The 64,913-nt window shown below is 45.4% G+C and overlaps 3 protein-coding genes across 17 annotated transcripts; 1 reads left to right on the top strand and 2 right to left on the bottom strand.

Annotated features, from left to right (window-relative positions):
• Positions 1–10,473: 10,473 nt before the first annotated feature.
• Positions 10,474–24,825, bottom strand: LOC132807703 (zinc finger protein 551-like). Of its 4 annotated transcripts, XM_060821736.1 has the most exons (3): positions 23,901–24,299; positions 17,270–17,423; positions 10,474–11,797 (listed from the first exon to the last, which is right to left on the bottom strand). In XM_060821736.1, the coding sequence occupies exon 3, from the start codon at positions 11,689–11,691 to the stop codon at positions 10,570–10,572; it is 1,122 nt and encodes a 373-aa protein (XP_060677719.1). In that variant the 5' UTR covers positions 11,692–11,797; positions 17,270–17,423; positions 23,901–24,299; the 3' UTR covers positions 10,474–10,569. The 4 variants fall into 4 exon arrangements, with proteins under 4 accessions (XP_060677719.1, XP_060677721.1, XP_060677720.1 ...); XM_060821738.1 differs by lacking the exons at positions 17,270–17,423; positions 23,901–24,299 and adding an exon at positions 24,792–24,825; XM_060821737.1 differs by lacking the exon at positions 17,270–17,423.
• On the top strand, positions 24,049–54,121 carry LOC132807702 (zinc finger protein 585A-like). Of its 9 annotated transcripts, none has more exons than XR_009641989.1 (3): positions 24,049–24,284; positions 24,430–24,528; positions 52,777–54,121. XR_009641989.1 is itself a non-coding variant. In XM_060821732.1 (3 exons), exon 3 carries the CDS (start codon positions 27,736–27,738, stop codon positions 28,951–28,953), a length of 1,218 nt encoding a protein of 405 aa, XP_060677715.1. In that variant the 5' UTR covers positions 24,049–24,284; positions 24,430–24,528; positions 27,658–27,735; the 3' UTR covers positions 28,954–30,016. The 9 variants fall into 9 exon arrangements, 2 of the variants coding, with proteins under 2 accessions (XP_060677715.1, XP_060677716.1); XR_009641991.1 differs by lacking the exon at positions 52,777–54,121 and adding an exon at positions 40,779–41,909; XM_060821732.1 differs by lacking the exon at positions 52,777–54,121 and adding an exon at positions 27,658–30,016.
• Positions 32,167–47,153, bottom strand: LOC132807700 (zinc finger protein 229-like). Of its 4 annotated transcripts, XR_009641984.1 has the most exons (4): positions 47,073–47,153; positions 46,620–46,720; positions 36,989–38,488; positions 32,167–32,686 (listed from the first exon to the last, which is right to left on the bottom strand). XR_009641984.1 is itself a non-coding variant. In XM_060821730.1 (3 exons), the coding sequence occupies exon 3, from the start codon at positions 38,316–38,318 to the stop codon at positions 37,080–37,082; it is 1,239 nt and encodes a 412-aa protein (XP_060677713.1). In that variant the 5' UTR covers positions 38,319–38,488; positions 46,620–46,720; positions 47,073–47,153; the 3' UTR covers positions 36,863–37,079. The 4 variants fall into 4 exon arrangements, 2 of the variants coding, with proteins under 2 accessions (XP_060677713.1, XP_060677714.1); XR_009641985.1 differs by lacking the exon at positions 36,989–38,488; XM_060821730.1 differs by lacking the exon at positions 32,167–32,686 and having other exon boundaries at positions 36,863–38,488.
• Positions 54,122–64,913: the final 10,792 nt, after the last annotated feature.

Raw genomic sequence — 64,913 nt, 5'->3', positions numbered from 1 at the left:
TCAATCTCTCATTTCACACATTTCATCAATCTGCCATTTTTTGCCCACATATTTTATCTCACTATATCCATTCTTTCAGATGCTCTCACTGAGGGACTGAATTCAAAAAAGTCGTCTGACTTCTCTGTACATCAGCACACAGGGGAGTGGCCATACACCTGCTCTGCATGTGGGGAAGTGGTTCAATCATTCATCCAACATCTCAATCGAACATGAGTGAGTTCATACTGAGATGAAAACTTCAAAGTTCTGATTGATGAGAGTTTTAAAAGCAGGAATAACCTGCTGAGACACCAATGCACTCATATTGGAGATAAGCCTGCTCTGTGTGTAGTAAGCGATTCACTGGAGAAAATCAAGATTAGAGTGGAGCTGGAAAAGCACAGCAGGTCAGGCAGCATCCGAGGAGCAGGAAAATCAACATTTTGGGCAAAAGCCCTTCATCAGGAGATGGCAGAGCCTTTGGCTTTGATCTTTATGTCATCATTGTCTACAGGAATAGTGCCAGAAGACTTGAGGATAGCAAATGATGTTCCTGTGTTCAAGAAGGGGAGTAGAGACAACCCTGGAAATTATAGACCTGTGAGCCTTACTTCAATTGTGGATAAAGTATTGGAAAGGGTTATGAGAGATAAGATTTATAACCATCTAGAAGGGAATAAGTTGATTAGGGATAGTCAGCACGGTTTTGTGAAGGGCACATTGTGCCTCACAAACCTTATTGAGTATTTTGAGAAGGTGACTAAACAGATGGATGAGGGTAAAAGTTGATGTGGTGCATATTGATTTCAGTCAGGCATTTGATAAGGTTCCCCATGGTAAGCTATTGCACAAAATACGGAGGCATTGGACTCAGAGTGATTTAGCATTTTGGATCAGACATTGACTAGGTGAACGAAGACAGAGAATGGTGGTTGATGGGAAATATTCATCCTGGATTCAGTTACTCATGGGGTACCACAAGGATCTGTGTTGGGTCCACTGCTATTTATCATTTTTATAAATTACCTGGATGAGGGCATACAAGGATGGGTTAGGAAATTTGCAGATGACACTAAGGTCAGTGGAGTTGTGGATAGTGATGAAGGATGTTGTAGATTACAGAGAAACAGAGATAAGCTGCAGAGATGGGCTGAGAGGTTGCAAATGGAGGTTAATGTGGAAAAGTGTGAGTTGATTCACTTTGGAAGGAGTGATAGGAGTGCAGAGTACTGGGCTAATGGTAAGATTTTTGATAGTGTAGACAAGCAGAGAGGTCTTGGAATCCACGTACATAGATCCTTGAAAGTTGCCACTCAGATTGATAGGGTTGTTAAGAAAGCATACGGTATGTTAGCTTTTGTTGGTAGAGAGATTGAGTTTTGTAAACATGAGATCATGCTGCAGCTGTCCAAAACTCTGGAGTGGCCACATTTTGTGTTTTGCATACAGTTCTGGTCACCACATTATAGGAAGGATATGGAAGCGTTGGAAAGGGTTCAGAGGAGATTTACTAGGATGTCACCTGGTATGGAGAAAAGGTCTTGCATGGAAAGGCTGATGGACTTGAGGCTGTTTTCGTTAGAGTGAAGAGGGTTGAGAGGTGACTTAATTGAGACATATAAGATCATTAGAGGGTTATATAGGTTGGACAGTGACAGCCTTTTTCCTCAGATGGCAATGGCTAGTACGAGGAGACATAGCTTTAAATTGAGGGATGGTAAATATTAGGATAGATGTCAGAGGTAGTTTTTTTACTCAGAGTAGTAGGAACGTGAAACGCACTGCCTGCAATAGTATTAGACTCGCCAACTTTAAGGGCATTTAAATGGTCATTGGATAGGCATATGGACGAGAATGGAATAGTGTGTAGGCTGGATCAGCTTCAGATTGGTTCCACAAGTCAGTGCAACATCGAGGACTGAAGGGCCTGTACTGTGCTGTAATGCAGTATGTTCCATGTTCTAAACTGGAGTACTGCAAGAAATGACTTCCAGCCACTTACTTCCATGGTTCAGAGATCCCAGACATGGAACAGAAGATATTTTTCTACTGTTTTAGTCATTAAAAAGAATGTTAAGGCTGGAGATGTGCTGTCAGTTTGGCGATTAGTGTAAAGATATGTCCTTTCCTGACTGGAAATGAACCAGCAGGTTCTGCTACATTAGTAAGACAAAACAGGTACAAAGATTTCTATTGCTAATGTGTCATTTCTTAGCCTTCTACTTTTCTAAATAAAAGAACTTCAGGCTTTCCTAGTTATTATAGCATATCTATTCATGTGATATTTATGGTTGAACTTTAATTTCCTTGTCCTTCTGAATTATGACAGCAGCAGAAATGTTTCATGTCTGAGGGATTTCAGTTCTGGCTAATTGTATTTACAACATCCTTCACTGTATGTCTGTTGGCTTGACACCTGAACCACAGCAATTAGATGTTTGTCTGTTTCATTGTTAAATGAAAATGTCAACCAGCAAGGTTTTATTGACTTTGCAGTCTTCACTGAAAAGGGAACAAACTTTCCTCTTGCATCTTTTAGATCATTTTGCTATTTTATCCCTGCAAAATTTTAACATGTACCCATGCAACTAAGTGAATAAAACATGTATTTGTTTTTTTTTAAAAATGAGGAACTGAATAGCACTGACATATTGTGGAAAACACAAACATAACTGCTGAGAATGACAGACTTCAGCAATGCAAACACTGGAAAGTAAGGATGTTGTCAACTTGGCCGTGAGTACACAGCTCCCAGAAGACATAATGAAACACCACCCAGCACTCTGTGTACATAACTATACAGAAAAGTCTTAATATTTACGAACTACACTGAGTAATCCACCTTTGCGCAGGAGTACGTGCATGTGAGATGTAACAAACTGGAAATTTATCCTTTACACTTCTGCACCAGATTTAGATTCCTCTGACTCTGTCGGTGGATCTGTGGAATGAATTGGTTATGACTTCCTCAGCACCAAATTGGATTTGTTGGGGTGAATGAATTCATGTGGCTGCATCATTCCACAAAATTGAATATTTAAGATATAGGTAGAGAGCAAGAGACGAATCAGTGGCTGTAGGATTGAACACTGCAAGAGCCATCCTTTCAGTACTGTTTATAATGGGAAAAAGTCAGAAGTTTTAAAATCTCAGGTAATTATCTTGTGATAGTGAAGTATTAGACCTCTTTTAGAAATGGAATATTTAAGAAATAGGACAGTTTAAGAAATGGTGGAGAAAACCATAATAATTCATTTATTTTCCAATCGAATTAGATGATTGGCATTGCCCTGAGAAATTAACCACCAAACGGCTGACACCCATTGTGTTAAGTTGAAACAGATGCAGTGTGTGTACATAGAACATTACAATACAGTACAGGCCCTTCGGCCCTCGATGTTGCGCCGACCTGTCATACCAATCTGAAGCCCATCTAACCTTCACTATTCCATGTACGTCCATATGCTTGTCCAATGACGACTTAAACGTACTTAAAGTTGGTGAATCTACTACCTTTGCAGACAAAGCATTCCATACCCTTACTACTCTCTGAGTAAAGAAACTACCTCTGACATCTGTCCTATATCTATCACCCCTCAATTTAAAGCTATGCCCCCTTGTACTGGCCGTCACCATACTTGGAAAAAGGTTCTCCATGTCCACACTATCTAACCCTCTGATTATCTTATATGTCTCTAGTAAGTCACCTCTCAACCTTCTTCTAACGAAAACAGCCTCAAGTCCCTCAGCCTTTCCCTTCCCAAAAGGGACATTTTCCTCCATTTAAACAGGAGAAAGATGAAGCTGTTGTCTTCATTGACCACTGCAATCTCCAGAATTTATCCGTCAGTGATGGCCTCAGGTGCATACGCATGCAAAATAAAAACCTGTCACATCTCCAGCATCTGCAGTACACTGCCCTTTCAATTTTATTTATATGTTCAATAACCAGGGCTTTCCATTGGGAAATAATGCACTCCACTCTCTGCTCACGGGCGGACTGGTATTTTCTTTACTGGGGTTTGCCATTTCCGCAAGCTGTTTTGTGGAGTTTCCGCATTCCCCTGCTGGATCAATTGCTCCCTCTGCCATGCCTCATTCTCCCAAAGTGTGCTTCTGTCCCTCATCAGGACTCTCTCCACACACTGTTCACACTGTGAACTTCAAGGTTAGATATCAGTCCTGAAAACAGGTCAGTGCAGATTTACCACAAAGTCAGTTCTGGAATGTATTTGGATATTTCACCTTCTGTAAAATTGAGATACAAAGCTGCTGCCCAGGTTTACACTGAAGCAAGTCCTATTCCTCTATAGCTGATATGCATTGGCTCCTCATCAAGCAGTGCTGTTATTTTAAAATCCTTACTGATGAACACAAATCATTCCATCTCTCACCCCTCCCTACCACAGTAATCGTCTTGATGGTCACAGATGTCTGGATTACACTCCTCAAATTCTGATTCCATCTACATTTCAATCAGATCGCCCCACTTCTAGTTCCTGAGACCTTAAGCTCAGCAATTGCCCCCATACACTTCTCTCCATCTGTCCCTCACTTACCTCCTTCAACCGCCTGATGAAGCAGCAGTGCTCCGAAAGCTAGTGCTTCCAATTAAACCTGCTGGACTTTACCCTGCTGTTGTGTGATTTTAAACTTTCTACATCCCAGTCCAACACTGGCATCTCCAAATCATGACTCCTTCAAGGCATTTTTATTTTTAAAAATAAAATGTCTGAATGTTTGGTCATTTGACCTATTTTATGGCTGGCATTTGTACTTTCTTATTTAATGCTCCTGAGAAGCATCTTGAGACTTTACATTATATTGAAGCAGTGATCTAAGTTGTGATTGCACAATATAACTGGAAAGGGACAAACACACCTTGTGTGTTTGAAATCTGCAACATTTCAATGTGAGGCTGCACAACTAATGTGAATAAAAGTCGAAGTAGTCAGAGATTGAGCATCCATTCAGAGCCCTGCGCCAAATTGACAAACACAAGGGAACAGAAAATCCTGAAGGCACGCACTGAGGACTAACACGTATCCATCTCAGCAATCAGTACACTCAGCCACTGGGGATCCACAGGTTAGAGAATTCCAAAGACTCATAACCATTTAAGTGACAATTATGCCCTCACTTAGGCATTTGGGGAGGCAACGGCTGAGTGGTATTGTCACTGGACTGCTTATCCAGAGAACCAAGTAGTATTCTGGAGGTTCAAGTCTGCCATGGCACATGATGCAGTTTGAATTCAATATGAAAACAAAGTCTGGAATTAGGAGTTCACTGATGACCATGAAACCATTGTCAATTGTCAGGGAAAAACACATCTAGTTTACTCATGTCCTTTTTGGAAAGGAAACTGTCTTTCTTACCTGGTTTGGTCAAAACATGAGGGTAAAAAATGAGGTCTGCAGATGCTGGAGATCACAGTTGAAAATGTGTTGCTGGTTAAAGCACAGCAGGTTAGGCAGCATCCAAGGAATAGGAAATTCGACGTTTCGGGCATAAGCCCTTCCTGATGAAGGGCTTATGCCCGAAACGTCGAATTTCCTATTCCTTGGATGCTGCCTAACCTGCTGTGCTTTAACCAGCAACACATTTTCAATTGGTCAAAACATGACTCCAGACACACAGCAATATGGTTGACTTTTAACTGCTCCCTGCGATATTAGGGATGGGCAATAAATTTTGCCTTAACCAGCAATGTCCTCATCCCGTGAACGAATAAATAAAACATTTAATACTAACTGGCTGACATGTGATGAAGAGTATTGAGGCCATTTCTTGACACACCCATGTCACAACAATATGGTCAAATAATTTCTGAATTTCAGACTGTTCAATGAGATTATCCCTCATTATTCAAAACTGGAGAGAAAAGAGGCTCATCTTACTTCAGCTCCATGTCAACCACCTCATCTCATGGACAAATCCAGTGAATGTGTTAGCACAGAGAGAGGTAGCAAAGGGAAGAACCTCACAATAAAGATAGAGGCTGTTTGACCTGGTGAGCTGCTTTGAAATGGCTGGTGTGGTCCATTGGTCTGGAATGAGGTAATGCCAGCGAAAACAGCAGGGATTAAAATCTATCCCATGTCTGCCCATATTTTCTCTCTCACACTGTCTCCACCATCAGTGCTTAGCAGTAGTGTCAGCCTTGGAGTTTTGACAGCATGGCAGTGGCCCTTCAGCCCATCTTGCACACCAATGTCATAAAAACATCTGGTTAATGGCATTTTCCAGCGGTGGGGAGAGTGTCGCAAAACAAGCATTGTAGAAGTGAACAGTTTTTGTGGAAGGCAGAGAAGGGTGGGAATGATAAAGCCACCTAAACTGCACATTTTTGGACTGTGGGGCAAAACCGGAGCACTCAGAGGTACCCACACAGACATGGGAAGAATGTGCAAACTCCACACAGACAGCTGCCCGAGACTGGAATTGAATCTGGGTCCCTGGCGCTGTGAGGCATCAGAGCTAAACCACTGAGCCACCGTGTGATCTATACATGGTAGAAACTTTAATTGATTGTTCAACCTGGAGAGATACAAGGTCACCTGTAACTTGCAGTAATTATGCCTATTGTGGGGATTGTGGTAAAGGATTTAATTATCCATCACTGTCAGAAATCTATCAACACAGCCACACAGGAGAGAAACCATGCAAATGTGAGGACTGCGATGAAGAAATCAATTGCATATCTGAACTGGAAATCCATCAATACAGTTACACTCAGGAGAAACAATCCACCTCAGGGTGAATCCAGCTCAGGGGTTGACAAAGTCACCTGCCCTTGTTATACATCGGGTAAAAAATGAGGTCTGCAGATGCTGGAGATCACAGTTGAAAATGTGTTGCTGGTTAAAGCAAAGCAGGTTAGGCAGCATCCAAGGAATAGGAAATTCGACGTTTCGGGCATAAGCCCTTCATCAGGAATGAGGAGAGGGTGCCAGGCAGGCTAAGATAAAAGGTAGGGAGGAGGGACTTGGGGGAGGGGCGATGGAGCAGAGGAGATGACCTGGGGGGTGCAGTGAGAGAGAGACTCACTGAAATCCTTGTAGAGGGAGGAAGAGAGCTTCTTCAAGGAAGGCATCCTTGCAAGAGGATTCGCCTATCGCAGGTCCATCGCCCCTCCCTCAAGTCCCTCCTCCCTACCTTTTATCTTAGCCTGCCTGGCACCCTCTCCTCATTCCTGATGAAGGGCTTATGCCCGAAACGTCGAATTTCCTATTCCTTGGATGCTGCCTAACCTGCTGTGCTTTAACCAGCAACACATTTTCACTTGTTATACATCGGTCAGTTCTGGGGAGAGGCCACACTGGGAAGAGATTCAGCAGTTCATCCACCGCGCTGAGACATCACACAAGGGATAGACCATTCACCTGCACTTTGTGTGGAAAAGTTAAAAATCTTATAACACGAGGTTTTAGTCCAACAGGTTTATTTGGAAATAGAAGCTTTAGGGAACATCTCCAGGACACCCGCACCAATCAACCGCACCACCCCGTGGCCAAACATTTCAACTCCCTCTCCCCCTCTGCTGAGGACATGCAGGTCCGGGGCCTCCTCCCCGCCACTCCCTCACCACCCGACATCTGGAGGAAGAACGCCTCATCTTCCGCCTCGGAACACTTCAACCGCAGAGCATCAATATGGACTTCACCAGTTTCCTCATTTCTCCTCCCCCACCACCTTACCCCAGTTCCAAATTACCTCAGCACCTTCCTCATGACCTGTCCTACCTGCCAATCTTCCTTCCCACCTATCCACTCTGACCTACTATCTTCATCCTCACCTCCATCCACCTATTGTACTCTTAGCTAACCAGCCTCCACCACCCCCCATCATCCCCATTTATTTCTCCACCCCAGGGGCTCCCTGCCTCATTCCTGATGGACTTTTGCCCAAAACGTTGATTTTTCCTGCTGATCGGATGCTGCCTGATCTGCTGTGCTTTTCCAGCACAATTCTGATCTAGACTCTGATCTCCAGCATCTGCAGTCCTCATTTTCGCCTAGTTGATTTAAAACTAGATTGTTATTAAGTCTTTCATCGTTTAGAATGAGTTGCAAGTTTCAATCCATTAATATGTAAACATTAATATGATCTTTCAAGTCACATTCCTGAGACTACTTTAGCGTTTATTTTTTTAAAATGCATTAAAGTTGTGAAGTTAGAGTCTGTCTATATTGCAATCTTGAGTCAGACTGGTTCTATTTCAAAAGTAGGAATTTATAAATGTCACGTGGATTGACTGCCTACAGATTGTGTGCTTTTTGAACAAAATAGAACGTATCTGCAAACAGAATTCTGCAAATGCAAATTCACTCCTTAGACTTATATGTGTGTGCGCACACACATGAGGGAAACAGTGAGAGTGTGTGACTATGTGTGTGTGTGTGTTTGATAGAGTTTGTGCATGAGTGTGATGGAGTATATGCCTGAGAGAGGATGTGTGTGTGGGTGAGTGTGGACTGTGTATGGGAGACGGTCTGTCTGATTGTGAGAGAAGGTAAGACTGTGTACTTGTGTGAGTGAGTGTACAGTGTAGTGGGGCCACCTATAGTGCAACATTAACCCAAGGTCCTGGTTGAGGCCATCCTCATGGCTACCGAACTTGGCTATCAGCCTCTGCTTGGCCACTCTGCATTGTTGTGTATTCCAAAGTCCACCTTGGAGGACTTTTTGTGGAAAAGCTTTCAGTCTTCCATCCTCACTGCAGGCAAAGTATTTACATTGGACAGAAACCATTCACCTGTGTGGGAACGGATTTACTCAGTTATTTAACCAGCTAACATATCAGGAAGATCATAAATGTCTGCAGGGCTTCAATTCTGCGGGAATACCAGCCTGACAATATGTGCATGATTTGTACTGAAGTTAAAAATGCCTGTGCTTGGCTACTGATTACTATTATGGAAATGTTTCAGGTAATTTTTTTAAAAGAACCTTTTTAAAAATTGAACCTGCAACAAAGAATAGTTAGAGATCCACTCCGCATAAACGAGATCTGTCATTGAAGCCAAAATCAATACCAAACCGAAACAGCATAAACCCAACAGCTAAAACACTGCATAATCTGGAAGTGGCCAAGAAAATTGTGCAGAAGAGAGAGAGAGTTACTGTGCAAAGAACCACTTGATAAAGGTTCTATCAAGTAACCCAAACGGTGACAATGAAGATCTATGTGCTATACATGATGGGATCAAGAGTGTCCTCGCTCCAACCATCACCAAAGCTACTTGCCTGAAATCAGCAAATGCCAGACCTCCCACTTGCAGCACAGCAAAGATGTCTTACTGGATTAAACAGGACTAGGAGCTGTACTCCTGTGAAATGGAGGTTTCCCAGTCTCCATTTGATGCCCTCCCACAGACACCTTTCATGGGTTGAACTGGACAAGTGCAGGCAGACTTAAGGATAATAATGGCATTGATCTCTTTGCAAGAAGAGAGGCACCAGCAAGGGTGGAATTCCAGTTGAACCAATCAAGTACACAAAGTTCCATCTACTGTCACAATCCTCATGACCTCCTCTTCTCTATTGGAAGGACAGAACCATTCCACAGGAAACACATGACGCAAACATCATCTCAATTTACATAAAAGGTTTACAGAGAGGTTTGTGAAATTTCTAATCATGCAGTGTTGGATCAGGGCTGGAAAAAGTGAGGACTGCAGATGCTGGAGATCGGAGCCGAAAATGTGTTGCTGGAAAAGCGAGCAGGTCAGGCAGCATCCAAGGAACAGGAGATTCAACGTTTCGGGCATAAGTCCTCCTGAAGAAGGGCTTATGCCCAAAACGTCGAATCTCCTGTTCCTTGGATGCTGCCTGACCTGCTGCGCTTTTCCAGCAACGTATTTTCAGCTTGCATCTGGGATGAACAGTTTTATAATTTAGCAATAATGGAGAAGTGGAGAGAGATGGTACTGAGTTGCAGCTGGGTGTTGTCTGTGATAATGTGTTACCTGGTGACAGCAACATAGGTCAGAAATAGCAGAGTTCAAGGACTTTAGAGAGTAGAGGGAAACCTGAGACACAGCATCAGCTTACTGAGGACAGTCAAGGTTTCTTTAAATAAGGTTTGGAGATTTAAAGGCTTGATGGACAGAATGAGTGGAGAGAACGAACTGTTAAAAATATCGGCAAACAAGGGGAGGTTGGATGGTCTGCTCTGCGTGTTACTGGGAATTGGGTCAGTGGAGCAGGAGGTGGCTGTAGTCCACAAAGCGAGCTCTGACAGGGGATGAAGGGATAAAGAGTAATGGGAGGAAGATGGGAATTCTGACCTGAGGGGGAAACTTTAGGCAGTGGGGACCTGTGAACTATTGGAAGGGAGGGAAGCAGCAGTAGCAGTTGATCGGATTGTCTCAATCCAAAGAAGCTCCATGAGCTCCTCCAACTTGTTGGAGGTGAAGATGGAGGAGAGTGAGAGCCCCTCAAAATGAAACTTTGACAGACTAATACAGAGCCGATTTATTCGGCTTTTATTCAGCGTATTAACACATAGTATTGGATGTTATCAACATCAATGAGCATAATGAACAAGGTCGTTTCCAGGAAGTAGCTAACAGCAACATGCTGTCACTTGTGAACTCGCCGGTGTCTCAGCAGGTTGGAAGAGTGAGTGAAGCCCTTCCCACACTCCATGCAGGAGAATGGCCTCTCCCCAGTGTGACTGCGTTGGTGTACAATGAGGTCCGATGATCGCTTGAACCCAGCCCCACAGTGAGAGCACCTGAACGGTCTCTCCTCAGTGTGAACACGCTGGTGGCGCATCAACTCCCCAGAACTTTTAAAGCACTTTCCACAGTCAGGACATGCAAAAGCTCTCTCCTCAGTGTGAACATGTTGGTGGTGGATCAATACCCTGGAACTTTTAAAGCACTTCCCACAGTCTGAACACTCAAAGGGTCTCTTGTCAGTGTGAACTAGCTGGTGGGTGAGAAGGTGGGATGACTGAGTGAACCCCTTCCCACAATCGTTACAGGTGAACGGTCTCTCCCCAGTGTGGATTCGCTGGTGTTTAGTGAGTTGAGACGATTGCCTGAACCCAGTCCCACAGTGAGAACACCTGAACGGTCTCGTGTCAGTGTGAACATGTTGATGGGATGAGAGATTGCTGGAACGTTTAAAACACATCCCACAGTCTGAGCATTTAAATGGTCTCTCATCAGTGTGAACATGTAGATGGGACATCAATTCTCCTGAACTTTTATAGCATTTCTCACATTCTGGGCATTTGAACGGTCTCTCCTCGGTGTGAACACGTTGATGGGACATCAATTTCCCAGAACTTTGAAAGCACTTGCCACAGTCTGAACACTTAAAAGGTCTCTCATCAGTATGAACACGTAGATGGGACATCAGACTGCTGCGACTTTTATAGCACTTCTCACAGTCTGGACATTTAAAAGGTCTGTCCTCAGTGTGAACTCGCTGGTGTCTCAGCAGACTAGCTGAGTGAGTGAATCCCTTCCCACACTCAAAGCAGATTAATGATCTCTCCTTAGTGTGAACCCACTGATGTCTCAGAAGGTGGGCTGACCGAGTGAATCCCACCCCACACTCTGAGCAGATGAACACTTTCAAGCCAGTGTAACTGCATTTGTGGTTAGTGAGGCCAGCTGATTGACTGAAGCCTTGTTCACACACACAACAAGTGTAAAGTTTCTCCCCACCGTGAATGGGGCTTGTCCATTCCATGTTTAAAATCCGATGGACTTCTGACTTTGAAAACGTGGAGCCTCCGAGATCCTGATGTGATGCTTGGTTTCAGAGTCCCGGTTGCAAATCCTCCCTTTCCAATGTCCTGTGAAGTTTATTGAAAACAGAACAGTGTAAAAGAGAGACAACTGACAAAACCACAAAGGAAGGTTATGAAATAGAGCTGAGTGCTGTCTGGTAATTTCTGGGGCAGACACTAGGAAAAAGTGAGCATGAAAGCTGCCAACCTGATAAATAAGTTGAAAATGTGTTGCTGGCACATTTTCAACTGTGATCTCCAGCATCTGCAGACCTCATTTTTTACCCGAAGATTTTAACCTGATAAATAAACCAAAAATGCCAGCTGGTCTGGACGACACAAGACTTCGGCTTTGATGTGAGGAAGGAGAGAAAGATCAAGAGAGTGAGGGAAGAGCAAAAGAGATAGAGCGAGATAGAAAAAGAATGCATGGTGGGGGAGATCACAGAAAAAGTAATGGGGGAAGGGAACAGAATGAGTATCAGAAATGAAAGAAAGTGCAGTCAGGGAGAGAGAGGCCAGAGTGTGAGAAGGGCAGCCACAACGTGAAGGGTGTGAGAGCCCGAGAAGGGAATGAGAGTATGAGCGCGAGGAGAGATGGAGGAAGAGGATAAAAGGGGATCCGAGAGGATGAGACGGTGATCAGAACATTACAGAGTTGAGGACGAGTCAGGAGGCTTGACCTTTCACAGTCTCCTGGTCACTGGGAATCTGTAGCCCCCACTGTCTGTACTGGTTCTTTACAAAGTCTGTCTAATTATTTTCACAGACTACTGCCAAAATAAGGTCTATGTACTGTAATAAGGCAAGAGGTGAACGGAAAGGTTTTCCATTTGGTTACTTCTCAGACAAACTCACCCAGTGATTAATCAATAATGCTATGTACTCAACCTATATTAAGTATTCATTGGCTAGTTAAGTACACAGTACCTCAGGGTTTAATTCAATAAATCTCCACTTTCCATACCCTACTATGGCAGTATTAAGGTGGGGCCAAGTTAACACAAAAATAATGCGATAGCAAAAGTTATACAACATTTGCACATCTCCAAACACAAATGCCAGTCAGATCATTGACACTTCTCGATATTCCAGAGAAATAGCAGTGACAAAAACCATCATGAAGGGAGCTGATGATCTGGTAAAAGACCTTGCTTGCTACCTACATCATAACACTAAGCAAAAACTGAAAAAAAACTGAAGATGCTGGAAATCAGGAACAAAAACATAAAAAAAGTTACTGGAGAAGCTCAGCAGGAGTGGCAGCATTTGGGGGAAGAGAAATCAGAGCTAACATTTTGGGTCTAGTGACATTCTCTCGGAATCACAGTTTCAGTTTTTGTTGCCTTACCAATTTCTCCACCCCCAAAACACTGTACAATCACGGCTTAAGACAATTTGGATGAGTCAGATTGTTGTGCCCATTGGAATCCCATACCCCATCGTGATTCATGAGACTCATGACCAGTTTCTTCCAACCTCCAACAAAGCTCAGCATCCACCCTGCCATAGGCGTGGAAAAGCTTTGCCCAAATCAATATACTAGACGGAACTATCAACTGCTTCATTGGATGTGAAGCAACATCAAAAAACATTGTTAAAAAGATCAAAAATCAAGTCCACAGGATAAAATTAAAGTAAAAGAAACAACAGCTCACGGTAACAGCTCACTGCCACTTTTTTGAGGTCATTTGGGGATGGGCAATAAATGCTGGGCGGTACAGTGGTTAGCACTGCTGCCTCACAGCACCAGAGAGCTGGGTTCAATTCCTGCATCAGGCGACTGACTGTGTGGAGTTTGCACGTTCTCCCCGTGTCAGCGTGGGTTTCCTCCGGGTGCTCCGGTTTCCTCCCACAGTCCAAAGATGTGCGGGTCAGGTGAAATGGCCATGCTAAATTGCCCGTAATGTTAGGTAAGGGGTAAATGTAGGGGTATGGGTGGGTTGCGCTTCAGTGGGTCAGTACGGACTTGTTGGGCCGAAGGGCCTGTTTCCACACTGTAAGTAATCTAATCTAATGTAAAATCCACTGAAGCAATTTTTTTTTTAAAAAGGCTGCAGTTTTGTTTCCCCTGTCTTTCACACTTGTATTATTTCTGTAGTGTTTTGTTCCTACTTGTGTTGCTTCCCACCCCCCACCGCATGAAAATTAACATTACAGAAAAGGCCCTTCAGCCCAACAAGTCCACACTGACCCAGACCCATATCCTGTACATACACTGTATTTTCCCCTGACACGATGGGCAATTTAGCCTGGCCAATTCACCTGACCTGCATAACTTTGTGAGAGGAAGCCCACGCAGACACAGGGAGAATGTGGAAGCTCCACACAGGCTGTCGCCCGAGTTTGGAACTGAACCTGAGCTCTTGGGGTTTGCAAGACATCAATGCTCACCACTGAGCCCCATAGGAGCGTTGCGCAGGCGCAGTAACCGCCTGGAGTTTAGAGCATGCGCAGTGACGGTGACAACAACTACCAGAAACGCTGCTGTTTCTGGTCTGCGCGACGGCGGAGGGAGCGCCGGGTGGGATTGGTGGGCGGGGGGGGAGGAGATATTATGTGCAAACACTCACTAAGTACCTCAAACTTCGATTAGCGACCTGAAAGTCCCGAATTCACGCCCCTTGGGGCCTTCATCCGGGATCACATCTTGGGGAGCAGACGCCATCTTGGCGCCGGAGGGAGCTCGGCGCATGCGTAACCAAGTTTTGTGACGCACGGTGGGCGGAGCTTCAGAGAGTTTGGTCACACCGGGTCCTAGCGCGCGACCATAAACCCCAGAACCATGAGCATCTCCAGCCGCTCCCAGGTGATGGTGCTGAATAGCTGGAGAGGCAGGAGTATTGCAGAGTGACTTGAAAGGGCGGATCCTCAACGTTCAGTGACACTGTAGCTTCACACTGCTAACTGTGAGAAACAAAGCTCACTCACTTCAATAATTTCAGGCCGAGACAAAATCTGAATCAGTAGTGTCCTTTATTTTACTCTTGCAAGAGGGTGTGATGTCCATTGTCTGTCTACAAGGCAAGGGACTCACACACCGAATTCAACTAATACTCGATATTTATATAATTTGGTTTCTATATTTTTTTAAATTTCATTGCTCCTCCCCTGTTTACATCCTTCACTTCCCATAGACCGGTACCCATTACTCCTGTTTATCTCTTGCCTTATCCGGCCTTGTCTGTGACAAAATGCTTATTTCTGGCCTCACAAGGCCGTTTGACCTCATCCCACTGTGGGTCATTGTTAGGCATATCCTTTCCTTACCATTATCTACTCCCTCTATCTGTGCCTCCCCTCTCAGCATCTTATCGTTAAGACCCTTTTAATTGGGGTTTGTTCCTGTGGTTCTGTAAAAGTGGGAAACAGATGTTTATATCTACTGTTTGTACAGGCGGATCTAGCTTAACTACCTCCCCTCACTGCATCTTATCTAGTCGCCTGTAATATCTACCATTGTTTTGCAGTTCCGTTTCTTTCTTGCATACACTTTTAGCTAATACAAAGAAACAATTATGCATTTCCTTCACATAGATTAGATTACTTACAGTGTGGAAACAGGCCCTTCGGCCCAACAAGTCCACACCGACCCGCCGAAGCGCAACCCACCCATACCCCTACATATACCCCTTGCCTAACACTATGGGCAATTTAGCATGGCCAATTCACCTGACCCGCACATCTTTGGACTGTGGGAGGAAACCGGAGCACCCGGAGGAAACCCACGCAGACACGGGGAGAACGTGCAAACTCCACACAGTCAGTCGCCTGAGGCGGGAATTGAAACCAGGTCCCTGGCGCTGTGAGGCAGCAGTGCTAACCACTGTGCCACCATTTCCATTCTTGTTGACTCAGCTTTTGGCTGAAACAATTACACACTGGTGTGAGTTCATTTACTTTGTATAAGTAATTATAATTGCAGAAGTAACACTACCTATATCCCACATAACCTTTCATTGTGCGAGTTTCTCGGGAAGGGGTGTCATCAGGAGGAGGAGGAGGGCTGGGTATTTCAAATCCACTTGGATTTGCTTGTGCTTGTGCTGTGATTTGAGAGGCTTAGATGAATACGAAAGCAAACAGAAGTTGCTGGAAAAGCTCAGCAGGTCTGGCAGCATTTGTGCAGCGAGGTCAGAGTTAACGATTTGGTTCCGGTGACCCTTCCTCAACTGCGCAAGGTCTGAGGAAGGGTCGCCAGAGCCGAAACAGTAACTCTGATTTCTCTGCACAGATGCTGCCAGACCTACTGAGCTTCGTTTTTTTTTGTTTCTGATTTACAGCTTCCACAGGTTCTTTCAGTTTTTATTTCGATGAACAGGACCTCTTTGTGAGTTGTGGGGGTGGGTGTTTAAATGGCTGAAAACAAGGAATAGGTGCTAGAATATGCTTTTTTGTCCATCGAGCCTGCTTCGTGAGACATTAAGATTGATATGACTGTGGATTCTCCCATGATGTTCCCTATGCCTAGGCAGTCCTGGCAGGGGAGAACACAATATCACGGGTATTTTGGTGCCAACCACAGCTGCTGAGTATCTTAGCGTACATAGTGTTCCGTTAATACAGGGGGCTGCATTCTGAATTATTGGAAAGGTTCCCTTAGCTTACCTTGGTTGCTGAATTTGGCTTCTTTTAGTTTGCCTGAATCGCTTGTTTTGGGGAACAAGAGATGAATGAACATTCCATCGAAACTAGAAATTTCTGTGGTGAATTTCAGTCCGAGCTGCTCATGACTCGAACACTTTTACAAATGATTCTCAAATCAAACATTAAGATCTGACTGTTTTACTCAATTCATCTGGAGCTGAATATCATCATCCTTTCAACATAGAAAGAGAAATAATTTGTTCTGTTTGGGAAAAGATTTCAAACACCAACTGGAACGGCACCAAGCCGCAGATATACACCCAAATGAGGGTTCTCGTGATTTGGCTGTGGAAGAAGCTTTAATCAATTATGTAGCCTGAAAAACATTTCTTTGTGAATGTAACTACAACTGATCAACTAAGCTAAGAGGCAGAGCACACTCACATGCTGGAAAATACATGTTCTGTAGGAAAGGATTCAATTATCCATCTGTGTTGGGAATTCATCAAGGCATTCACACCTTTCACCCGTACTGTGTATGGAGCTGGATTTTTTTCATTTATTCAATGTGCCAAGAAACCAGCTTGTCCACTCTGAAGTGTGAATGATTAAATGTTCAGGCTGTGAGAAGACCTTTAAAACAGGAATGACTTGCAGAGACGCCAATACATTCAGCCTGGACAGAGAAAATTTAACTGCTGGATTTGTGGAAAGGAGTTCACTTGTTCATCTAATCTCCTGAAACACCAATGAATTCACACTGGTGAGGGGTCATTTCCCTGCTGCGTGCATTCGAAGGGATTCATCGTGTCATTCACCCTCCTGCTGCACCAACAAATTCATGTAGCAGAGAAGCTGCTGGCATATGGGAAGGGATTCATCATGCAGATACACCGGTGAGAGAACTTTCACCAGTCCACATGTGGAAAGAGGGACACTCGGTCATCTCACCTTTTCAAACACCAGATAGATCATGACTGACTGCAGAGGATGGATTCTGGTGCTACTGTTGCTCATGATCACATATCCAGGACTGAATTTGTGAGTTAATCCTAAGGAGTGTAAGGAATATGTCCCAGACTCTGTCTTGCATGGTTCCAAGGTCCTAGATACAGAACAGAAGGCTTCATTATGATAGTGCTGAGTCCCACAGAAGGATGTATCCTTGTTACATGGGCTTTGCCAACACCCCTCTGTCTCAGTCAGGTTACCTTTGACCCTTCTAAACATCAGTGTTCACATGCCCAGTCTGTTCACCCTCTTTTCGTAAAACTTCCATCCCATTCCTGTCCTTCATTTGGTAAAACCTTCTCCTTAAAGTCTGAAAATAACTAATAATTTTGGTGCAAGGATTTCAAATGTTTCTGCAGTGACCATTATTAGGTAACAACAATGACAGTTGAAAATGCGTTGCTGGTTAAAGCACAGCAGGTCAGGCAGCATCCAAGGAATAGGAAATTCGACGTTTCGGGCATAAGCCCTTCATCAGGAATGAGGAGAGGGTGGCAGGCAGGTTAAGATAAAAGGTAGGGAGGAGGGACTTGGGGGAGGGGCGATGGAGATGTGATAGGTGGAAGGAAGTCAAGGTGAGGGTGATAGGCCGGAGTGGGGTGGGGGCGGAGAGGTTAGGAAGAAGATTGCAGGTTAGGAGGGCGGTGCTGAGTTGAGGGAACCGACTGAGACAAGGTGGGGGGAGGGGAAATGAGGAAACTGGAGAAATCCGAGTTCATCCCTTGTGGTTGGAGGGTTCCTAGGTGGAAGATGAGGCGTTCTTCCTCCAACCGCCGTGTTGTTATGTTTTGCCAGTGGAGGAGTCCAAGGACCTGCATGTCCTCGGTGGAGTGGGAGGGAGAGTTAAAGTGTTGAGCCACGGGGTGGTTGGGTTGGTTGGTCCGGGCGTCCCTGAGGTGTTCTCTGAAGCGTTCCGCAAGTAAGCGGCCCGTCTCCCCAATGTAGAGGAGGCCACATCGGGTGCAGCGGATGCAATAGATGATGTGTGTGGAGGTACAGGTGAACTTGTGGCAGATATGGAAGGATCCCTTGGGGCCTTGGAGGGATGTGAGGGAGGAGGTGTGGGCGCAAGTTTTACATTTCCTGCGGTTGCGGGGGAAGGTGCCAGGAGTGGAGGTTGGGTTGGTGGGGGGTGTGGACCTGACGAGGGAGTCACGAAGGGAGTGGTCTTTGCGGAACGCTGATAGGGGAGGTGAAGGAAATATATCCCTGGTGGTGGGGTCCGTTTGGAGGTGGCGGAAATGACGGCGGATGATACGCTGTATACGTTGGTGTGGTGGTAGGTGAGAACCAGTGGGGTTCTGTCTTGGTGGCGGTTGGAGGGGCGGGGCTCAAGGGCGGAGGAGCGGGAAGTGGAGGAGATGCGGTGGAGGGCATCGTCAACCACGTTTGGGGGGAATCTGCGGTCCTTGAAGAAGGAGGCCATCTGGGCTGTGCGGTGTTGGAACTAGTCCTCCTGGGAGCAGATTCGGCGGAGACGAAGGAATTGGGAATATGGGATGGAGTTTTTACAGGGGGCAGGGTGGGAGGAGGTGTAGTCCAGATAGCTGTGGGAGTCAGTCGGTTTATAGTAGATGTCTGTGTTGAGTCGGTCGCCTGAGATAGAAATGGAAAGGTCTAGGAAGGGGAGGGAGGAGTCTGAGACAGTCCAGGTGAATTTCAGGTCGGGATGGAAGGTGTTAGTAAAGTTGATGAACTGTTCAACCTCCTCGTGGGAGCACGAGGCAGCGCCGATACAGTCATCGATGTAGCGGAGGAAAAGGTGGGGGGTGGTGCCAGTGTAGTTGCGGAAGATGGACTGTTCCACATATCCTACGAAGAGACAGGCATAGCTGGGGCCCATGCGGGTGCCCATGGCAACTCCTTTAGTTTGGAGGAAGTGGGAGGATTGAAAAGAGAAGTTATTCAGGGTGAGGACCAGTTCACTCAGTCGAAGGAGGGTGTCAGTGGAAGGGTACTGGTTGGTGCGGCGGGAAAGGAAGAAGCGGAGGGCTTTGAGTCCTTCGTGATGGGGGATGGAGGTGTACAGGGACTGGATGTCCATCATGAAAATAAGGCGTTGGGGACCGGGGAAGCGAAAATCCTGGAGGAGGTGGAGGGCGTGGGTTGTGTCCCGAACGTAGGTGGGGAGTTCTTGGACTAAAGGGGACAGAACTGTGTCAAGGTATGCGGAGATGAGTTCGGTGGGGCAGGAGCAGGCTGAGACAATGGGTCGGCCGGGGCAGGCAGGTTTGTGGATTTTGGGCAGGAGGTAGAAACAGGCGGTGCGCCCTGTCCCTGTCCCAGTCCCTGTCCGCCTTATTTTCACGATGGACATCCAGTCCCTGTACACCTCCATCCCCCATCACGAAGGACTCAAAGCCCTCCGCTTCTTCCTTTCCCGCCGCACCAACCAGTACCCTTCCACTAACACCCTCCTTCGACTGAGTGAACTGGTCCTCACCCTGAATAACTTCTCTTTTCAATCCTCCCACTTCCTCCAAACTAAAGGAGTTGCCATGGGCACCCGCATGGGCCCCAGCTATGCCTGTCTCTTCGTAGGATATGTGGAACAGTCCATCTTCCGCAACTACACTGGCACCACCCCCCACCTTTTCCTCCGCTACATCGATGACTGTATCAGCGCTGCCTCGTGCTCCCAAGAGGAGGTTGAACAGTTCATCAACTTTACTAACACCTTCCATCCCGACCTGAAATTCACCTGGACTGTCTCAGACTCCTCCCTCCCCTTCCTAGACCTTTCCATTTCTATCTCAGGCGACCGACTCAACACAGACATCTACTATAAACCGACTGACTCCCACAGCTATCTGGACTACACCTCCTCCCACCCTGTCCCCTGTAAGAACTCCATCCCATATTCCCAATTCCTTCGTCTCCGCCGCATCTGCTCCCAGGAGGGCCAGTTCCAACACCACACAGCCCAGATGGCCTCCTTCTTCAAGGACTGCAGATTCCCCCCAGACGTGATCGACGATGCCCTCCACCGCATCTCCTCCATTTCCCGCTCCTCCGCCTTTGAGCCCCGCCCCTCCAACCGCCACCAAGACAGAACCCCACTGGTTCTCACCTACCACCCCACTAACCTCCGTATACAGCGTATCATCCGCCGTCATTTCCACCACCTCCAAACGGACCCCACCACCAGGGATATATTTCCCTCCCCTCCCCTATCAGCGTTCCGCAAAGACCACTCCCTTCGTGACTCCCTCGTCAGGTCCACACCCCCCACCAACCCAACCTCCACTCCCGGCACCTTCCCCTGCAACCGCAGGAAATGTAAAATTTGCGCCCACACCTCCTCCCTCACATCCCTCCAAGGCCCCAAGGGATCCTTCCATATCTGCCACAAGTTCACCTGTACCTCCACACACATCATCTATTGCATCCGCTGCACCCGATGTGGCCTCCTCTACATTGGGGAGACGGGCCGCTTACTTGCGGAACGCTTCAGAGAACACCTCAGGGACGCCCGGACCAACCAACCCAACCACCCCGTGGCTCAACACTTTAACTCTCCCTCCCACTCCACCGAGGACATGCAGGTCCTTGGACTCCTCCACTGGCAAAACATAACAACACGACGGTTGGAGGAAGAACGCCTCATCTTCCGCCTAGGAACCCTCCAACCAAAAGGGATGAACTCGGATTTCTCCAGTTTCCTCATTTCCCTTCCCCCCACCTTGTCTCAGTCGGTTCCCTCCTAACCTGCAATCTTCTTCCTGACCTCTCCGCCCCCACCCCACTCCGGCCTATCACCCTCACCTTGACCTCCTTCCACCTAACACATCTCCATCACCCCTCCCCCAAGTCCCTCCTCCCTACCTTTTATCTTAACCTGCCTGCCACCCTCTCCTCATTCCTGATGAAGGGCTTATGCCCGAAACGTCGAATTTCCTATTCCTTGGATGCTGCCTGACCTGCTGTGCTTTAACCAGCAACACATTTTCAACTGTGATCTCCAGCATCTGCAGACCTCATTTTTTACCCTTAACAACAATGACATTCATTTCTTGTAGAACAGTAAAACCTCCCAAGATTTTTCATAGTTGACCAAAGTCTTGATCAAAAAAGTTGATTTTATGTATTTTAAAGAAGGAGAGACAACTTGGGGCTTGGCAATTCAAATGCACAGAAGCTCTTCAGCCACGTTCCCACCTCCATCGCCCCTCCCCCTAGTCCCTCCTCCCTACCTTTTATCTCAGCCTGCTTGGCTCTCTCTCTCTTATTCCTGATGAAGGGCTTATGCTCGAAACGTCGAATTCTCTATTCCTGAGATGCTGCCTAACTTGCCTTAAACAGGATAAGAGATAGTGAGGGCGCTGGGGCTGAAGGAGATTACAGAGATAGGGAGGGTGGTGAGGCTGGAGGAGATTGCAGAGACAAGGATGATTGTGAGGCCGGAGGAGATTATACTGATAGGGAGAGTTGTCGGAGCTGTAGGAAGTTACAGAGATAGGGAGGATTGTGACATTGGATTACATTACAGAGAAAGGGAGTATTGTTGGGGTTGGAAGATGTTATAGAGATAGGGAGTTTTTTTTAAAAGGAGGAGATTATAAAGCTAAAGGATGGCTGTAGTTGCTGAAGGAATTTATGGTGATAGTGAAAGTCACAGAGCCATAGAGTTATACAACACCAAAACAGAGCCTTCATTCCAAGTCCTGAAGAAGGGTCACTCAACCTGAAACGTGTACTCTGATTTCTCTCCACAGATAATACCAGACCTGCTGAGCTTTTCCAGCAATTTCTGTTTTTGCTTCAGTCCAATTCATCTGCACTGACCACGTGTCCCAATTTGATCTAATCCCATTTGCCAGCATTTGACCCATATCTCTCTGAACCTTTCCTGTTCAGAGACTCATTCAAATGCCTTTAAAGTGTTGAATTGCACCAGCCTACACCATGTTCTCTGTCAGCTTGTTCCCTACATGCACCATCTTCTGTGTGAAAAGTTGCCCTGAAGTCCCTTTTAAATCTTTCCCTCTCATCTTGCACCTATGCTGTCAAGTTTTGGATCCCCTCCCCTGGGAGGGAAAAGGCCTTAGCTATTCAACCTATCCATGTCCCTCATGATTTTATAAACCTCGAAAAGGTCACCGCTCAACCTCCAGTGCTCCAGAGAACACAACCCCAGCCTATTCAGTGTTTCCCTTGAGCTCAAATCCTCCAATCCTGGCAACATCCTTGTAAATCTTTTATGAAACCTTTCAAGTTTAACAACATCTTTCCAACAACAGGGACCAGAATTCAACGCAGTATTCTAAAAGTGGCCTAACCAACGTTATGTGCCACCACAGTATGACCTCCTAGCTCCTCCACTCAGTGCACTGGCCAATGGGGGCATCGTGCCAAACCCCTTCTTCACCATCCTATCTGTGACTCCACTTTCAATGAACTATGCACCTGCACCCCAGGTCCCTTTGTTCAAAAACACTCCCTCAGGCTTTACCTTTCAGTATATAAGTCATGCCCTTGATTGCCTCAACAAAGTGCAACATCTCACATTTATCTAAGTTCAGTTCTACTTGCCACTCCTCAGCCCATTGGTCTATAGGATTAAGGTCCTGTTGTACTCTGAGATAAATGTCATCACTGCGCACTAAACCATCAATATTGGTGTCATTTACAAATTTACTGTCCATATCTAGTTCTGAGGCTGGAGGAGATTATTAGGAAAAAGTGAGGACCGCAGATGCTGGAGATCAGAGTCGAGAGCTGGAAAAGCACAGCAGCATCTGAAGAGCAGGAGAATTGACGTTTCAGGCATAAGCCCTTCCTGATGAAGGGCTTACACCGAAAACATCGATTCTCCCGCTCCACAGATGCTGCATGACCTGTTGTGCTTTTCTAGCACCACACTCCACACTAGAGATGACTGACTGACTTAGGGAAGATGGGAGGCTGAAGAGGACGACAGAGATATGGACGACTGTGAGGCTGGAGGAGATTGTAGAGATAGGGAGCATTGTGAGACTCCAGGAGATTATCATTCAAACAGCACTATGGTGTTTTTACAGCACATGCATGGTACTAGTCATGAAGGCAGTTTACCACCTTTGTCCAAGTTAAATAAAGATGGACAATAAATGGGCTGGACAGCAAAAAGCTATGCCATGTTTTAATTAAAATTAAGATGGGTTTCTGTTTTGTGGAGAGGTAGCAGAAACTCAGATAATTCTCTTTGGAACCGAGATGGTTAAGAAGTGAATTAGAAAAGGCGTAGATTTGTTGAGAGTATATTTCATTTGCAAAGAGAAATTATCAATGTTGTCACCATGTTTGGTAAGCACAGACCACTGCTTTCAAACAATTCAAGGTGAAAATGAGAGGATTATAGGAATCTGGGAGAATGTGAACGTCAGCTGGACGCAGATTTAGCAGTTACACGCAAAAGAGATTTGAAATTTCACTTCCTAAGGAAAGATTTGCAGGCCTACGGCAAAGAGTAGGGGAGTTGGGATAGATTTTCGGCGACTCTCAAATGAGACAGTACAGCCCCAAAGGGCTGAATGGCCACTCCCCCTGCTCTGAGATACCGCGCCATTCACAATGAACGGTGTGTACTCACCTAGGGGCAGCAGGAAGGAACGCGACATTCAACGTCACAACGGGGCCCAACCTGATTGACGGTGGTTTCTGGCCAATAGAAAAAAAGGGGCGGGTTGGAGGACCAAGCCGTTGCATCGAGTCCTCCAGCCAATCAGCGTCAACGAGGGGCAGGAAAGCGGCGCGGCCCGTGACCAAACGGTGCGCCCCTGGCGTTTGAGTGTGTTGGATGGTCGAGTTCGCCAATGAGATACTGCGGAGACCGGGCGAAAAGTGGAGTGAGTCTGGATTGGGATGGCGTGAGCCTCTGGATCCGGTTTAGAAGCATTTGCAGTTAAACGGAAGAAACAGCTGCGGGCCCCTGACGGTAACAGACCCCGTGTTGACCGCCGCCATCTTTACTGGGGTAAGGTGCCACAGCGCGCATGCGCCTGCCTCTCCCTGGGTGGGGGCGGGGCGATTTGAACAGGAGCATTTACACTGCAAACTTGGGGAAACCCAGGGAAATGTTTGATTTTTCGAGATCTCTTTGCTGGGTCTTTCTTTTGCAGGAACTCATTTTGCAGGATATTAATTTGCTGAGCGGGATCTTAAAACAAGTTCTGACAAGTCACCAGGATGTGAATATCATTGTCATTTAACTGTGAAAGGTAAAAACGTATGTAGTGTTTTGTCTGTGGGGGGGAAAAGAAAATTATCCTTCACCTTTGCAGTTCAAAACCAGCAAGATATTCAAATTGGTTGTCAGATCACCCTTGGAGTATAAGCTCAATTCTGGGCGCTGTAGGTGGGGAAGGAGATATTGCCCTGAGATTTATCCACATAACTCCCCATCTCTTTGAAAGAACTGTCATATTTCATCCCAATCACCTGTTTCAGGATTTTAACCCACAATTCCCTCATTCTCAAATACCTGTTTTAAAATTTCTCATGGACTCAAACTCCAGTATCTTCTCAGTTGAAACGTTCCAGAACTTAGGCAAAAGTGAGGACTGCGGATGCTGGAGATCAGAGTCAAGATTAGAGTGGTGCTGGAAAAGCATAGCAGGTCGGGCAGCATCCGAGGAGCAGGAAAATCGATGTTTCAGGCAGCAGCCCTTCATCAGGAATCAGAACGTTCCAGAACTTGACAACTCTGTTGATCCTAAAAGTGGTGCTTTGGAGTTGGGTGGAAACAGAATGAGATGAAAAGGAAGAGGGTGAAGTTGCAGTTTGGGGAGTTCAGAAGGTGGCATGTTCTTATTGGAAACAAGTGATTGGTGAGTGATACCTGCAGAGTATTTTCTTTCTGATTTGAAGCATAATATATCAACGTTTGAAAAGGTAGAGACTTTCAATTATAATAGAAGTGTTTGAAACAAGGGGAAGATCCTTTGCTCAATTTAATTCTCTCAGAGAGGAACTGGCGTAAATTACAGAAAAGTCAGAGAAGAGACCTCCGAGCCCTACTGTGCTCCTCTTGCACAATGTGGGAAGTGAGGGTCATTTCCAGTATCCCTGATGGCTATGTATGCAGTAAGTGGGTCCATCTGCAGCTACTGGCCAACCACTTTTCAGAGCTGGATCTGTGGGTGGGCTTACCATGGAGCATTCGCGATACTGAGAATCGCATGGACAGCATACCTTTAATGAGTCAATCAAATTGCAGGCAGATTATACAGGCAGAAAGCAAATAGGTGATCATTAGACAAAGCAACAACTCAGGAAAAAAGTGCAGGAGTCTCTATTACTCATCGCCCTCTCAACTGATATACGACCTTACATACAGAAGGGGCTGATCGGCCGTGGCCTCAGGGCGATAATGTCAGGGCTATAATGACAGGGGCTTCAATAGTAAGTGATACAGGCAGGCCATTCTGATGCCTCAGACATAAATCTAGGATGGTACTTTGCCTCCCTGCTTCCAAAATCAGGGATGTGGAGCAGCTCCAGGACATTCTGGAGCTGGAGGTTGAACAGCCAGTGGTCATGGAAGCAACGATGTAGGTGAATAAAGGGATGAGGGCCTCAAAGCTGAATATAGGAAGATAGGAGATACATAGTAATTCAGGACTTCGAAATGTAATGATATCAGAATTATTCCCAGTGCCGCGTGCTGACTGGAGCAGGAATAAGAGGATAGATCAGATGAATGTGTGGCTGGAGAAATGGTATACCAGAGAAGAATTTAGTTTCATTTGGTGAGGTTTTAAACTAGTGTGGCAGGGGAATGGGATCCAACGTGCAGGCTCAAATGGGTCAGATTCGGATCAGGGATTGGGAGGTAGAATATCAGTGATGCAGTCAGCGGCTCCGACAAAAGAAAGGAGGCTTTGAAAAGTATCAGTATCTCTGCATACATCAGTCCTAATATCCCAGGAATCAGTCTGGTTAACCCCCTTTGTACTCGCTCAATAGCCAGGGCATCCTTCCTTGGGAAAGGAGAACAAAGGTGGATGCGAGACCCCGGTGTGGTCTCACCAAAGCTCTTACAGAAAAAGATCCCAGCTCTTCTACTCGAGTTCTCTCATTATGAAAGCCACTGTATCATGTGCATTTTTACTGCCCCGGCCATTCCTACATGTTTACTAAAGGAGAGAGTCACTGAGAAACACTGAACAAATTGGGGTCAAACATAATAGACAGTCGTCGAGCTGTACAGCAGGGGAATGGACATTTCGGTCCAACTCGTCCATGCCAACCAGGTATCTCAAACTGATCTTGTCCCACTTGCCCCATTTCTCTATAAAAGCTTACTGTTCATGTACCCAGCCAGGTGCCTTTTGTGCGTAATTGTGTCTGTCTGCACCACCTCCTCTGACAGCCTCTTTCATATACACACCACCTTCTGTGTGAAATGATTTGCCCTGAGGTCCTTTTGTTTGAATCTTTCCCCCCTCACCTTAAACCCATGTGCTCTTTTCACCCATGTGATTCTTCTCCCCCTTCCCCCCCCCCCCCCCCACCGGGAAAAAGACCATAGCTATTCACCCTGTCCATGTCCCTCATGATTTTATAATCTTCAATAAGATCATCCCTTAGCTTCTGGGGCTCCAGGGAACAAAGCCCCAACCTATTCAGTTCTGAGGAAGGGTCAGTGGCTCTGAAATGTTAACCCTGATTTCTCTTCATAGGTGCTGGCTGAGCTGCTCCACCAACTTCTGATTTTGTTGCCCGAGCCTGTTCAGTCTCTCCTGATAGTTCAAACTCTCCATTGACATCAATAAACATGTGACCTTTTTTTTATCCTGAAGCCTTTCAAGTTTAACAACTTCTTTCCTGTAGCAGGGAGACCACGATTGCTAAAACTTTTCTAACCAATCATCTACACAGCTGCAACATAACCTCCCAACTCCTACATTTAATGCACTGACCAATATAGGCAAGCATGCCAAATGCCTTCTTCAGCACAATGGACTTGTTCTTAGACCTTCAGAGGAATTGAAAAGTATGCAAAGAAAATAGGATTCAGTTGTAGATCATTATAATGCCTCTGTGTCATACCTGTCTCTCCCACCTCTATCTCTTTGTGTAGTTTTGTGCAAACACTGGCTGGCTCCCTTCCCTGAAGGAGAGTTATCAGCTAGTTTGGTTATAATGATAATCCAACAGTTTCCCTCAGTGTCATCTCCAGAACAGACCAGATTAATTGCTCCCAGTGTCACAGCCTGTGTGTTTTTCTGATTTCTCCCAATGCAATTGTTTTGTGTTTGAAACTTTTGATTTGCAATCAGAGATTTCAACTGAAACCACATCCAGGTCTGACGGTCACCCTGTTTGTCATAATCTAATTATTTCAGGATTTTGAACAGTAAAAGAAAAAGTACCATTCACATTGAGGAGAAACACGCGGAGGAGTGAATGAAGGTTCGTCGGTAATGTCCAAACGCCAGCGCAGTCACACTGGGGAGAGACTGTGGAAATGTGGGGATTGTGGGAAGGGATTTCTTTACCCATCCCAGCTGGAAATGCACCAACGCAGTCACACTGGGGAGAAGCCATTCACCTGCTCCGATTGTGGGGTGGGATTCACTCAGTCATCCAGCCTGCGGATCCACCAGCGAGTTCACACTGGGGAGAGACCATTCACTTGCTCCCACTGTGGGATGGGTTTCAGTCAGTCATCTAGCCTGCGGATACACCAACGCAGTCACACTGGGGAGAAACCATTCACTTGTTCCAATTGTGGAAAGGGATTCGCTTCTTCGTCCAGCCTGCGGAAACACAGACGCGTTTGCACTGGAGAGAGACCATTCACCTGTTCTGAATGTGGGAAAGCATTCACTCGCTCGTCCATATTGCTAGAACATCAACATGTTCACTCTGTAGAGAGACCGTTTGCTTGCTCTGATTGTGGGAAAGCATTCGCTCTGTCGTCCAAACTGCTGATACACCAACGAGCTCACAGTAGACAGAGACTATTCACCTGCTCTGAATGTGGGAATGGATTCACTCATTCAACTAAACTACCAGAGAACCACACAGTTGATACTAGAGAGAAACTATTCACCTGCTCCACTTGTGGGATGGAATTTGCTCCATCATCCAGTCCGCGGATACATCAGCTCGTTCACACTGGAGAGAGATCGTTCACTTGCTCTGTGTGTGGAAAAGGATTCACTCGGTCATCCCACATGCTGAGACATCAGCAGGTTCACACGGGGGAGAGAGTATTCAGCTGCTCAGTGTGTGGGAAAAGATTTACTCAGTCATCCCACCTGCTGGTACACCAGCGAGTTCACACTGAAGAGAAACCGTTCAACTGCTCCTGGTGTGGGAAGCGATTCACTCAGTCATCCACCTTGCAGATACACCAGCGAGTTCACACTGGGGAGAGACCATTCACCTGCTCCCTGTGTGGGAAACGATTTACTCAGTCATCCAACCTGCTGAAACACCAGCGAGTTCACACTGGGGAGAGACCATTCCTCTGTGGAAAAGGATTCATTTGTTCATCGGAACTACTGGAACACCAGAGAGTTCATACTGGAAAGAAGCCATTCATCTGTTCCAGTTGTGGAAAGGGATTTACCAAATCGTCCAACCTGCGGAGACATGAGCAAGTTCACACTGGGGAGAAACAGTCACTCAGTTAACTCACCTGCTGACACACCAGTGTGTTTGCTCCACAGAGAGACGAGTTCATTTGTTTTGCAGGCAGAAAGGGATTCACTCTGTTATCCAAGACTGTTAATACACCAGTGACTTGGCAGTGGGTGGATCCCATTCACATGCTCGGCTTGTGTAAAAGGATTCACTTGTGGGATGGAATTCACTCTGTTATCCAGTCTGCAGATAGACCAGCCAGTTCACACTGGAGAGAGAACATTCACTTGCTCTATATGTCGAAAGGGATTCACACAGAGCAGTTTTTCCCGCATGTGAAAGGGCTTGCTATTTGCTAACAGACCAGCAAATTCACAAAGAAACCACAGGTGAAGGACTTTTACTCACACCATAGAATGAACCTTATTCCTTGGGCTGTTTTGTTAAAGGTGCTGATATGGTATATAAAATGCTGATACAATTGTGTATCTGTCGGATAGATTTTGAAAATGTTAACAATGTTGCTGTACATGACATGAAGACTGTCCACCTGCATAATGTTTGTAAAGTGAGTTTCTGGTTGATCACGACTAGTTAAACAACAGTGAATTCCCTCGGTGTTGGTGTGACGATGCGGCTCCTTCAACATGGTTATGGTGTCCTTGGCTTTTTTTTCCCCCAGAGAGATTGTAAAAGACTGGAAAGTCTAACTTTGAAGGGTTTATGTTAGCTTTAATCTAACAGCTATTGCCTCAGGCAAAAGGCTTTAAAATTTTTCTTTAAAAAGAAACCACTTATACAATGAAAATGGAGTGACTACTTCCCTCAGCTCAGCTTTTCTCTGGATTTGATTTTTGTTTTAGCAGTCTGGCTATTCAGTGAAGACAGGCAGTTTTTGAAGCCGCTGGATCCAAAGAGTCAGGTCCATGCTGGTAGTCTCTCTCTGACATCTCTCCTGTAAGACCCTGTGTTTGATATTAGCTTTTGTGCCCAGGGGTGTTTATGGAGATTGTTGCAAGTATAGGGAACAGCCATCATTAAGTTGGTGTAGTCTGTTGGGTTTTTGGATAGGTTAAATTATTCGATATTCTGTTCTCTTTTGTTTGTGTTTCATTCGGTAATCTTGTAAATAAATTATGTTTTGTTTAAAACTAAGTAGTTTAACCAACTTCATCTCTCTTGGAATGTCTGTGTTCCACCTGCATTAAAGAACTACCAAAGTTAGGGTTTACGCTATGTTCTTGAAATATTTTGAGATGGTCTGGTCTGGTCTGGTCTGGTCCTTGACAATTGGATTATGATGCTGTTATTATTCAAATCCAAAATGTTTTCTGGACCTGTTTCTTATGATATTTGTAAACCTCACAGGTTCAGTTATCTATTTGGGATAAAAATAAGGCCAATCAGCTTTTTGTTACAACTCATTTGCATCAAGTCTTCGTCTTATCTCTCAGGCATTCTGAATGCCTCAGTCAGTACCCTTCACATGAGCAGCTGGGAAAAGACACCACCAGAGTGAGATATAGGTTGGAATACTGGAAACGTAGTTACCAGTGCTGTCAGGGCACATGCAACTTCTACTTGGTAAGGGGATGGGATCCAGAGAAAATTTACAAAAGAGTAAGAAGGATCAACAAGACATCGAGATTACAGACCAGTTAAGGTACAAGAAAGTTTGAAATGGTTGAATATCACCTTCTTAGGTACCTGAACACTCTCACTGGGGAGAGACCATTCACCTACTCCTTGTGTGGGAAGAGATTCAGTCAGTCATCTCACCTGCTGAGACACCAGAGAGTCCACCAGCAACTGTAGTGAGTGAAATTCTGCTCTTAGAAGTGTCTAGGACTTCACTCTGCTCACTGGGGTTTGTGATTACTGATGTTGATTAATGTTGGCCATTATAAGTGTTAATCTTCTGGATGGAATTCGAATAGACCATCTTTGTGCTGATGACCAGTGTGTTGTCTTGTCGAGACCTTTACAAGTGAGTTCCTTTGAAAGGCTTGTCCCTTGTCTCCTCCATTGTCCCCTCCGACAGCATGTGCAAGGAGTTCATGGAGCGTCTTTGTCAGTGAGATTGAGAAAATCTTCCCTCCCTTTCGTGAGCCCACCAGGGAAGGGTTTTTGTGGCACAGTGGTCATTTGTTTACCTCTCAATCAGGAGACCTGGGTTCAAGTCACACTTTCGGAGGTAGGTAATTAATATCTGAGCAGTCTGTATAGAAAATATTCACAGAACACCAGGCCAGAATGTCTTACAATTGCCCCTGATCCAGCCTTGAAATGGAATCTTCCTCTTGTTTCTCACCTGCCAGACTCCCACATTGCTAGGTTTGTCCAAGAGACCCTCCTGCTGCTCCATTGACCCTGTCCTCCATAAACTGCTCATCCCCCCAGTGTTCCCACTTCACTTGTTTATAATACCATTGTCCTGCACCTTCAGCTCTGCTCCCTCCTTTCTATTGGTCAGCTGCTGCTGTCAATCACCTGGAAGCCTTTGTGATCTGGATCATGTGTTGTGTGAGTGGGTCCCGCAATGCTAACCAGTTGTTGCAGTCGGGGTAAGTGCCACACAAGTTGGGAGAGAGAAAATTCATTCTACGCACCCACAGCATCTGTCATTGGTCGCTCCCTCCCTCTGGGAACAGGACCCAGAAGAATGGACCTTATCCTGGGGCACCGACTGAAGCATGGTTCGCATCAGAGGATAGGGGTGGGGAAAGAACATAAGGTGTTCCAGTTTGGGGTGGAAAAAAAAATCAATAAGGCACTGATCTGGAAGGAAAACCTGGGAAGTGGATGGGGAGGCTTCACCAACTCTCACATGGGACCCCAAACTCTGAATCTGACTTATTGAGTTGATTCTTGGTGCAGACAGGAGCTAGGACCTGGATCCAGAGGAGGAGATGGATGGAGAGAGCTCACTGGAAATGCAGGAAAGAAGGGAGGAGACGGGATTGGATTTCAGCTCAGGGAAGAGTGTGTGTGTGTGTGTGTGTGTGGCTGGGATTTACAGCTTTGGGTGAACAAGAGAGGAAAAAAATGTTCCAGTTAATACTGTCTGTTGTGAATTTCGATTCTGTACTGACAGTGTTGACTTTTGTTTAGTCTGTTGTAGGGTACTGATGGAATGGATTGAGATCTGAGAGTTACTTGATCCGAACATCATCAACTTTTGAATGTGAAAGGAAAGGTGCTCATACTGTGGACAAATTGTGACTGCAAAAGTATTGAGATGTACACGCACATGTGTCAGTGACTGTGGAAAGAAATTTAATTGCAGGTTCACCCCCATATCCATGGAATTGTTATCTGCGATTTCAGTTACCCAATTACAGTTCAATTACTGTAGTCTGAACATATTACAGAGGAACCTCTTATCCAATAATCAATTATTCGATCGCAAAAACGTTACATCAAAGAGGCAAGTGAATTTGGATACCTGTACTGAAGAACATGTGAAAATGCTGGCAAAAGCAAAGAAACACAAGCACCTTAAGTATCAGGACTGGATTTTTTTTTAAACATATGGGTTAGTTACACAGCCCTTTGCAAAGATAAGTGCTTTATTCCCATCACTTTACTGGGCTATTCATGTAGAAAATGGCCAGTAAAGTAAACGCACATGCAAGGCGGTGCTTCTGTATTTCTATCGTGACACTGAGTTCCCGGAAACTGACAAATGCTCTTGTGATTGTAGAAGCTGTTCGGGACCTTGCTTAATGCTGGGATTTCATATATATATGTGTGATGGTAAGGGTTTAGTCCTCTCAGTTTAACCTGCAATTTGAAGAATGCAAAGATTAGTTTGTTTAAATAGCAGACTCAACAAAATTGTAGATCTAAACAAACTCTCTGGTAGAGCACAGCATTAGATCAGTATAGCTTGCCTTGTTTAAGGTCAAATCGATTATCCGAATAATCAATTATCTGAACGAAATAGTGCTCCCCCATCTCTTTCAGATAAGCAAGGTCCCCCTATGTAGGGAACTATGGCCCAGGAGGCTACCAGGAGGGTACATTTCCCATTCAAATGAATGGGTTCGCTCCGATCTGATATTTTGGGGTTCTGCTGTAGGTCCTGGAATTGGGGGTATTGCCGCAGGTATTGGGGGAATATTGTATTTTAACAATCTGAAAAAGATGGTACTTTTTCCAGGAGTAATTAAGCAATAGGTTTATTTTGTACGAGAGGAAGGCTTCAATGACACAAGGACACCCACACCTTGGAGAAACCGTGGAAATGTGGAGGATTGTGGGAGGGGTCTCCAGGGAAGATTGACTAAAAGCAAGGAGACAATCTAATGAATTAATGTTCTCATCTTACATAAGGATTGATTGATATGGAGGGGGTACATTGATTTATTCTTACAGACTAAAGGGATTGCTGGATAATGGGATGCCTTTAAAAATGAGATGGTGAGAGTGCAGAGATAGTATGTTCCTGTCAGGGTGAAAGGCAAGGCTGGTAGGTCTAGGGAATGCTGGATGACTAGAGAAATTGAGGTTTTGGTCAAGAAAAAGAAGGAAGCATATGTTAGGTGTCGACAGCAGAGATCAAGTGAATCCTTAGAGTATAAAGGCAGTGGAGTGTACTTGAGAAAGAAATCAGGAGAGCAAAAAGGGGACATAAGGACCTGTATTGTGGCTCTTTGCATCTTCGAGCACGATGCATTATCTTGCATTTCTCTGCATTGGAATTCATCTGCCAGGTGTCTGCCCATTTTGCCAACTTGTCAATATCTGTCTGAAGTCGCTTAACGTGATCCTCACAGTTCACTATTCTGCACAGCTTATCATTTATAAATTTCGAGATGTCACCCTCAAAACCTATCTCCAAATTGTTTACATAACTCAGAAAAATCGAGGATATCAATACCGATCCATGAGGAACGCCACTTTCAAATTGTCTCAAAGCAGAGCAGTGCTCATGTTTATCTCCCCTCTGTTTCCTATCCATGTTACCAAGGACCCAAAGATTTCTGAATTTCTAACCAACGTGCCACATGGCACCATCTGAAATGCATTCTAAAAGGCCAAATATGCAACACCTAGAGCACTGGTGTTGGATCAAATATTTTCAGAGACCAAGTCACAGGGAACATACAATTAAAAAGTCACACAAAAAAAAAGTATCAACTTATAAACAGCCTCCTGGGATTACCAATGGTCAGCAGAGTGGAGTTGTCAATCTGTAACTGGTTCCTGGCATGCTAATGGCTGAGATGGACAGGTATGTTGTCCACACTCGGTCATGACGTTTGCACAGACTTTCTTATCCTTCTGCACCGTGTCAATTGCCAATGAATTAGACCAGGAACGTTTAAATTTCTCACTACAGGGAATACAAACTGCAATGATAAGGGGAGGGGGGTACTTTTAGTGAACGAAACTGGTTTGAATAATTTACTAATTTCTCTCAGTATATTACAGATTAAATTATTAAAAAAAACTCTGCAACCTTGACTTGTGCTAGCTGAATCAAATATTCTCTTGTTCTACTTGGGATTACTCACGTTGCATGTGATTATCTATGTTTTACAAAGCTGCTATTGTGCTACTTGTGAAACTATATTAATCTAATGTTAATGTTATAATCTATGGCCTTGCTCATGGAGCAATCCTTGACAGTAAATGTTATTGTTCTACTGCATTCCATCAACCACTTTGCGCCTCTCAGTCATGGGCAGCTGTAACAATCATACCCCTCCCTCCCCCCATCTCCTTGAGCAAATCACAAAGCTCGCAAGTACGTAGATAAGCTATTAATACAAGAATGATTGCCTCACGGGTTATTTCGCTTTCAGAAGACTTACTTGGTGGGCTGCGGTAGAGACCGCCTGATGGCAACATCATTTGACTAATAAAAGCAAAGAATATAAAATGAGAATTTCGACAAAGAATAACACCAGGGAGCTTCCCAAGCATCCTGACTAGAATGTTGCCCAACTCCACATAGCTTATCCATCTGTTTTTGTCGAGGTGCTGCTAAATCGGTGATGGCTTCAGAGTTATCTGGGATAGAAGCACAGCGTTCAATCCCAATTATGGCACAAGTGGCTGTGTTTTCAGCTAGTATTCAATCAGCACTGTTTTACAGACAGCTACCATTTCAGTGCTTATTTCATTCCAAGGCCTTTGCAGTGTCATTGGCCACCTGCATCAGGACATCGAATGAGTGATTAGATAAAGGGGACAGTGTCAATGATGAGGTTCACCAGTCATAGGGCACACAGTACCTTTTCTAGTCAGATTTTGGAATGTCAAGAGGCTGGAGTTAACAGCCTGGGTTACACCCCAATGTTGGGAACACTTGCTGTTTTCTACTGCCCTCTGGATTTCACAAACTTATTCCTCCTGCTGGTCTCCCCGTTCCAGACGTGTTATTAAGAGGCACAAATAGAGGTTATCATGAGGTGGCTTAACTTGGCTGATACTGCCATGCAAATGTAGTCAGGTTGCAACTTGCTGATTGTGGGGCTTTATCCGCAGTTTAGCCTGCCAGATGACTCAAAACCTTCTCACTCTCCATGCTAGTTTCTTTCAGGGCAACAGCAGTAATCAGTGTTTCGAACTGGAGAATGTCAGCCTGATTGTAAATGAATACTTTGTGTCAGTGTTCACGAGTGGGACGGGCGAACTATGGAGAATTTTGAGATTGAAATTAAGGGCCTTACTCTTTCGCCTATTATCTTTTATCTATTAATATACCTGTATGACAATTGAGCATTTCCCTTTATTTTACCTGGCTGTATAATTCAGGTTCTCTGTACAGCTCTCCTCATATCTCCCTATTTAACTTCCCTGTTGCACATTTACCTGAAAATATCTACTCCCTGCACATTCTGGCCAAATCGCATTTGGTCTTATTAAAATCAACCAATTTCAAACATTGATTTGAGGCCCAGCCTTGTCCTTTTTCCATAACAATCCTGAATCTTTTTTAACGGTTCTGACAATTGTCTGCAAAATACTCCCCCACTGATACAGTTGCCCACTTCTGTTATCTAAAGTCAAGTCTTGGACGTCCCCCTTCCTTGTTGGCATTTTACATATTGGTTTCAAAAGCTGTCCTGAATCTATCCAAAAACTTCCTCAAAACCTTTCACACAATGATCACCACAGTTAATGTTGGGGAAGTTGAAATCCCCCACTCTCGTGACCCTAACACTTTTACATGTGGCTGAAATTTGCCTCCTTAGCAGCTCTAATTGTTCTACCCATACGGATTAATTTAAGGAGGTTTCTAAGATGCCATCGCTCCTTACTGCTGTAATAAATTCCCTGAACCTTGTAATGCCACCTCCTTCTCTTTCTCGCATGAAGATCGTTTTTCCTGGAGTATTCAGCTTCCAATGCTGTCTGTCTCAACCATTGTCTGTGACAGCAATGTAGTCATACCCTGTTCTTAATTTATGATTGTAATAAATGCTATTCAACTACATCGAACTCCCTTGTACCTGATGTCAATGCCTTTCTGACCCTCTTGTTCATTCTTCTCTTTTCTTATTAACCTTTTGGACATTCTCTCTGTATCCCATCTGCTTGCCAAGTTAAGTTGCATGCGTCACAACAGCACTTGGAACTAAATTGCCAGCATTTCAGTTTATGTCTTACTCTGGTCATGCCTTCTGCCAACTGCTTGTGTGAAGGACACTGATTATCTTATATCTGAGGCACTCAGAATTAGACAAAGACTTTATGTAGCTTAGTTTTAGCAAAAGGCTGATTTTTGTTATCCCACAATAGCATAAAAATCCAATGCTGACAGTTAGTAAGGAACTCATGGTTGGTCTAACTAATCCTGATGAACCTGAAAAACAACTTACAAACAATATGCAGCATAAATGTGTCGATGTAAAGCGACATTATTTTCAAAATCTATCTTACAGATACACAATTGTAACATAATTCTATCTACAATATTAGCCCCTTTTCATTAATAGCATCAATACAAATGGCCCAATGTTCATTTTAGTGTGAGTAAAATCAAAACCCTACACCTGTGGTTCTTTGCTATTTGCTTACACCATGCAAATTCACAAACTCTTTTACACAAACACAGCAGGTGAACAGATCTACCTAGTGTCATTTTGCTGGTGTGTTAACAGCTTAAATCATTTCCCAAATACAGAAGTGAACTGTCTCTCCATTGATTGAATAGGCTGGTGTATCAGCAGGTAGCTTGACCAAGTGACTCTTTCTCCCGGGTGTGAACACGCTGGTGTCTCCGCAGGTGGGACGACTGGGTAAATCCCTTCCCACAATTGGAGCATGTGAATGGTTTCTCTCCGGTGTGAATGCGCTGGTGTTCCAGTAGTTCAGACGAGCGAATGAATCCTTTTCCACATTCAGAACAGGTGAATGGCCTCTCCCCACTGTGCCCTCGCTGGTGTGTCAGCAGGTTGCATGACTGACTGAATCCTTTCCCACACAGGGAGCAAGTGAATGGTCTCTCACCAGTGTGAACTCGCTGGTGTATCTTCAGGCTGGATAACTGACCGAATCCCATCCCACACGTGGAGCAAGTGAACGGTCTCTCCCCAGTGTGAACTCGCTGGTGGATCCGCAGGTTGGACGACAGGACAAATCCCTTCCCACAATCCGAGCAGGTGAACGGTCTCTCTCCAGTGTGAATTCGCTGGTGTTTCAGAAGGGTGGATGAGTCGGCGAATGGTTTCCCGCACACTGAGCAGGTGAATGGTCTCTCCCCAGTGTGAACGCGCTGGTGTCTCTGCAGGTTGGACGACTGGGTAAATCCCTTCCCACAATCAGAGCATGTGAATGGTTTCTCTCCGGTATGAATGCGCTGGTGTTTCAGTAGTTCAGACGAGCGAATGAATCCTTTTCCACATTCAGAACAGGTGAATGGCCTCTCCCCACTGTGCCCTCGCTGGTGTGTCAGCAGGTTGCATGACTGACTGAATCCTTTCCCACACAGGGAGCAAGTGAATGGTCTCTCGCCAGTGTGAACTCGCTGGTGTATCTGCAGGCTTGATAACTGACAGAATCCCATCTCACACGTGGAGCAAGTGAACGGCCTGTCCCCTGTGTGGTGTCTCTGGTGGATCCGCAGGTTGGACGATAGGGCAAATCCCTTCCCACAATCCGAGCAGGTGAACGGTCTCTCTCCAGTGTGAATTCGCTGGTGTTTCAGAAGGCTGGATGACTCAGCGAATGGTTTCCCGCACATCGGGCAGGTGAATGGTCTCTCTCCAGTGTGCACCCGCTGGTGGATCCGCAGGCGTGACGACCGACTGAAGCCCTTCCCACAGTCGGAGCAAGTGAATGGCTTCTCCCCAGTGTGACTGCGTTGGTGAAGTTCAAGCTTGGATGGACAAAGAAATCCCTTCCCACAATCCTGACATTTCCACAGTCTCTTCCCACTTTGTCTGCGCTGGCGTTTGGACATTTCAAATGACTGTTCACTGAATCATCCACACACCGCATGTGTTTCTCCCCTGTGTGAATGTTGCTTCTTCCTCTAATGCTGAAAATTCTGCGCTAATTAGGTTATGAGAAGTGGAATGACTGTTTAGATCTGGACGTGTTTCCATTTGAAGTCTCTAAATGCAAGTCAACCTTTCAAACACAAAACAAAGGCATTAGGAGAAATCAGAAGAACACCCAGCTTGTGAAACCGAGAGCAATTGATCTGGTCAGTTGTGGAAATGACAGTGAAGAAAGCTGCTAGATCATCATAACTAAACTGAACTGGCCCATACATATCCTTTAGGGAAGGGAACCAGTTAGTGTTTGCCCCAAACTACAGAGAGATCAAGGTGGGAGAGGCGGGTACAAAGCAGACACATTTTATTCATCTCCAACTGAATCCTGTTATTTCTCCATATCCTTCAATGCCTCCAAAGGGCTAAGAACAAGTGCACAGGTTTCTTGCAAGTGGGGTTGCAGGTAGACAGGGTGGTGAAGGTGACATTTGAAATGACCTTTATTGGTCAGTCATTGAGTACAGCAGGTGTGGGCTGTATTGGACATGGGTTTGGCCGATTTTGGAAGACTATATTCAGTTCTGCTCTCCCTGCTGCAGGAAAAAAAATCATTAAAGGTTGGAAGTTTGCTTGCTGAGCTGACAGGTTTGTCTTCAGACATTTCATCACCACATGAGCCTCCGGTGAAGCGCTGATGTTCTGTCCCCCATTCTATTCGTATCTCTTGGTCTCTTAAAGGTGGGTGATATCATTTCCGGTTTTTTTTTTCCTCAGGAGGTTGGTAAATGGGTCCAAATCAGTGTGTTTATTGATGAAGTTCCGGTTTGAATGCCGTCCTCTAGGATATTCTGTCTCTCTCTCTGTTTAGCCTGTCCTCAGATGAATATGTTGTCGCAGTCATAGTGGTCATCTTCATCTGTATGTAAGGATACTAGTGATAGTGGGTCATGTCTTTTGTTGGCTCATTGGTATTGGTGTATCCTGGTGGCTAGTTTTCTGCCTGTCTGTCTAATGTAGTGTTTGTTACAGTTCTTGCATGGTACTTTGTAAATGACACTCATTTTGCTGGTTGTTGGTATAGGGTCCTTTGTGCTCATCAGTAGCTGTTTCAGTGCATTGGTAGATTTGTGGCTACCATGATACCAAGGGGTCAGAGTGGTCTGGTAGTCAACTCTGAAATGTTTTTGATATATGGTAGTGCGGCGAGAGTTTTTGCACATGTTGTGTCTACTTGTTTGGGTTTTTGTTTAAGAATCAGCGGACCGTTTATTGGGTACTCCTTCTTGAATACACGGTATAGGTATTTTACTTCCGCTGCTCATAGTTCTGGGTTGCTGCAGTGTGTTGTGGTCCATTTAAATAATGTCTTGATGCAGCTCCGTTTACGGACACCACTTCAAATGGGACAACATATCCACCGAGGACAGACTAAACAGAGACACGCACGGGAATTCCTAGAGGCCTGGCATTCAAACCAGAACTCCATCAATAAACATGTCGATTTAGACCCCATTTACAAACCTCTGAGAAAAAGAACTAGAAATGGCAATCGCCACCTTAAGAGACCAAGACACACAAACAGAAAGTGGGACACAACACCGAGATGTCAGAAAACAAGCACACCGAGCAAACTTACAACCTGCACCTCAACCAGAGGTGCAAAAATTCTCAAAAATCGCAAAGGCGCTGTTAAACTTGAAAGCATTCATAAAAGACTTAAAAGTTGTTGCTGGAATTGGAGAGATGTGTTACAGAGGCTCAATACACTGGGCCTTTTTTGCCTCTGAAGTGTCAGGGTCTAAGGAATGATCTTATGTGGATCATGGATAGGGTGAATAGCTGAGGACTTTTTAAATCAAGGTTAAGGGAGTTCAAAACTAGAGGACATAGGTTTAAGGTGAGAGGGGAAAGATTTAAAAAGGGACCTGAGGGGCAATCTTTTCAGAAAGGGTGGTGCATGTATGAAATGAGGAGGTAGTGGAGACAGGTGCAGTTACACCAGTAAAATGTCATCTGAATGGTACATGAATAGGAAGTGTTTAGATGGATATGGGCCAAATGCGATTCGATCAATTTAGGTTATCTGATTGCAATGGACAAGTTGGACCAAAGGGTTTGTTTCCTTGCTGTATTCCTACATGATATTAAGTACTCAAGCAAAATATTGGAAACCCAAAATAAAATCAGAAAATGCTGGAGACATTCAGCAGGTCTGGCAGGAAATAAAATAGAAACAGATGCAGGAACCATTACAACCTTAGTGTTTAGAGGCACTATACATGCTGAGTACCGGAAAATGGGATTAGAGTAAACAGGGGCTTGATGACAATATGGATACGATGGGGACATTGCGTTCAACAAATTTCACACCAGAGACTCTGAACCCATTTTGTTCTGTGTTTCACTGTGACTCTCTCTTTTAGGAAGCAGGCAGCAGTGGCACACTGTGAAGAATGCGAATGACCCACTGGCCTTCACAGTGAGAAGATTTGAGTAGAGGAGCAGGGATATCACTCTGTTTGGGCTTTGCTAAGTCCACACCTGGTGTAATGTATTCACCTTTGTTCTCCTTCCCCAAGGAAGGATGCCCTGGCCATTGAAAAAGAGTCTAAAGGAGATTCACCAGACTGATTCCTAGGATGGTAAAAACAATGACTGCGAATGCTGGAAACCAGATTCTGGATCAGTGGTGCTGGAAGAGCACAGCAGTTCAGGCAGCATCCAACGAGCAGCGAAATCGACGTTTCGGGCAAAAGCCCTTCATCAGGAATAAAGGCAGAGAGACTGAAGCGTGGAGAGATAAGCTAGAGGAGGGTGGGGCTGGGGAGAGAGTAGCATAGAGTACAATGCGTGAGTGGGGGAGGAGATGAAGGTGATAGGTCAGGGAGGAGAGGGTGGAGTGGATAGGTGGAAAAGGAGCTAGGCAGGACAGACAAGTCATGGGGACAGTGCTGAGCTGGAAGCGTGGAACTAGGGTGAGGTGGGGGAAGGGGAAATGAGGAAACTGTTGAAGTCCACATTGATGCCCTGGGGTTGAAGTGTTCTGAGGCGGAAGATGAGGCGTTCTTCCTCCAGGCGTCTGGTGGTGAGGGAGCGGCGGTGAAGGAGGCCCAGGACCTCCATGTCCTCGGCAGAGTGATGTCAGGACTGACGTATGAGCAGAGCCCCCAGCCTCGTTTAATCCTTTGTTTTCTCTTTGAGCCGCGGACTGCATCACTAACTAATATTCTATCACCCACTTCCTGAACTTAATTTGACCCATCTAAGTCGACACACTGGTGAGATTTCAAATTGGTCTGACGGGGGATGGGAACCAATGGAACTCGCAAATCCGCCAAGAGATTTCTCTAAGCTCTGCCCAGGGGCAATCGGTCAGACTTGTGCAGGTCTCAATTAAAACATTTTAAAAGGCATCTGGATGGAGACATTAATAGGAAGGGTTCAGAGAGACACGAGCCGAATGCTGGCAAATGGGACTAGATCAGTTTAGGCTATTGATGGACTTTAGGCTCAACCTACAAACTTATTATCTTTTATGTGTGAGCCAGGTCCTGCGTGCTCTTTAAAATAAAGCAATAAGAAAAAACATTTAATCTTGCACTTTTAGTTTTATTCTAACAATAAGTGGATAAAGTATACTGAGCTCTGGGTCTAAACCTTTCTGTCCCTGACAAACTACTAAGTCAGTCAGTTCACAAAGAAAAAAGACCACTCTGTCCCTGATCCAGTCTTTTATACTATACAAAACATCATACCATCACTCAAGTGAAACTGTCTTCTCATTGGCTGTTGCTCCGATTCCATTCCCCGCCTCCTCGCATTTCCGGCTGTCCGATCTCACGTGACCTTCCCTTTTTCGGAGATAAAAGGACCACCATGCGGCCTCCTTTCGAGGGCAAAATGGCAGTCTCGCCCACTTCCAGGGCGCGAAACAGCCGATCACGTGAGCTCCCGGAGCGCGAAACAGGGAGACCACGTGACCGCGCCCGCGTCCCGGAGCATCACGTGATCATCCTCTGCGCGCGCATCAGAGGACCACGTGACCTCCGAGCGCCGAGGACACGCCACCCAGACCCGACAATTTAGTTTCCAGGTAAGTTTTTTTATATATATATATTTACACTATCTAGTCGGCATGGATGACTTGGAGCAAAGGGTCAGTTTGCGTGCTGTATAACTCTACGTGATACTAACTTAAGCAAAACAGTGGAAATCTGAAATAAAATCAGAAAATGCTGGAGCCATTCAGCAGAGCTGGCAACATTTGAAATGGTAGCAGATGCAGGAACCTTTGTAACCTTGAAATGTTTAGATGGATCAAACAAAAGGCACCACAATATAGTGTTAAGTGGCAGAAAATGGGAAAAGATTTAATAGGTGCTTGATGACCAGCATGCATACAATGGGGATATTGTGTTCAATAATTTTGTGTCAGAGACTGAAGCCAGAGAGAGAGACAGCGAGAGAGAGAGAGAGAGAGAAAAGAAGGTTCACCAGACTGATTTTCTGGGATGGCAGTCCTGACATATGAAGACACTCTATTCTCGTTGAAGAAACTCTATTCTCGTTTTATCCTCCTTTCTTTTGTCTTTGAGCTGCTGACAGCATCACTAACATTCTCTATCCCTCTTCCTGATCTGAACCTGACCCATCTAAGTCTACACTCTTGTTCACATTTGCCTGCCATACTATTTTTAAACATCACCAACGGAACTAGCAAAAGCCTCCAAGGGGAGGTTTGTCCCAGCTCTCGCCAGGGACGAGTCAGACTTGTGCAGGTCCCACCTCCCACAGAAATGGTTCCAATGCCCCAAGTGCCACGCATTTATCTGATCTATCCTCTTATTCATGCTGTCACGAGCACGTGGCACTGGGAGTACAGCTGATATTATTGCAGGTCCTGTGTTTTAATGCATCTCCTATCTTTCTATATTCAGCTTTCAGGCCCTCAACCTTTTTTTTTTCAAAAAACAAATGTTTGTTCTCATGTGTTTCACCAATCACAGGCTGTTCACCCTGCAGCTCCAGAATATCCTGATTTGGGTACCAGGGAGGTCACATGGCATCCTGGATTCATGTTTGCAGTCACAGAAATCCCATCGTATCCATCCTTGTCACCAAGCATCAATTTACATGGTTTTTTGAATGTAATCTTGCTGTCCTTTTTTGTTAAAAATGTCGTGAGCGGAGTGGGTACTTTTTGGTTGTGTGTTTTATTGAGATCTGTCTCTTGACTAAAATTTAACAATATAAAACATAGGTACTAAGTTAGCCTGGAGCAGTTTTTTTATAGAGCAGTAAGACAGTGCTATTTTCTGTAGATTGTTGAAGTGTAAAGGTTGCATTTAGTCGAGTGATGTGCTCCTCCTGTCGGGTTTGGGATATTAGGGAGAATTTCCATGTTACTGATGGTTATGTTTGCAGTAAGTGTGTTTGTTTGCGAACGCAATCAGATTGCATGGATCAGCTGGAGGGGCAGTTAGAGGCAATGAGTAATTTACATGAGCGAGGGGCCGTTTTGGATTGCAGTTATAGAAGTGGAGAAAAATGGCAGATACCAGTCAGGCAGATGGGTTGCTGCCAAAAAAGGTAGACAGAAGCAGGTAGTGCAGGAGCTTCCTGTGGCTATCCCCTTCTGAAACAAGTATGCTGTTTTGGAAAACGTAGGGGCTGATTTACTCTCAGGGGAATGTAGCATGAGCAACCAAGTTTCTGGTACCAAGACTGGTTGTAATGTAACGAGGAGTATGCCAGGTTCCAAGCAATCAATTGTGATAGGGGATTCTGTAATCAGAGGCACAGATGCATTTATGAGGCTGACAGCGAGAAATCAGAATGGTGTGGTGCCAACACCAAGGATATCAGAGACAGTGCAGAATATTCTGAAAAGGAGAGTGGGACCAGTGAGCGGTCATTGGACACATTGGAACTAACGACACAGGAAGGAAAAAGGATGAGGCTCTAAAGAAAGAATATAAAGCCAGACAGAATTTTAAAGAGTCATCGAGGGTAGTACTATCTGAAGCTACAAGCTAGTGAAGGTAGGAATTGGAGGATAGAGCAGATAAATGTGTGGCTGAGGAGCCGGTGCAGGGGAGAAGAGTTCACATTTTTGGATTATTGGACTGTCTTCCGGGGTAGAAGAGGGCGATGTGGTGGCTCAGTGGTTAGCACTGCTGCCTCACACCACCAGGGACCAGATTTCGATTCCAGCCTCGGGCGACTGTCTATGTGGAGTTTGCATTCTCCCGTGTCTGCATGGGTTTCCTCCCACAATCCAAAGATGTGCAAGTTAGGTGAAGTGGCTATGCTAAATTGCACATTGCATACAGGGATGTGTCAGTTAAGTCCATTAAGAGAAGGTAAATTAAACTGGATTTATTTCAATGCAAGAGGCCTAACAGGGAAGGGAGATGAATGCAGAGAATGGTCAGGAAAATTAGACTGGGATGTCAAAGCAATTACAGAAACGTGGCTCAGGAATGGACAGGACTGGCAGCTTAATAGTCCAGGATACAAACACTATAAAGAAGGATAGAAAGAGGTGCAGGAGAGAAAGGGAGTGGCATTTTTGATAAGGGATAACATTATGTCTGTACTTTCAGATATTCCTGGAACATGGAACTGAGAAGTTTAAAAAAAAGGGCTTATCACCTTATTGGGATTGTAGTATAGACCCCCACCCACTGTTGAGATATTTGGATCATTGATAGGCACAGGCAAGGTACCGGAAGACCGCAGGTTGGCTAATGTGATGCCATTATTTAAGAAAGGTAGTAAGGAAAAACCAGTGAATTATAGACTGCTGAGCCTGATATCGGTGATGGGCAAGCTATTAGAAGGAATCCTAAGGGACAGGGTTTACATGTATTTGGAAAGGCAAGAACTGATCAGGAAGAGTCAACATGGCTTTGTACGTGGGAAATCATGCCACAGTAACTTGACTGAGTTTTGAAGTAAAGAAGAGGATTAACGTGGGCAGAGCGGTGGACGCCAGTAAGGCATTTGGCAAGGTGTGTCATGGTAGATTGGTTAGCAAGGTTAGAGCACATAAAATACAGGAAGAACTGGATTCAGAACTTGCTCAAAGATCGAAGAGCAGGGGTAGTGGTGGAGGGTTGCCCTTCGGACTGGAGGCCTGTGACTAGTGGTATGCCACAAGGATCAGTGCTATGTCCACTGCTTTTCATCATTTATATAAATGATTTTGATGTGACCAAAGGAGGTATAATTAGTACATTTGCAGGTGACACCAAAATTGGAGGTTTAATAGACACCGAAGGAGCCTGCCACAGAATTCAATGAGATTGTGATTCAATGGGCTAATGAGTGGCAGATGGACTCTTCAGCCCCCTTTACTGTTCTAATACAGCTCAGAGAGCTCAGTGAACAGCATCTCATCTTTCAGTTCACTCGTTTGTAACCCTCTAGAGTCAACGTGGACTTAAGTAATTTCAGGATCCGGAACGTTCTGCACAAAAAGAGCACTGATATTAGAGTCAATCAGGAAGTTTTAAAATGAAATTTAGAGCTATTTCAGAATTAAGAATTTATATGTTAAGAATGTGATTAGGACAAGATAGAGTTAGTGGTGTACATCATGAAAACAGACCCTTCAGTCCAACTTTCATGCCATACATTAGGATAATGTAAACGAGTCCTAATTGCCAGCATTTGGACCATATGCTTCTAAACCCTTCCTATTCCTGTCCCCTTCCACCTATCTTTTAAAATGTTGTAATTGTACCACCCTCCACCACTTTCTCTGGCAGCTCATTTCATACATGCACCACTCTGTGTGAAAAAGTTGCCCCTTAGTTCCCTTTTAAATTTTTCTCCTCTCATTCTAGATCTCCACCCTCTAGTTCTGGATCATCTTTGGATGCTGCCTGAACTGCTGTGCTCTTCCAGCACCACTAAGCCAGGATCTGGTTTCCAGCATCTGCAGTCATTGTTTTTAACCTCAGGGGAAAGACCTTGTCTATTTACACTATCCATATCCCTCACAGTTTTACAACTCATTAAGGTCACTCCTCAGCCTCCAACACTCAGGGAAAACATGACGTGAGAGCTATTTTCAACAGACAAGGCATAATTTGGATAAATCTGTACCCTTCTCACACCAATATCATCATCCTCAGCTGCAGAACCCAGAACTGTGCACATACCCCCAGGGCTGACCTAATCACAAATTCCAATGTCTTGCTGCCTTTTGATTTACAAACACGTCAGAAATATTTTCCCCACACATTAAACAGACAAACCTTTTATCCTTCCACCAGTAAATGCCAATGATATTCAGATCCCCCTGACAGTCAGAACTTGCTTTGAGATCCCAACGTTCAAGATATTCTCAAATAACATGCTGTAAAAAAAATTCAAGAAAAAAAAAGTCAGTCCAGAATGGAAGTCTGGAAGAGACAAACATTTATCTTGGTTGCTACTTGTTGTGTGAATGCTCCACCTTCAAATCACTCCACCCCGCCCCCACCCAGGGAGAGTGACACGCATGCGCACTGGTGCAGTTGGCCTCCAAACAAGATGGCGGCGGTAACCCGGGAGGCCTGAGGTCTACAACCGCTTTTACCGTTTGCAGTAAACGCAGAACCGAAAATTTCTAATTCGGGTCCAGCGGCCGAGATTTGGTGTTCATAAAACCTCCCAGCGCAGACTGACTCCATGTTCCTCCCAATCTCCGCTGTCCCCCAGCCCCTCACCTTTCCGCTGCGTACCTCTCGCAATGAAGCGGACACCGGTCACGTGACTCTCCGCCGGCGGCGTTAACGATCACGTGCTGCCACAATCGCCCCGCCCCACCATCCCATCCCATTGGTTGGAGGACCAGCCGCCACCGTGTGGTCCTCCAGGCTCGCCCACTCTGTTCCTATTGTTCGGTGACCTGCCGTCAATCGGCCGGCCTGATTGTGACGTAGAGGGTGGAGCTCCACCCTCGCGCATGGCCTGGAACCAGATTCACCGCGAACGGGACGGTGGCGCACGTCGCAGGAGGCTGGCTGACCAATCGGAGGCGGCCGGCCTGCCAACCAATCGCGGTGAAGGATGGGCGGGGCTAGCTGCGCGACCCTGGGGACCTGGGCGACTGAAGGAATAGCATTTGTCTTTTCCAGACTTCTGTCCTGGACTGGCTGACTGTGTGTGTGTGCACCTCTGAGGTATGTGCTGGACCCTGCAGCTGAGGAAAGAGTAATTGGCCTAAGATGGACATAAATTGATCCAAGGTATGCTCCATCTCATATTTCGTCCCAGTCACCCACTTTATGATTTTGAGCTGCAAACCCATCATGCTGCAATACCTGCAAGCTTCCTTTTAAAATTTCTAATGGGCTCAAATTTGAGCAGTGGTTAGCACTGCTGCCCTACAGCGCCAGAGACCCGGGTTCAATTCCCATCTCGGGCAACTTTCCGTGTGGAGTTTGCACATTCTCCCCGTGTCTGCATGGGTTGCCTCCACGTTTTCTCCCACAGTCCAGAGATGTGCAGGTTAGGTGAATTTGCCACATTAAATTGCACTGTAGTATTAGATGCATTAGTTGGGGTAAATGTAGGGGAATGGGTCTGGGTGGGTTACTCTTTGGGGGGTCGGTGTGGACTTGTTGGACTGAAGGGCCTGTTTCCACACTGTAAGTAATCTAATCTAATCTAAAAATATCTCTGCTCATCCTGAACCTCCTAAACTCCATGTTGAGTCTGGAGTGTTATAGATGGCAGAACTGAAAGCTGAGGTGCTGTTGCCTGAGCTCCCATCAAGCAGCTTTGGAGCAGTGAAAAAAGCTGAAGTCAGCATAGGTGTGAGCAGAAAAGTAATATCTCAAAGCTGCTCTGTGAGTTCTCCTTAGCTTAATGTGAGTGTTGGGTGAAACAGAGTGTGAGGTGAAATAGGGGAAAGTAAAACCAAACAATTGAGTGTGGTGCTCCGTTTCAGTTTAACCAGTTGAGAAACTGATACAAGAGCCAATTGGGAGTATTTTCTTGCAGTTTGAAGTTTTATATGTTAGCTGCTATAAAGGCAGGAGCTTTACTTTATAATAGAAATGTTTGAAATGAAGGACAATCCTGAGTTGAGTTAACTTCCATTAAAGTGAGTCACTAACTTAGAGTCCTAGAGATGTACAGACCCTTCAGTCTAACTTATCCATGCTGACTAGATATCCTAAATCAATTTAGTCCCATTTGCCAGCACTTGGCCCATATCCCTCTAAACCCTTCCTAATCACGTATCCATCCAAATGTCTTTTAAATGTTACCAGCCTCCACTGCTTCCTCTGGTAGCTCATGCCGTACATGCACTACACTTTGTGGGAAAGGGTGCCCCTTAGGTCTCTTGTAAATCATTCCCCTCTCACCCGAAACTTACACCTTCTAGGTCTGGACTCCCCCAATCCAGGAAAAAGAACTTGTCTATTTACCCTATCCACGCTTCCTCATGATTTTATAAACCTCTACAAGGTCACCCCTCAGCCTCCGACACTCCAGGCAAAACAGCAGTATTCAACCTCTCCCTATAGCTCAAACCCGCCAACCTTGGCAACATCCTTAGAAACCTTTTCTGCACCATTTCAAGTTTCACAACATTCTTCCGATAGGAGAGAGAGCAGAATTACACATGATATTCCAAAAGTGGCCAAACCAATGTCCTGCACAAATGCAACATGACCTCCTAATTCCTATGCTCGATACTCTGACCAACAAAGGCAAGCATACCAAATGCCTATCCTATCTGCCTGTGACTCCACTTACAAGGAATAATGAACCTGAACCCCAAGGTGTCTTTATTCAGTAACACTCCCCAGGAGCTTACTATTAAGTGTGTGTGTGTTGAACCTGGGACCCTGGTGCTGTGAGGTAGCAGTGCTAACCACTGAGCCACCGTGCAGCCCCTAAATTCAACTTCAACTGCCACTCCTCAGCCCATTGGCTTATCTGGTCGAGATCATGTACTCTCAACTAACCCTCTTTGCTGTCCTTAATTTACAAAAAAGTCATGACAGGAGACCTCAGGCACCTGAGTTCCTCTTGCACAATGTGGGAATTAAGAGAAGCTTACAGTGATGGGGCCAGCTCTGTGTGCCAGGCATGCGTCCATCTGTAACTACTAGCTACCTATTTTTTGGAGCTGTGAGTGGACTCATGTGGCGCACTGAGAATGTCAGAATGTTTAGTGAGCTGGTCAAACTGCAGGTGAGAAATATACAGGCTGAAAGGGAATGGGTGACCATCAAGTATAGCAAAAGGCTCAGGAAAGATGTTCAGCAGTCCCCAGTGGTCATCCGCCTCTCAAACAGGTATCCCACTTTGATACTGGTTGAAGGGTGGTTGAGGGTGGCCCTGGGGGGAAACTGGCAACAGCCAGGTTCATGGCATTATTGGTGGAGAAGGAATGGCTGTCGTTGGCAGAGCATTCAATACTCAGGGATGTAGACAGGCACTTCTGTGGCTGTAGACACAAATCCAGGATGGCACATGAGCTCCTCGATGCCAGGATCAGGAACATCATGGAGAGGCTACAGTACATTCTGGAGCTGGCGTTTGAACAGCTTGTGGTTGTGGAACACATAGGTACCAATGACATAGGTAAACAAAGTGATGAGGGTCTGAAAGCCTTAAACAGGAAGATAAGAGATACTTTAATAGATAGGCCCTCAAATGTAATAATGTCCGACTTATTCCCAGTGCCACGTGTTAGCGAGAGCAGGAATCAGAGGATAGGCAGGATGAATGTGCGGCTGGCGAAATGGTGTACCAGAGAGGAGTTTGGATTCTTGAGGCAGTGGGACCATTTCTGTTGGGGTTGTGCAAGCCTGACCAGTTGGCCGCTGGACAGAGCTGGGGCAAATCTCCTAACGGGGGCTTTTGCTAGTTCCTATGGTGAGCTTTTAAACGGGTAAGGCAAGGGGATGGAAACCAAAGTGTCGACTTCGATGGATCAGATTCAGATTAACAAATGGGAGGTAGAATATTAGTTAGTGACACAGTCAGCGGCTCAAAAAGTCAAAAGAAAAGAAGATTTAAATGATGATGGAGTCTCTCTTCATACATAGAACATAGAAAAATACAGCGCAGTACAGGCCCTTTGGCCCTCGATGTTGCACTGACTCAAGGCCACCTAACCTACACTAGCCCACTATCCTCCATATGCTTATCCGATGCCCATAAAGAGGGAGAGTCCACCACTGCTACTGGCAGGGCATTCCATGAACTCACGACTCGCTGAGTAAAGAATCTACCCCTAACATCTATCCTATACCTACCTCCCCTTAATTTAAAGCTATGCCCCCTCGTAATAGCTGACTCCGTACGTGGAAAAAGATTCTCATGGTCAACCCTATCTAAACCCCTAATCATCTTGTTAATCATCAGTCCTGACATCCCAGGGATCAGTCTGGTGAACCTCCTCTACGCACTTTCAATGGCCAGGGCATCGTCCTTTCTTTAGGAAAGGAGAGCAAAGATGCACCAGGTGTGGGATCAATAAAGCCCTTTAAAGAAAGATACCTCTGCTCTTCTCAAATCCACTCACTCTGAAGGGCAATATATCATTTGCGTTCTTCAGTGCCTGCCAGTGCTACCTGCTTACTAAGTAAGAGAGTCACAGAGAAACAGGGAACAGAAAGGTGTCAGAGTCTGGTATAATATTGTTCAACACAATGTCTCTATCATATTCATGCACCTATTTACTCTAGTTGCATTTTTTTTTAGCACTTGGCATTGTATTGTAATACCTTGTATGATCATCTAAACATTTCTTCAAGGTGGTAATGTTCCTGCATCTCTTCCCATCTCAGATGCTGCCAGACCTGCTGAACATCTCTGCTGTTTTCTGATTTTATTTTGGATTTCCCCTCGTTTTGCTTTAAACTTAAACAGCATGGAAACAGACCCTTTGGTCTAATTCATCCATTGCAACCAGATGTCCTGAACTGATCTAGGGGTAAGAAATGAGGTCTGCAGATGCTGGAGATCACAGTTGAAAATGTGTTGATGGTTAAAGCACAGCAGGTCAGGCAGCATCCAAGGAATAGGAAATTCGACGTTTCGGGCATAAGCCTGATGAAGGGCTTATGCCCGAAACGTCGAATTTCCTATTCCTTGGATGCTGCCTGACCTGCTGTGCTTTAACCAGCAACACATTTTCAACTCTGAACTGATCTAGTCCCATTTGCCAACATTTGGCCTCACCCTTCTAAACACTCCCTGTTCATGTATCTATTCCGTGGTGGGCGGCACGGTGGCACAGTGGTTAGCACTGCTGCCTCACAGCGCCTGAAGACCCGGGTTCAATTCCCGACTCAGGCGACTGACTGTGTGGAGTTTGCACGTTCTCCCCGTGTCTGCGTGGGTTTCCTCCGGGTGCTCCGGTTTCCTCCCACAGTCCAAAGATGTGCGGGTCAGGTGAATTGGCCATGCTAAATTGCCCATAGTGTAAGGTAAGGGGTAATGTAGGGGTATGGGTGGGTTTCGCTTCGGCGGGTCGGTGTGGACTTGTTGGGCCGAAGGGCCTGTTTCCACACTGTAAGTCTAATCTATTCAGATGCCTGTTAAATGTTGCAATTGTACCTGTCTCCACTACCTCCTCTGGGAGCTTGTTTCATACACGTACCACCCTCTATGTGAAAAGATTGCCCCTTCCAAGCTTTCCCCTATCACCTTAAAATTATGCCCTCCAGTTTTGCACTCCCCTCAGTCTTTTAAAACTGGCCCACCAATGTCTCCTACAGCTACACATGACTTCCCACTCGTACACTTAATGCAATGACCAAGAAAGCCAAGCATTCCAAATGCCTTCTCCATCGCCCTGTCTACCTGCACCTCCAATTTCAAGGAGATATGCACTTACTCTTCAATCCCTCTGAAGGGTTAAGAACATGTGGAGAAAAGAGGGACGGGATTGAGTTTAGATCAATAAAATGCCTCTCTGTTTCATGCATGCCTCTCCTACCTCTCTCTCTTTCTTATAGTTTTGTGCAGGATATTTATGAATTTGGGAGAAAGTGAGGACTGCAGATGCTGGAGATCAGAGTCGAGAGTGTGTAGATTAGATTAGATTAGATTCCCTACAGTGTGGAAGCAGGCCCTTTGTCCCAGCCAGTCCACGCCGACCCTCTGATGAGTATCCCACCCAGACCTATTTCCCTGTGGCTTGTAGGCCAAAGGGGCTGAGCTTCATTCCTGATGAGGAACTTATGTTCGAAACGTCAATTCTCCTGCTTGTCGGATGCTGCCTGACCGGCTGTGCTTTTCCAACTCCACACTCCCAACATTCAAGCAAGTGTCTGGTTAATGATAGGGTTAATCCAGCAGTTTCCCTCTCTGTCATCTCCAGAACTGACCAGATTAGTTGCTGTCTATTTCACAACCTGTGGGTTCCTTTCGTTCCTCCTAATAACTGTTTTTTTTTTAAAGGTTGATTTGCAATTGAAACCGCATCCAGATCCGACAGTCACTCTGTTTCTCATAACGTAATTATCTTATTATTTTGAACTTTGAAGAGAAAAATCATCGTTGACATGAGGGAGGAACCCGTATTGTCTGCACGTGGGCGTGTCTGTGAAGCTTCATCTGAGATGTCCAGACGCCAGCGCAGTCACGCTGGGGAAGAGACTGTGGAAATGTGAGTATTGTGGGAAGGCATTTCTTTATCCATCCATGCTGAAAATCCACCAACGCAGTCGCACTGGGGACAAACCATTCACTCGCTCTGATTGCGGGGTGGCATTCACTTGGTCGTCCAACCTACTTATACACCAGCGAGTTCACACGGGGGAGAGACCATTCACCTGTTCTCAATGTGGCAAACGATTCACTCCTTCATCTAAACTCCTGGAACACCAGCATGTTCACACTGGACCGAGAGCGTTCACCTGCTCCGATTGTGGGAAGGGATTTACCCGGTCGTCCAACCTGCGGAGACACCAGCGAGTTCACGCTGGGGAGAAACAGTCACTCAGTCAACTCACTTGCTGATACACCAGCCTATTCACTCTACAGAGAGACCATTCACTTCTTTTGTATGTGGGAAGGGATTTCAAACTGTTAACACGACAGTGAAATGACACTGACTGGATCCCGTTCACCTGCTGTGTTTGTATAAAAGGCTTTGCGGTTTGCGAACACACCAGCAGATTCACAAAAATAGCAGAGGTGAAGGGTTTTGCTTTCACCGACACCAAGGAATGAACATTAGTCATGGGCTGCCTGCCTTTGGTGTTATTAAATCCTGCTCTATGAAAGGGGCTGATGATTGACGATAAAGCAGTGATACAATTGTGTATCTGTGGGATGGGTTTTGAAAATAATCACAATGTCAATGTACATCAACACATTTCTGCCAGGTAAAGACTGTCCACCTGCATAGTGGGCGGCACGGTGGCACAGTGGTTGGCACTGCTGCCTCACAGCGCCTGAGACCCGGGTTCAATTCCCGACTCAGGCGACTGTCTGTGTGGAGTTTGCACATTCTCCCCGTGTCTGCGTGGGTTTCCTCCGGGTGCTCCGGTTTCCTCCCACAGTCCAAAGATGTGCAGGTCAGGTGAATTGGCCATGCTAAATTGCCCGTAGTGTTAGGTAAGGGGTATATGTAGGGGTATGGGTGGGTTGCGCTTCGGCGGGTCGGTGTGGACTTGTTGGCCCGAAGGGCCTGTTTCCACACTGTATGTCTAATCTGTAAGTCTAATCTAATCTAATAATGTTTGCAAAGTGATTCTGTGGCTCATCAGAACCGATTAAACAGCAATGCATTCTGTAGTAATTGTCAATGTTGGGTTTTGATGCTATTGTTATCCAATCCATGCTTTCTGGCCCTATTCCCGATGATGTTTGTAAACAGCACTGGTTCAGTTACCTATTTGGGATAAAAATAATACAAACCAGCTCTTTGTTAAAACTAAGTTGCCTCAAGCCTTTTGCTCATCTCTGAGGCACTCGGAATGATATATTCAGTGGGCTTCACAGGAGCAGTTTGGAGAAGGCATAACGAGGCTGCGATATAACCTGAAATGCTGGAAATTTGGTGAAATGCAGTTCGGGTGAATGCAGCTTAACCTGGCAAGGGAATGGGATTCAGAGAGAATGTCCCAAAGAGTAATAAGAAAAGACAAGAATTAACAAATTAATCAGAAAGGCATCGACATTGCAGGTCAGTTCAGGTACAAGAGAGTTTGACATGATTGATTGGCATTGACTTTAATGCTGGATCAGTGGTGCTGGAAGAGCACAGCAGTTCAGGCAGCATCCAAGGAGCAGTGAAATCGACGTTTCAGGCAAAAGCCCTTCATCAGGAATAATGGCAGTGAGCCTGAAGGGTGGAGAGATAAGCTAGAGGAGGGTGGGGGTGGGGAGAAAGTAGCATCGAGTACAATGGGTGAGTGGGGGAGGGGATGAAGGTGATAAGTCAGGGAGGAGAGGGTGGAGTGGTTAGATGGAAAAGGAGATAGGCAGGTAGGACAAGTCTTGGGGACAGTGCTGAGCTGGAAATTTGGAACTGGGATGAGGTGGGGGAGGGGGAAATGAGGAAACTGTTGAAGTCCACATTGATGCCCTGGGGTTGAAGCGGTGGTGGGGTCTTTTTGGAGGTGGCGGAAATGTCGGCAGATGATTTGGTTTATGTGAAGGTTTGTAGGGTGGTCGACCTTTCCGCCACCTCCAAAAATACCCCACCAGCAGGGATATATTTCCCTCCCCACCCCTTTCTGCCTTCCGCAAAGACCGTTCCCTCCGTGACTACCTAGTCAGGTCCACGCCCCCTACAACCCACCCTCCCATCCTGGCACTTTCCCCTGCCACCGTAGGAACTGTAAAACCTGTGCCCACACCTCCTCCCTCACCTCTATCCAAGGCCCTAAAGGAGCCTTCCACATCCATCAAAGTTTTACCTGCACATCCACTAATATCATTTATTGTATCTGTTGCTCCTGATGCAGTCTCCTCTACATTGGGGACACTGGGCACTGCCGAGCAGAGTGCTTTAGGTAACATCTCCGGGACACCCGCACCAATTAGCCACACTGCCCCGTGGCCCAACATTTTAACTCCCCCTCCCACTCTGCCGAGGACATGGAGGTCCTGGGCCTCCTTCACTGCCGCTCCCTCACCATCAGATGCCTGGAGGAAGAATGCCTCATCTTCCGCTTGGAACACTTCGACCCCAGGGCATCAATGTGGACTTCAACAGTTTTTTCATTTCCCTTTCCCCTACGTCACCCTAGTTCCAAACTTCCAGCTCAACACTGTCCCCATGACTTGTCCATCCTGCCTAGCTCCTTTTCCACCTATCCACTCCACCCTCTCCTCCCTGACCTATCACCTTCATCCTCTCCCCCACTCACCCATTGTACTCTATGCTACTTTCTCCTCATTCCCACCCCCAGCCTCCTCTAGCTTATCTCCCCACGCTTTAGGCTCTCTCCCTTTAATCCTGATGAAGGGCGTTTGCCCGAAACGTCGGTTTCGCTGCATTTTGGATGCTGCCTGAACTGCTGTGCTGTTCCAGCACCACTGATCCAGAATCTGGGTTCCAGTATCTGCAGTCATTGTTTTTACCTTATTAACTTTAATGCTACCAGTATGACGAACCAGGCAGACAAGTTGATGATACAAATTAAAAATGGGGCATGAATACATTGCGGTCACTGAGACATGGTTGAGAGAGAGGTAGGATACAGGGTCTTCATACGAGATGGTGAAGGAAACCATAGAACAAAGTGTCACAATTTTGTTTAAATTAGATTACTTACAGTGTGGAAACAGGTCCTTCGGCCCAACAAGTCCACACTGACCCTCCAAAGAGCAACCCACCCAGACCCATTCCCCTACATTTGCCCCTTCACCTAACACTACGGGCAATTTAGCATGGCCAATTCACCTAACCTGCACATTTTTGGACTGTGCGAGGAAACCAGAGCACCCGGAGGAAACCCGCATAGACACGGGGAGAATATGCAACCCCCACAAAGACAGTTGCCTGAGGCAGGAACTGAACCCGAGTCTCTGGCACTGTGTGGCAGCAGTGCTAGCCATTGTGCCACCCCAATTTATTGCAGCAATAAGGAGAGATGACATCCTAGAAAGTTCCTTCAGTAAATCTGGATGGGTAGAACAAGTCGAGCTGGTAAGGAGGCAAATTTCAGGGAAGTGTAGTAGTAATAGGGTTGTGATAGTGGGGGATTTCAACTTCCCCAAGCATTAACTGTGGTTGTCACAGTGTGAAAGGTTTTGAGGAACTTTTAAAGTAGATCCAGTACAACTTTGAAGCCAGTATTTAAAAGTCCTAACAAGAAAGGGGTAAGTCCTGGACTTAACTTTAGATAACAAAAGCAGACAAATTATTGAAGTATCAGTGGGGGAGCACTTTGCAAACGTTTCTCCGATCTCTTAAAAAGATTCAGGATTGTTATGGAAAAGGGCAAGGATGGACTTCAAATCAAAGTTTGAAATTTGGTGATATGAATAAGATCGAATTTGATTTGGCCAGAGTGCATGGGGAGCAGATATATTCAGGGAAATGTGCAAGAGGAAAGCTATCACGTGAACATGAATTGATGCACCAAGTAAAATAAAGGAAAAAAAAGCTCAGTTGTTTTACAGGTACAATAATGGTTAGAGAATAAGGAGGGAAAGAGTAAGGCCCATTAAATTCAATCACATACCTCTCCTCGATTCGTCTCTCTCACCAGTGAACCCCACTGACACAAAATATTGTTATGGACCAGTCCAGACCCTCTCAAGATATTTCAAGGAAATAGCTGAGACCCTAACTTCAGTCGTTGTTTTGAGCAGCTGTACAGTGGATATTCCAGGAGTGAAGCAGCTGGTCAAAACCCCTCGGTTTTAAACAAAACAGAATTTGTGTAACGCAAACAAGAGAGAACAGAATAACTTAAGCTATCCGAAAACCCAACAGATTAAGCTAATTTAATGATGCTGTTCCAAGTTCCTGCAACAATCCCCATGTCGGCCGCTTGGCAATAAAAGGTCAAGTCAAACACAGGGTCTCATTGGAGAGAGAGGCGGCAGAGAGATTGAGTGTGGAACCTTCCTCCATGGAGCTGTTTCTCTCACCAGCAGCCTCAAAAACCGACTAACTACATGCTTTGAACAGCCAGCCTGCTAAATTTTTTTTTAAAACCCCAAACCGGATCAAAGCTGGCCACTCCTCTTTCATTGTTCAAGTGTCTCTAAGCTTGAAAGCCTTTTGCCTGAGGCAGTCTCGGTTCGCTATCATTAAATGAGCCCTGAAACCCATCCAAACTGGATATCTTGACAAATCTACCTTATACAACAGTTTTGGGAAACAAAACCAGGACGACACAACTGTGTTAAAGGAGCAGCATTACGACAGTATTCACTTAGAACCAGGCCTACGTCCTTTCGTACCACGCACACGTTGCTGCTGTAGTCCTTAAAGAAATTAGCATAGAGAGAGAAATGGTTTTGAGTCACCTGGCAGGCTGAAGTGTGGATAAGCCTCCAGAGTCAGGTGAAATGTATCTTATGTTGTGGGGACGACAAGTTGTTGGTTTGAAACAGCAGATGTGCTTGCAAAAATTTTCAATTCCTGTTCGGGCTGCCCATTGCTGTGCAGCACGTGATGGTTCCTGACAGTAACATTTACTTTCAAGGTTTCTGACTGCGCATAATTTACAGATAACAATATGTAACATTTGAGTGACAATAGCAGCTCTGTAAGATATAGTTAATAATAGTGTGGCAGGGTGGCTCAGTGGTTAGCATTGCTGCCTCACAATGCCAGGGTCCCAGCTTCGATTCTCGCCTTGGGTGACTGTCTGTGTGGAGTTTGCACATTCTCTCCGTGTCTGTGTGGGTTTCCCCTGGGTGCTCCAGTTTCCTCCCACAGTCCAAAGGTGTGCAGGTCAGGGTGAATCGGCCACGCTAAATTGCCCATAGTGTTAGGTGCATCATTTAGAGGGAATTGGTCTGGGTGGATTACTCTTCGGAGGGCTGGTGTGGACCTGTTGGGCCGAAGGGCCTGTTTCCACATTGTAGGGAATCAAATCTAATTATAACATTTATCATTTCACTCTGAACATTTCACACTCGCTATCTGTTTAATTAATAATTAAAGATATAGATTCTGAATTAGTTATAGAAAGGAAAAGATTCAAACCAGATGACAAATAATTAACAATTACTTCAGTGAGCATGGCACAGAAAGCTGGTGTCTCTCTTTCTCTCCCCATTTCTCACTGTCTCTCTCTCTCTCTCTCATATGAACATTTTCCGACATTCTTCCAATTTCACTTGTCAAGAAGGAATGATTACGGAGACGACTTGTTGGCTAAAGAATTCTAACACGAGGTGTAACCACATAACTTTGTTGAAACTGATTTAAAAAAACAACGTTCTTTTGTATTTTTCGAAATTGGAAAGTTAAAAGTTCCTGAAATCCAATTGGTTGGCAGTTAACACAGTGCAGCTGGCAATTGTGACTTGAATACAGTATTTATTGTGAAAAGCCTCAAGGAGAGAGATAAGAATCTGGAAAACATCATGAAGGACCAGGGGTGGACCACAAGCCTGTCCATCTCAGTGATTACCTAGCTTGAACTATGTAAGATCCTGTACCCAAGAGGCAATTACAGAGCGTCATCTTGGCATTGCTGATCAATAGTAATCAAAGTGCAGGGGGAGGGGGTTCATTTGCACTGTAGGATTGAAGTGTGTAAGTTAAGACATGCTGAAGATTGGTGAGTGCCTTTTGGTTTTGAGCTGTAAATCACAGATAAGCATCACCTGAATCCGACTCTGATATTCATAGAAAACAGATTGGCGTACTCCGGCAGGATCACTATAGGAACTTAGAACTTGCCATAGACTAGACACCCATTTCAGCACCCAAAGAAGGAAGGATGCCAAGTTTTTCTTTAAGGTTATATTAGATTGCCTACAGTGTCGAAACAGGCCCTTCAGCCCAAGTCCACACCGACCCTCTGAAGAGGAACCCACCCAGACTCATTTCCCTCTGATTAATGCACCCTAACACTACGGGCAACTTATGGCCAATTCTTTTGGATTGTGTGAGGAAACCGGAGTAGCCGGAGACATGGAAACCCATGTAGACATGGGGAGGATGTGCAAACTCCGCACAGACAGTCACCCATGGCTGGAATCGAACCTGGAGTGCTAACCACTGAGCCACCGTGCCGCCCTTCTTGATGAGTTGTCTGAACTTGACGGTCTCTCTATTCATGCAATTCAGAATTCTGGCGGGATAGGCAGGCTTGGGCTCCCTTAAATCTGATATCTGTACACGGTGGAGCTGAGGGCACGGTCTCTGACCAAATCAAGCTAATTAAACTCGACGAGAGACCCATTATTCACCTGATGTTGGTTCAGAGGAATACAGAATTGCCAACAATTACCGAGAATGGGCCTGCCCACCAAACATATCAGGATATGCAATTCTACTGAAATGTAAGGAATATACTTCGTTGAGTATATTTAGACAGAGATAGATAGGTTCTGGATTGTAAAATGGATCAAGGGTAACAGGGAGAAAGCAGGAGAACGGGGTTGAGAAACCTATCGTCCATGATTAAATGGTGGAACAAACATGATGGGCTGAATGGCCTAATTTCTGCTCCCAAGTCTTGTATACACCAGCAATTCGACTTATCTAAAACCTCAGTGGAAATCAGACAAAGTTCAATACCTCCATGATACGATGTTCCCTCCAAAATATTACAAGGGTCTGGGGGAAGGCAACCCATATGAAACAGAAAGACTGACTTGCCCTGATGGGACAGATCCGACAGCAAAACCAAATGATAACACACTCGATATGAGCCAGATGTTAAAAGTGGTGCATGAAGAATTAACAGGGGTTAAAAAGGAAGCATAGGGATCTAAAAGTAATATGAGGATTTCAAAGTCAGAAAACAAGAAACTCCAGAAACAAGTACCTAAAGTCCCTGAGCCCAAAGGGAAGAGTTCTGTATCCTGGCCTGCATACTCCTGTTTAAACCAATTGGCCAAGGACCAATGGAGGGAACAAAGGAGGGAGGCTGCTTCAGACTAGAATCAGACTCATCTGATGACTCAGAAGAAGATGCTGAATGATGGCTTGCTCTGCTGTGAAGTAAAAGGACCAAAGTTAAAGCAGGAGAGAGACAACAGGGACAATGTGGGCACCACCAGCACTTAATGCATATTGAAAGCATAACTATCATACGCCTGTGGATCCAGAAAACATAGATAAATGGACTAAAGAGATACACAATCCTAAAAGAGGTGGAGTGAAAACACGGAAATAACTGGAACAGCTGAGGAGTATTTAGGTGGGAGTCCAACGATTGTCAGTACTGATGACTCTTAGAGTCATAGGGATGTACAGTATCGAAACAGACCCCACGGTCCAACCCGTCCAGGCCGACCAGATATCCCAACCCAATCTAGTCCCACCTGCCAGCACCCGGCCCATACCCCTCCAAACCCTTCCTATTCATATACCCATCCAAATGCCTCTTAAATGTTACAATTATACCAGCCTCCACCACTTCCTCTGGCAGCTCATTCCATACACATACCACCCTCTGCGTGAACAAGTTGCCCTTTAGGTCTCTTTTATATCTTTCCCCTCTCACCCTAAACCTATGCTCTCTAGTTCTGGACTCCCCGAACCCCTGGGAAAAGACTTTGCCTATTTATTCTATCCATGCCCCTCATAATTTTGTAAACCTCTATAAGGCCACACCTCAGCCTCCGACGCTCCAGGGAAAACAGCCTCAGCCTGTTCAGCCTCTACCTGTAGCTCAGATCTTCTAACCTTGGCAACATCCTTGTAAATCTTTTCTGAACCCTTTCAAGTTTCTCAACATCTTTCCAATAGGAAGGAGACCAGAATTGCACGCAATATTCCAACAGTGGCCAAACCAATGTCCTGTACAGCCATAACATGACCTCCCAACTCCTGTACTCAATACTCTGACCAATAAAGGAAAGCATACCAAATGCCTTCTTCGCTATCCTATCGACCTGCGGCTCCACTTCCAAGGAGCTATAAACCTGCACTCCAAGGTCTCTTTGTTCAGCAACACTCCCTGGGACCTTGCCATTAAGTGTATAAGTACTGCTAAGATTTGCTTTCCCAAAATGCAGCACCTCGCATTTATCTGAATTAAACTCCATCTGCCACTTCTCAGTCCATTGGCCCAGCTGGTCCAGATCCTGTTGTAATCTGAGGTAACCCTCTTCGCTGTCCACTACACCTCCAATTTTGGTGTCTTCTGAAACCTTACTAACTGTACCTCTTATACTCGCATTCAAATTATTTATGTAAATGACAAAAAGTAGAGGGCCCAGCACTGATCCTTATGGCACTCCACTGGTCACAGGCCTCCAGTCTGAAAAACAACCCTCTGTCTTCTACCTTTTAGCCAGTTCTGTACCCAAATGCCTAGTTCTCCCTGTATTCCATGAGATCTAACCTTGCTAATCAGTCTCCCATGGGGAACCTTGTCCAACGCCTTACTGAAGTCCATATAGATAACATCTACTACTCTGCCCTCATCAATCTTCCTTGTTACTTCTTCAAAAATCTCAATCAAGTTTGTGAGACATGATTTCCCACGCACAAAGCCATGTTGACTATGCCGAACGAGTCCTTGCCTTTCCAAATACATGTACGTCCTGTCCCTCAGGATTTCCTCCAACAACTTGCCCACCACCGAGGTCAGGCTCACTGGTCTATAGTTCCCTGGCTTGTCTTTACCATCCTTCTTAAACAGTGGCACCACGTTTGCCAAACTCCAGTCTTCCGGCACCTCACCTGTGACTATCGATGATACAAATATCTCAACAAGAGGCCCAGCAATCACTTCTCTAGCTTCCCGCAGAATTCTCGGGTACACCTGATCAGGTTCTAGGGATTTATCCACCTTTATACGTTTCAAGACATCCAGCATTTCCTCTTCTGCAATCTGGATATTTTGCAAGATATCACCTTCTATTTCCCTACAGTCTATATCTTCCATATCCTTTTCCACAGGAAACACTGATGCAAAATATTCATTTAGTATCTCCCCCATTTTCTGTGGCTCCACACAAAGGCAGCCTTGCTGATCTTTGAGGGGCCCTATTATCTCCCTAGTTACCCTTTTGTCCTTAATATATTTGTAAAAATCCTTTGGATTCTCCTTAATTCTATTTGCCAAAGCTCGCTCATGTCCCCGTTTTGCTCTTCTGACTTCCCTCTTAATTATATTCCTGCTTTCTTTATACTCTTCTGAGGATTCACTCAATCTATCCTGTCTATACCTAACATATGCTTCCTTTTTTTGTTCACCAAACCCTCAGTTTCTTCAGTCATCCAGCATTCCCTATACCTATCAGCCTTCCCTTTCACCCTCACAGGATTATACTTTCTCTGGATTCTTGTTATCTCATTTCTAAAGGCTTCCCATTTTCCCGTCATCCCTTTACCTGTGAACATCTGCCTCCAACCAGCTTTCGAAGGTTCTTGCCAAATATCGTCAAAATTGGCCTTTCTCCAATTTAGAGTAAAAAATGAGGTCTGCAGATGCTGGAGATCACAGCTGCAAATGTGTTGCTGGTCAAAGCATAGCAGGCCAGGCAGCATCTCAGGAATAGCTTTCTCCAATTTAGAATGTCAACCTTTAGATCTCGTCTATCCTTTTCCATCACTATTTTAAAACAAATAGAATTATGGTCGCTGGCCCCAAAGTGCTCCCCCACTGATCCCTCAGCCACCTGCCCTGCCTTATTTCCCAAGAGTAGGTCAACTTGTGCACCTTCTGTAGTAGCTACATCCACATATTGAATCAGAAAATTGTCTTGTACACACTTAAGAAATTCCTCTCCTACCCTATTATTCTTACAGATAGCTGAGATCTCCTTACAAGTTTGTTTCTCAATTTTCCTCTGACTATTGGGGAATTTATAATAAAATCCCAATAAGGTGAGCATCCCTTTCTTATTTCTCAGTTCCACCCAAGTAACTTCCCTGTATGTATATTACAGTGTTTGATTAGATTAGATTAGATTACATTACATTACTCACAGTATGGAAACAGGCCCATCGGCCCAACAAGTCCACACTGACCCACCGAAGCGCAACCCACCCATACCCCTACATTTACCCCTTACCTAACACTACGGGCAATTTAGCATGGCCAATTCACCTGACCCGCACATCTTTGGACTGTGGGAGGAAACCGGAGCATCCGGAGGAAACCCACGCAGACACGGGGAGAACGTGCAAACTCCACACAGTCAGTCGCCTGAGTCGGGAATTGAACCCGGGTCTCAGGCGCTGTGAGGCAGCAGTACTAACCACTGTGCCACTGTGCCGCCCACATTTCTGGGAATATCTTCCCTCAGCACAGCTGTAATGCTATCCCTTATCAAAGATGCCACTTCCCCTCCTCTCTTGCCTCCCTTTCTATCCTTCCTGTAGCATTTGTGTCCTGGAACATTAAGCTGCCAGTCCTGCCCATCCCTGAGCCACGTTTCCATTATTGCTAAGATATCCCAGTCCCATGTTCTTAACCATGCCGAGTTCATCTGCCTTCCCTGTTAGGTCCCTTGCATTGAAATAAATGCAGTTTAATTTATTAGTCCTACCTTGTCCCTGCCTGCCCTGACTGTTTGTCTCACTTCTGTTCTCAGCTGTACCCGTCTCAGATTGATCTCTTTCCTCACGATCTCCCTGGGTCCCATCCCTCCACCTTACTAGTTTAAATCCTCCCAAGCAGTTCTAGCAGATTTCCCTGCCAGTATATTCGTCCCCTTCCAATTTAGGTGCCGTCCTTCTTGTACAGCTCACTTCTACCCCAAAAGAGATTCCAATGATCCAAAAAATGTGAATCCTTCATCCATACACCAGCTCCTCAGCCATGCATTCATCTGCTCTATCCTCCTATTCCTGCCCTCACGAGCTCGTAGGACTGGGAGTAACCCAGATATTATTACCCTTGAGGACCTCCTTTTTAAATTGCTGCCTAACTCTCTGGAATCTCCCTTCAGAGTCTCAACCTTTTCCCTTCCAATGTTAGCCTTTGCAGTGATATGTAATTCTTGTCAGATGTGGGAGTTTAAAGAGAGTTTAAGGGTTATTGCAGATTATATCTGCCAGAAATGCGGATTATATCTGCCATGGGCTCCTGGTCAACGTCTGTGTTTTTTTTTAAGCAGTTCATAGATCAGAGTTATACAATACAGAAACAGACCCCTCGGCCCAACTCGTCGGTGCCGACCACATATCCTAAATTAACCTCGTCCCATTTTCCAGCATTTGGCCCATATCCCTCTAAACTCTTCCAAATCATGTGCCTGTACAGATGGCTTTTAATTGTTGTAATGCAGCAGTTGATGGCTTCCAGAGTAATCTGAGAGGTAATTCTCCAGCACGACTTCTGGAACGTTTTATGAAATCATGAAGAAAACTACATACATCAAACATCACAGCATGGTGAAAATATAAACTATATAAAAAAAGGCGTCGCCTTTCCATCACTTGGCCTTAACTATTCAGACGATTTGTTCTCATTCAACATAAAGATGAGAAG

Source organism: Hemiscyllium ocellatum (assembly GCF_020745735.1).
Source record: "Hemiscyllium ocellatum isolate sHemOce1 chromosome 27 unlocalized genomic scaffold, sHemOce1.pat.X.cur. SUPER_27_unloc_2, whole genome shotgun sequence".
In the NCBI taxonomy this organism is placed as follows: Eukaryota; Metazoa; Chordata; class Chondrichthyes; order Orectolobiformes; family Hemiscylliidae; genus Hemiscyllium; species Hemiscyllium ocellatum.
The sequence above is the reverse complement of the archived record's forward strand: the minus strand, read 5'-3'. Positions and strand labels throughout refer to the sequence as shown.

Coding starts and splice junctions, on each gene's coding strand:
- LOC132807700 (XM_060821730.1), bottom strand. CDS start 38,318: ATGTCCAAACGCCAGCGCAGACAAAGTGGGAAGAGACTGTGGAAATGT.
- LOC132807702 (XM_060821733.1), top strand. CDS start 27,736: ATGTCCAAACGCCAGCGCAGTCACACTGGGGAGAGACTGTGGAAATGT.
- LOC132807703 (XM_060821738.1), bottom strand. CDS start 11,691: ATGGAATGGACAAGCCCCATTCACGGTGGGGAGAAACTTTACACTTGT.